The sequence below is a fragment of the Salmo trutta genome, chromosome 36 (assembly GCF_901001165.1).
Source record: "Salmo trutta chromosome 36, fSalTru1.1, whole genome shotgun sequence".
NCBI lineage: Eukaryota > Metazoa > Chordata > Actinopteri > Salmoniformes > Salmonidae > Salmo > Salmo trutta.
In genome coordinates this window covers 32,572,191-32,638,030 of record NC_042992.1, presented here as the reverse complement: position 1 = coordinate 32,638,030, position 65,840 = coordinate 32,572,191, and the positions used below count along the sequence as shown (strand labels likewise).

The 65,840-nt window shown below is 44.4% G+C and overlaps 2 protein-coding genes across 5 annotated transcripts in view; both read right to left on the bottom strand.

Moving 5' to 3' along the window:
• Positions 1–5,278: 5,278 nt before the first annotated feature.
• LOC115175909 (retinoic acid receptor RXR-beta-A) lies at positions 5,279–36,749 on the bottom strand. 4 transcript variants are annotated; one of them, XM_029735541.1, is made up of 13 exons: positions 36,655–36,749; positions 35,996–36,142; positions 27,591–27,820; positions 19,164–19,311; positions 18,207–18,386; positions 17,648–17,671; positions 14,643–14,803; positions 14,249–14,378; positions 9,926–10,058; positions 8,224–8,265; positions 7,519–7,610; positions 7,281–7,386; positions 5,279–7,181 (listed from the first exon to the last, which is right to left on the bottom strand). In XM_029735541.1, exons 2-13 carry the CDS (start codon positions 36,009–36,011, stop codon positions 7,034–7,036), a joined length of 1,410 nt encoding a protein of 469 aa, XP_029591401.1. In that variant the 5' UTR covers positions 36,012–36,142; positions 36,655–36,749; the 3' UTR covers positions 5,279–7,033. The 4 variants fall into 4 exon arrangements, with proteins under 4 accessions (XP_029591401.1, XP_029591403.1, XP_029591402.1 ...); XM_029735543.1 differs by lacking the exon at positions 8,224–8,265; XM_029735542.1 differs by lacking the exon at positions 17,648–17,671.
• A 25,144-nt stretch (positions 36,750–61,893) lies between these two features.
• Positions 61,894–65,840, bottom strand: part of LOC115175908 (chitin synthase chs-2) — a 16,698-nt gene continuing 12,751 nt past the window's right edge. Inside the window, exons 14-19 of the mRNA XM_029735539.1 lie at positions 65,470–65,507; positions 65,078–65,142; positions 64,792–64,902; positions 63,124–63,338; positions 62,865–62,946; positions 61,894–62,712 (exon numbers count right to left, since the gene is read on the bottom strand). Of these exons, the coding sequence (XP_029591399.1) occupies positions 62,602–62,712; positions 62,865–62,946; positions 63,124–63,338; positions 64,792–64,902; positions 65,078–65,142; positions 65,470–65,507 (622 nt within the window). The 3' untranslated portion in view covers positions 61,894–62,601. The remainder of the gene's footprint in view (positions 62,713–62,864; positions 62,947–63,123; positions 63,339–64,791; positions 64,903–65,077; positions 65,143–65,469; positions 65,508–65,840) is intronic.

Below are 65,840 nucleotides of genomic sequence, written 5' to 3'. Positions count from 1 at the left end.
TCGGCGCTCCCTCTGCTGGGTTCATCACTAAACTACAGCGCCACTGGTCACTCGAGGCCCGGGGGTCCTGCTGGACTGAGGACCATACCATCCGATTTATTGGGATGGGGGACTACAAAGGTCAATCGGGACATTACATTTATTGGACAACAAGTTGTTTTATGTATGAAGGTTGGGGAAAATGCTTACACTGATGTATATCAACTCAGAAGATCAGAATGTATAATTTATCTAAATACAAAAATGTGGTCCAATAGTACATGGTTGTCAAGCTTCCAACAAGTCAAATGTTCCACATTGTTCTTTGAATGTTTCTTTTGAAACATGCACTGAAAAGCATGGAGAAAGACTAAATCCACCAAGACAGGAATGGTACAGTATTAAAACCTTTACTTGGAAATGATACAACAAACAGAAACAGATTCCGAATGACAATTTCTTGTTGTTGCTTTCCTTCCCCAAAACACACAAAATAGTCTATAATTTGCACATGTATGCTGTAGTCAGAGATAAAAACTAGACAAAGAATTAACATGAGAAAAAGGAAACCCACGTGATTAAGTTTTTGCATTTGTTTAATACTCCTGAATACAGAAAGATGAACAGCGCGGTCATGGGAAAGAGTCAAACACAGACAAAGAAGCAGTGTATTGTGGTGGGAGTCAATGACAGGACATCTCTAGATCTAATGAAAAAGAAAACAGCTTTTCTTGATCAACAAATCATTATCTGATCAAGTCAAATTGTCCCACCCTATGCCCCACCCTAAGCACTTCTCCAACTTTGAAAGCATTCTTTCAACTGGAGAGCACGACCTCCCTCCTATAAAGAGTGGCGTCTACCATGTTGAGTTGGCCCTCCCCTCAAGTTCATTCCATGTAATGGGACACTATCCAGAGGCGTGATTTCAGCGCGCACCTTTGGAGTCCATGCATTGGCTCCACTTTTTTTCTCAGCCGAAGCCAAGGTTTGCTGCAGTGTCCCAACGCATATTTTTCGACGTAAACACTCCTGTTTGCGCTGGACACGGAAGATCGAACCGTGATCCAAATAGCCAAATGATCTGTGCACGTTCCTAGCTTGTAACTCTGCCCTCTTGGCAATCAAAGCAAGATCGACCCTTAAAAAAAAGCACCAATGTACAGCATTAGCACCATAGGGGCCACTGGCCCTCCCCCCTTGCTGTGACACCCTTCTCATAAGGGGCCTTTAGTGACAAAGCAGACCCTTCAGCATGGCACAGCATCAACGCTGGCCTTCGAACCTGTTTGGCAGTGTTGCATCATCACATGGGTGGCGCAAACCAGCCAACCGCATGGGGTGTTTAGATCATTGCAGAGGTCCTTTGCTCCAGGGTGCCTATGTAAATAAGTATTGCGCCCCGCTACATACCAATAAATGACAGCTTCAAAGGCCCAGTTTTAATAAAGAAGCGTTTAAAAAAAAAATTCAAGCAAGTGATTTCAAAAGTAAGTTGGAGATACTGAACGTAATCAAAGGTCCAGGCGTCTGCCTTGAGTGCACGCGGTCACGAAGGACACGCGTCTTTGGGCCGCACGCCGGCGGTCTGTCTCCAAGAGCGACATCCGCCGCCGCACTGCCATCAAGTAATACCAAATGGCCATTGCACTCCGTTGGCAAGGGAAGAGGAAGGGCCGGGCAACGTGTATGCCAATTTACACCCCTTCGCTTGCGCCTTGCTATTCTGTGCATCTCGTTTTTTGTTGTTGAAAACCTCTCTCCATGCTGCAGCAGACCCGAGTTTGCTGGTATAACCAGAGCAAGGCTTCATTGTACGCAGTCAACATCGTGACATATCAACATAGCGACATATCAACACAGTGACATAACAAAATACCTTTTTAAAAAAAATTATAATTACTTGGACCACCTTCTGATAAACTGTCTGCCTGAACAACTTCAAAATGCTTAGCTTATAAAACCTGTATAATTTGCATAGAGCTGTTATACGTATACTGTACTGTACTAAATAATCTCTGCTCATAGGAAAACTGCATTTTATAGGATAAGACACATTTTATAGGATAGCAAGGGATTCACTTTAAATGCACTGTTTTAACACTAGAAGAGGCAAGTGAGCCATTTTGACTTAATAGGAATTTTAAATTGAAATATCTCAGCCATTTTTAAAGTCTGTCCTTGACTTTTCCTAAATAAGTCTGTTTAACACACGTATTTTATCATTTCGATATCACAAACAATGTGTGTTATAAGCTGTTTTAAGAGGACGTGTCTTTTTTAGAGTGCAAAAAAGGGACTTTTTCAAATCCTCCTACAGAGTCACATGCAGGTAAGATGTTTTGATTTCGATATAGTATCCAGAATTAGCTCCATTTCAAAACATCCCTTTTCCCAATAATATCCACTGTTCCACACTTGAACATTGGTCGACAGACAGCCTGCAGTAACATAAACAAATGAAAATTCTATTTTGTTCTTTGAAATTAGAATTGTTTCGTATTCTAATGTTACCCAAGACATCCATAAACACAACCAAAATATTATTTATCCGATAGCGTATATGAAATGTACTTGCTAGACTTAGAATGTTGGAGTCAAAATGACTCGTTTGGTCCCTCGAGGCCAGGATTTTCTAGTGTTAAAGAAATGGGAGATGCAAGGCGTTCACATTCAACCGAGGAAGCTCCAAAAAAAACATGAGGGAATTGCAGAAAGGGCTGTTGCCAGCATCGTGAAGGTGTGACAAGATCATGGTCCACACTGGGGATGCACACTTAAGATAGTCTACCCTGAGGTTCCACTCTGAAACCGTGGTGCGACAACAAGCAACCACACCTCTTCTCTGTACATCCACAATCTGGACACCGAGGAACAGAGCATTTTCACATGTATAGACATACATAAACCAACAGGTATGTAAATAGTCTACAGTGCTCCTATTGCCTGTTCACAGGCTTGGAGTAGGACACACAAGTATAATCCTCCATATCCATATATTACATGGGGGAGGTGTTCCTCTCGCCAGAAAGGCCTGACTGCAAGTAAATCTAGGGGATCGACTGAAAAGAGTACAGCTGAGTGGGAATCCGATTTTAAGTAGACCTCGGTTTCAAGACGGAAAAAGGTGGAGGGTGTGTGTGCGTGTACTTGCACACTCTTAGCCTTGTGTTTGTGTGTGTACTGTGTCTGCGTTGGTGTAAACCAGGGGAGGCTGGTGGGAGGTGCTATAGGAGGACAGGCTCATTGCAATGGCTGGAATGGAATTCATGGAATGGTACCAAATATGCTTGACTCCATTCCATTGATTCCGTTCCAGCCATTACAATGAGCCCATCCTCCTATAGCTCCTCCCACCAGCCTCCTCTGGTGTAAACAAGCATGTCTATAATTGTAAGACCATATGAGTCGTGTAGCACCTAGTTTAGGACAGCTGAACTACTGTCCAGTAAGAAGATACAGCAACCTCTATTCATCATAATTTCTGAATGGTAAATAATACCAATTTCTAAATATACTCCAGAAATCACCCGTCTAAATCTTTTTATGGCCACAATATGGAAAGGGATACAGTGCCTTACAAAAGTATTCATCCCCCTTGGCGTTTTTCCTATTTTGTTGCATTACAACCAGTAATTTAAATGGATTTTATTTGGATTTCATGTAATGGACATACACAAAATAGTCCAAATTGGTGAAGTGAAATGAAAAAAAATACTTATTTCAAAAAATTCAAAACGGAAAAGTGGTGGGTGCATATGTATTCACCCCCTTTGCTATGAAGTCCCTAAATAAGATCTGGTGCAACCAATTACTTTCAGAAGTCACATAATTAGTTAAATAAAGTCCATCTGTGTGCAATCTAAGTGTCACATGATCTGTCACATGATCTCAATATATATAGACACCTGTTCTGAAAGGCCCCAGAGTCTGCAACACCACTAAGCAAGGGGCACCACTAAGCAAGGGGCACCACCAAGCAAGCGGTACTATGAAGACCAAGGAGCTCTCCAAACAGGTCAGGGACAACGTTGTGGAGAAGTACAGATCAGGTTTGGGTTATAAAAAAATATCTGAAACTTTGAACATTCCACTGAGCACCATTAAATCCATTATAAAAAAATTGAAAGAATATGGCACCACAACAAACCTGCCAAGAGAGGGCCTCCCACCAAAACCCACGGTCCAGGCAAGGAGGGCATTAACCAGAGGCAACAAAGAGACCAAAGACAACCCTGAAGGAGCTGCAAAGCTCCACAGCGGATATTGGAGTATATGTCCATAGGACCACTTTAAGCCATACACTCCACAGAGCTGGGCTTTACGGAAGAGTGACCAGAAAAAAGCCATGACTTAAAGAAAAAAATAAGCAAACACGTTTGGTGTTCGCCAAAAGGCAGGTGGGAAACTCCTCAAACATATGGAAGAAGGTTCTCTGGTCAGATGAGACTAAAATTGAGCTTTTTGGCCATCAAGGAAAACGCTACGTCAGGCGCAAACCAAACACCTCTCATCACCCCGAGAACACCATCCCCACAGTGACGCATGGTGGTGGCAGCATCATGCTGTGGGGATGTTTTTCATCGGCAGGGACTGGGAAACTGGTCAGAATTGAAGGAATGATGGATGGCGCTAAATACAGGGAAATTCTTGAGGGAAACCTGTCTCAGTCTTTCAGAGATTTGAGACTGGGATAGAGGTTCACCTTTCAGCAGGGCAATGACCCTAAGCATACTGCTAAAGCAACACTTGAGTGGTTTAAGGGGAAACATTTAAATGTCTTGGGATGGCCTAGTCAAAGCCCAGACCTCAGTCCAATTGAGAATCTGTGGTATGACTTAAAGATTGCGGTACACCATCGGAACCCATCCAACTTGAAGGAGCTGGAGCAGTTTTGCCTTGAAGAATGGGCAAAAATCCCAGGGGCTAGATGTGCCAAGCTTAGAGACATACCCCAAGAGACTTGCAGCTGTAATTGCTGCAAAAGGTGGCTTTACAAAGTATTGACTTTGGGGGGGGGTGAATAGTTATGCACGCTCAAGCTTTCTGTATTTTTGTCTTATTTCTTGTTTGTTTCACTAGAAAAAATATTTTGCATCTTCAAAGTGGTAGGCATGTTGTGTAAATCAAATGATGCAAACCCCCCCAAAATCTATTTTAATTCCAGGTTGTAAGGCAGCAAAATAGGAAAAATTCCAAGGGGGGTGAATACTTTTGCAAGCCACTGTATATGGTCTCATTATTTATGCATCCACCGATATTGCTTACGTTGTGTGTAATGATGCTCTTTTTATTTTTCTGTTCATAGTTTGTATCTTATGTGTTGACATCCATTTCTGTTATGGGGAGCTGAATCAGCCCCGGTGCATAGCTTTGTGTAAGCAGACCACACATTACATCCGCTGAAGCCTGCCAATCAGCTCCACGCTAAACAGGAAGTATCGTCTGAGGCTGGTCAGCCTAAGGGGGCGGGGTCTATCGCCCTGCCCGTGACACTGCCGACAGTGACCCGAAATAATAGCATCACGACTACTAGTACGACTACTAGTACGACTACTAGTACGACTACTAGTACGACTACTAGTACAACTACTAGCAACCTACTAGTCAGTGACAATTAGGTGGGTTTTTCAAGCTTAAAATCCAGTATATTGGTAAAACCCTTAAAGTTTTTTTACAGTACAAGTTGAATGTGTAAAATAGCTGTTCATACTGTAGCTCGTGCTATCGGTGCATACTTTTTGTTGTGTGTGGGTATTAATATGCTCGCTAACGCCTGTGTCTTCCCTACTGTATGCATAGATTGGGATTACCCAATCGTACTCTAGTGAAGGAGTAGATGTGTCATGTTATTTACAGATTGTAAAAAGTTAACGGAAAGAGGCTGCAAGCACTGAATGAAACAAGCGGAGGATTCAGAAGGGGGGTTTGTAGGGGTATTGTAGGCCGATAGAACAAGACATCCAACGATATCCTGGCTTTTTTTAGAACGGACGGCCATTTCACAGAACAAAGCACCCAATTAACATATTGGTTCTTAAGAAGACATATGATGAAAGATGGGGAGAGGTTCGTTCGATGACGTGTGTGTTGTGGTCGCCCCCAGTTTCTTAAAGATGGGCAGAAGGGTTTCTGCTAAATGTTTACTTACACAGTAACGTTTCACAGAGTGCAAAAATGACCATTAGCAAGGATAGGGTATGACACAAAAGAAAGATCTACAACAGCACCAATGAACGCAGTGCTCTTGAACAAGGTTGCACTTTCTGTGCCCAATGGCCCTTGTTTGGACTTGAAGACCAAACGCCACAATGAAACAAAAGAAAACATCCTATAAGTCACTTTCTTTCTTTGAAAGCCTGGTGTGAGCTTTAAGAAGGGCCAATCAAAGTGCCCCCTCCTTGGATTTCAATGCCTTAAAAAAGGTCTCATTATATGAGTACAGTACTTCAAAACAAATTCAGCGCATTTCAGCGTGAATAAAGCATAGTATTCAAATCACATTCGGATTGGTGAACTGAGAGGGGCGCGTCTGCCTCCGTTGGTTGTGTCCCGACCAATAGAAGCTGGAAAAGTTGGGAGACTTGATTGAAATATTACGCACCTGATTATGGCAGGTTTGGGGTAAACCCAAGAGTAAAACCAAAGACAGAGTAAGCCACTCGTCATATCTATGCGCACAGCAATGTATCTGAATAACCTACGAACCCCACAAGAAGCTGAGAGGTCTACCGGATATCGCAGAAGCATTTACACTCAAAGCTGAAGGCTACAAACTGAAGGCTAACTCATGATAAAACTTGTATATGTGGTTAAAAATGAGATATATCCATGTGTCTTAACCCCTACTGTGAAAAGGTATGTGTTTCTGGAAGTGTTTGTTTTTGACAGCATATGGTCTTTTGGAGCTGTATCAGCTTGGGGGGATGTAATGAGGGAAGAAGGGGTGGTGGGGTTTGTGTGGGCGGGACGTCAAAACCAGCAGACATGGTGAAGTCCCAGAACCAGGGTGCCAGAACTAGAACCCCTGATGGACCAGAGCAGAACCTGGTTCCTAGGTCAGCTGGTGGGGCGCCTCCAGCATCTCCATGAGGAACGTGTCGATAGGGGTGTCGCCAATCAGCTTGAAGAAGAACAGGTGCTCCAGGCACTTCAGGCCAATGGAGCGTAGAGCTGGCAGCCGGAGGAGGAGCTTAGCGAACCTGGGGCGACGGGGGAGAACGAGTGAGGTCAATCATGGCGGTGACGTGGGAGTATTGTGTGGATAAGTGCTATAGTATGTCTGTGTGTTTCTCTTGTACCTGCCCTGCTGGTCGGGGTATCTCTGTTTGCAATAGGACTCCAGCGATGCGTACACCTTCTCCCTCAGCAATTCCACTTCACTGGAGCTGGAAAGGCCCTTGGCATCTGAACGCAGGAACAAACACCGGCATTATAGCACTGAGATGAATTAACGTGCGACTCTTCCTGACATCATGCTATATTTGGGATGAAATGGCTTATCTTGTCTCAAATCATTATTTGAGAGGATATCATTACCTGGGTTGAAGAGGATGATGGCTCGGAGGCAGCCGAGCTCGGTCTTGTCCATCTGCATGTCTCTCATCTTACTGACCAGCTCAGTGAGAACTCTACAACCGGGGTCGAGGAGAAGGAGGTGTGACAGAGGGACGAGAGAACGGGAGGAGATGGGTTAGCATCTTCTCTAGGGTTCACCACAGTTCCACTCAACGATGCAGCAGTTAAATAGAGAAATTAACAAGGGCAGGGGGGGGCTGGGATCCAAGTCTAACATCCTCTTTACACTTTGTATTTACACTTTACACACAATCTACACATAACCTTATAAATGACAGAAATTGCAACAAAGCAATAGCCCAAACCACCACATATTTATAGACTACGGCACATCGCAATAATGTTGGGTAATGTAATAATTCAATGAGGACAGAAAGAACACAAAGGGAGGAAAGTAAGCAGCCTGTGTTTTGTCGACACTGCGCCAGCGACCAGTCGAGCCTAAGGTCCGACAGAAAAGAGGAGAAACAGAACACAACACTCACTGAAACACGTGCAGACAAGATACACACGACCCGCTTTTATAACTGGGCATATTACAGCACTTTCTTTGCCAGATTCGTTCATTCTCAACAACTGGGCCAAGATTTTTTTTTGGGGGGGGGTGGCGTTATTTGTTTTGTTTGTTGTTGATAGGGGAAGGTGGGTGTGTAGTGATGTCATTACCTGTCAAATATGGCCCCAACCTCTGCATTGTGCGCACTCTCCCTGTGTATGCAATTACAATGTGTTATTACAATGTTATTACACAGTTACATTGTTATTACATTGTCCCTCCTGCTTTGGTTTGGGCCCAGAGGAACAGGTAAGTTAGACTCTGCAGTGCATTTTGGTGCCCAGTTCCACTTCTGGGAGTAACAGGCTACAGGCTCTTGTTGATGGAGACTTGTCCTGATGAAAAGGTTTTTAGATAGCACTAAAACTACAGGAAGTAAAGCACCAAAACTACAGGAAGTAAAGCTTGAGGAATGACAAAAATACAAAGATATGACAATGTAACACAGCAACAAATAAATCTGAGACACGATCTAGAGGAGAAAACGTTCATTTTGGGTCAGATTTAAACAAAGTAAATAGTTCTATGCGGTATTACCCAAGACCTCTGCTTAACTGAATTACTGTAGTGTTTTAGGCATACTTCATTGTACCCTCGATAATTATCATATACAACTTCCTGGGTAAGTACGCATCATTTAAAAAATTCTAAATGTAACTGGTTTATCCAAATCAGCACAAAAAGGGTTGTGTGTATTATGCATGAGCCAATGACAGTGGAGCAGGAGAATAGGAAAATAGAGGAGCGTGATAAATAGGCATCAAAGGAACAATGCAGTAATATGATCAGGGCAGTTTAATCATGTTCATTCAACCCATTTGGCATAAATCATAAAAGAATGCAAAGAAAATAATATTGTATGAATCAAACAAAAAAAAGAGAAGCGAGGATAAAAACATGAGAATTGAGAAATGTCAAAAAAAAAATAAAAAAAAACATTCACTGGACCACAAGGATGTCTAGATTGCGATGAATCTGAAACAAAAGCCTGCAACCGGTTAATCCAAGATATGCTTAAATTCCTGTGGGAATTGGGAGTCTTGCAGCTTATGAACTATTCATAAAAATGTAGTTACTGTGTAATAAACAATGAATTCACACCATGTGATGTGGCGACCCTACTGAGATGGGGTGGGCACGCCTGTTCTTTGAGAGCTGCGATGAGCGCAGGATTTTACTCAAGACAGGTGCCATGCTACTGAATAAAATACTGACATCTGCCAATGTAAAACAGAATAGATGAATGTGTGGCTGTGATTGGGGTGGGGTGGAGGGGGTTATCCTAGTGAAATCAAGGGCGACGTCTACATGAAGCATTAGTCGCCAGCGTCCTGGCACGCTGTGTCATTCCAGAGGCAGACTAAGCCGTAAAGGCTCAGCCAGTCAGAGCCAGACACGCAGCCAGCAGAACCCTGGGAAAAAAAGTGCAAAGTTCTCCATTCTCCCTTCAGTCAGGAAAATGATTCAGCTCATTTCAACAAATCATCTGGACTCCAAAGAGAAACGGACATTTAATGAACAGTAAACTGCAACAGTCATAATTGGCCACCATTTCAATGCTTCAACGGATGACTATGACAGAAAGTGTATATATGACGGCGTGTCTGATCAAATAAAACAAACGGCCATTACAAAAACACTAGACATTTATTGTTTAAACCAATGAAGAACGCTTTAATCATTCAGAGGCACTTTTTTTTCAATCTTTCTCCCTGAAGTTTATGACCTTCTCTTTGAAAATTAACATGCAAAAGGTCGCGTCTATGTGCTTCACCGAGGTCCAACGCACGTGTGTGTGTGTGTGCCTGTTACCTGTCGAAGATGGCTCCCACGCCAGCGCTGTGGGCGCTGTTCCTGTGCACATGCAGGCCGGTGGCCAGTAGGATGCCATCTTTCACGCTGATGGAGCGGTGAGAGAAGGAGGCAATCAGCAGCTCGTTCCAACCTGGAGAGAAGAGACAGACCGGGTTATCCATGTATATGTATTTATTAAGGATCCCCATAAGCTGCTGCCTTGGCAGCAGCTACTCTTCCTGGGGTCCAGCAACATCATACCAAATATACAAGTAGATTTACCAAATATACACGGGCAATAGCCCAAAAGAAATAGCCTCTGTCCGTGTATCAGGCTTAACTGGCTCTATCTTAACAGACACAGGTAGAGGGCAAGACTGTGCAGCCTCTCCTGGAGAAACCACATGGAATCTGTCTAACAGGAGGTCAAACAGGTAGGCCTACATTATATACGAACTTGGCCCCCAGGACCATATAATTACCCAACTGGCAATTACAACAAATCAACTGATTCTACAATGTAGAAGGACATTTTTCACATCAATTGTTACATTTGTCTTAATCAGATTTAATAATAATAATAATTTCAAACCCACGCATACATGGAACAATCATTTTCTCTTATTCAACTCCAAAGTGTTCTATGAGCACTGAGGCGCGCCCGCTCCAATTACGCACAACAGAAATGACAGAAATACAGGACACAGACACACAGAACTCTGACATAAACCGGAAAATATGAACAAAGGAAACCATATATTTAATTAAACAAACAGAACTTCTACCTCATGAGTCTTGCGAACGTTCATGCGCACTATAAAGTGCACTGCCTACTCAGAGCAGGGTAAGAAATGGTTGGCTAAATGAAAATGTGTTGTAGGCCTATAAAACATGAAACGGAAATGTCTACGTGTTGCAATAAACGGTACGGGATGGAATGATGAAACGCTATTAATGACTTTACTATTAAATGGAATATACAGTGCCTTCGAAAAGTATTCAGACTTTTTCCACATTTTGAAACGTTACAACCTTATTCTAAAATGGATTAAATAAAAAATAAAAACTCAGCAATCTACACACAATACCCCATAATGACAAAGCGAAAACAGGTTTTTATAAAAATAAAAAAAATACCTGATTTACATAAGTATTCAGACCCTTTGCTATGAGACTCGAAATTGAGCTCATGTGCATCCTGTTTCCATTTATCATCCTTCAGATGTTTCTTCAACTTGACTGGAGTCCACCTGTGGTAAATTCAATTGATTGGACATGATTTGGAAAGGCACACACCTGTCTATATAAGGTCCCACAGTTGACAGTGCATGTCAGAGCAAAAACCAAGGGATGAGGTCAAAATAATTTTCCGTAGAACTCCGAGACAGGATAGTGTTGGGTCACAGATCTGGGGAAGGGTACCAAAAAATGGCTACTGCATTGAAGGTCCCCAAATACACAGCGGCCTCGATCATTCTTAAATGGAAGAAGTTTGGAACCACCAAGACTCTTCCTAGAACTGGCAGCCCGGCCAAACTGAGCAATCGGGAAGCATGGTGGTGACAGCATCATGCTGTGTGGAGGTTTTTCAGCGGCAGGGACTGGGAGACTAGTCAGGATTGAGGGAAAGATGAACGGAGTAAAGTACAGAGAGATCCTTGATGAAAACCTGCTCCAGAGCGCTCAGGACCTCAGACTGGGCACGAAGGTTCACCTGCCAACAGGACAACGACCCTAAGCACACAGCCAAGACAATGCAGGAGTGGCTTCGGGACAAGTCTCTGAATGTCCTTGAGTGCCCCAGCCAGAGCAGGACTTGAACCCGATCGAACATCTTTGGAGAGACCTGAAAATAACTGAACAGCAACGCTTCCCATCCAACCTTACAGAGCTTAAGAGGATCTGCAGAGAAGAATTGGAGAAACTCCCCAAATACAGGTGTGCCAAGCTTGTAGCATCTTACCCAAGAAGACTTCAGGCTGTAATCGCTGCCAAAGGTCCTTCAACAAAGTACTGAGTAAAGGCTTTGAATACTCATGTAAATGTAATATTTCAGTTTTTTTATTTTAATTTTAGCAAAAAAATATATATATGTTTTCTCTTTGACATTATGGGGTATTGTGTGTAAATTGATGAGGGCCATTTAAAAAAAGGCCGTAATGTAACAAAATGTGTTAAAAGTCCAGGGGTCTGAATTCTTTCCGAAGGCACTGTACATTTACCACATAGGGCCTATGCATTTAAAAGTGTGAAAGCAACAGGAAACATTTCAACAAGAGAAAAGGCACTCTATGCAAGTGAAGAGTCTTCGCCACAGTAATAATTCATTTTAACATCAAATTCCAAATGCACGCTTCACAAGTAAATGATCAATTTAAAGCAATTGCTAGGCCCACATACTAAAAGACCAATAGGCCTATTGTCACATCCTGACCAGTAAAAGGGGTTATTTGTCATTGTAGTTTGGTCAGGGCGTGGCAGGGGGTGTTTGTTTTGTGTGTTTCGGTGTTTTTGGGTCTAGGTTCTATGTTCTCTATTTCTATGTTTATATCTAGTTTTCTATTTCTATGTTGGGTTTTTGGGAATTACCTCCAATTAGAGGCAGCGGATTGTCGTTGTCTCTAATTGGAGGCCATATTTAGTTGTGTTTGTTTCACTTGTGCTTTGTGGGTGGTTATTTTCTGTATAGCCTGTGTGCCTTATGGAACTGTTTCGGCGTTTTGTTTATTTTGTTTAAGTGTTATCTTTAAATAAATTGAAGAAGATGAGCACTATACCCGCTGTGCCTTGGTCCAATCCTTACGACGCCCATGACACCTATGCCAGTAATTGTTGCCCCATTGCTGGAGAGCTTGCAAAGTAAACAGTTAATGTTATTGATGGAAAAACATTTTTGAAGTTGCATATTTATTTATTATAGAGCTCCCTATAATTTGACGTTTGCGCTGCACCGATCCTATAGCTGTACAGCAAATCAGCAATCTGCTCGCCAGCTCATCCGACCTGTGTTGATTGACAGTATGCTGGTGTAATCAGAGTGCAGAGTTTGCGTTTCACTAAACAATCTGTTGCAACTTACATGTTTTTTTTACAAGGGCGATGCAGCGACTACTGTCTCTGGCTGCGTGAGTAATCCACGGAGACTCTGTGCCACAAAATGAGTGACAAAACATTACAAAACCTGGCCAGATAATATCAAGTCATCAGTCAAAGTTGAGTCCCGAGTCTTGAGGCTCCAAGTCAAGTCTCAAGTTATTTTATTTTCTATCAAGTTGAGTCTCAAGTCATCAAATCAGACTCGAGTCCAAGTCATGTGACTTCAGAGTCCACAACTCTGAGGACCTGCCTTGTTTATAGTGTTGTTAAGAAGGCAGAGCAGCGCTTTATCATGGACAGACTTCTCCCCATCTTAGCTACTGTTGTATCAACATGTTTTGACCATGAATTTACAATCCAGGGTTATTCCAAGCAGTTTAGTCACCTCAACTTGCTCAATTTCCACATTATTAATTACAAGATTTATTTGATTGGTTTAGTGAATGATTTGTCCCAAATACAACGCTTTTAGTTTTTGAAATATTTAGGACTGACTTATTTCTTGCCACCCATTCTGAAACTGACTGCAGCTCTTTGTTAAGTGTTGAAGTAATTTCCCTCACTGTAGTAGCTGACGTGTAAAGTGTTGAGTCATCCGCATACATAGACACTAACCTTACTCAAGGCTAGTAAGGGGCCTAGACAGCTGCCATGGGGAATTCCTGATTCTGCCTGGATTATGTTGGAGAATCTTCCATTAAAGAGCACCCTCTGTTCTGTTAGACAGGTAACTCTTTATCCACAATATAGCAGGGGGTATAAAGCCATAACACATACGTTTATCCAGCAGCAGACTATGATCAATAATGTCAAAAGCGGCACTGAAGTCTAACAAAATAGCTCCCACAACTTTTTCAGCATCAATTTCTCTCAGCCAATCATCAGTCATGTGTGTAAGTGCCGTGCATGTGCCGTCCTTCCCTATAAGTGTGCTGAAAGTCTGTTGTCAATTTGTTTACTGTAAAATAGCATTGTATCTGGTCAAAATGTGAGGCTACTGTATTATAAAAGATAGTCCACGAGGAGAGAGACAGGGTTATCAGCCTATCCATGTAGGGCTGTGTACGGCTGTGATTTAATGAGGTCAAAGCTGCGCAGGGGCGTGCTCATTAGGGTGCATGAACTAAACGTTTTAAATGGAAAACAAACATTTATTGGATATGTCCAGGTATTCCTCCCTGCTTCAGTTTGCTTTCTTCCATTTGGTGTCAATGAACATGAAAGGCGAAGGCTTTTTGAACGTACCGGCGCGTAGCAGGATGACCTGATCGTCCAGGGCCAGCTCAGAGAAGTGGGGGACCCTCTTGGCCCACTCCACCAGGGTAAACAGCTGCTTGTCTGCAGCCTGGCAAATGTTGGTGACCGGGTCATTGGGCTGGAGAGAGAAACAGAGGGAGAGAGACTGGCTTCAACATAGGGTACAAAATAGAGACTAGAGGCCTTTGGATCACATTTTTTTTAAAGTGGGTCTGTGGTCTCAGAATCTACTGTATCACAACAAATTGTTGGTGTAGTCGCACAATCCCATGTCTAGAAATAATAATAGACAGTGTGAGGAACGAAGTAAGAGAAATTGGTATGTGTGCATCGCAGGGCCAGATGCTGGGTCACACACAGAAACACACACACACATATTTACCGAGCTGCCCTCGGAGCTCCCGTCGGCATGCACCTCTGTCTTCTGCTCTATGGCCATCTCGGCCTCCAGGATCTTTTCCACGGGCATCTCCTCGTTGACGGCGCTGGTCGACTCCGCCTCACTCTCCCGCTCCTTGTTCCTCTGGCGCTCTTCCTGCACGGCTACAGGGGCACAGGAAGGGCCGAGGGAAGGAGAGGGGAAAGGAGGGGAAGAGAGTTGGGGGAGCGAGAAGGAGAGGCACAGGAGGGGAGGGAGGGTGAGAGGGGAAAGAAAGGGAGGGAGTAGGACGGATGGTGAAAAGAGAAAGAAAGGGCAGGAAAAGGCAGTGAAGGAGAGAGGGGGAGAGAGCAAACGGGAAGCAAAGTGAAGAAAAAAGAGAAAAGTGAGATAAGGGAGGTGAAATAAAAAAGGGAGGAGAAATAGGGAAAAAATAAAGAGACCAAGAAAAAAGTAGAGAAAGAGAGGATTGTAAGCAAAGCAGAGAGTGAAGAATAACAGGTAGTGAAAAAGAGAGAGCGAGATACACAGATATGTACATTTCCCGGTTAGTTCAAACAACAATGCTTTCTTTACCTTTCACCCCAGGGGTCTCAAACTCAAGGCCTGGGGGCCACATCAGGCTCACAAGCTGCTTTCTTGTGGCCCCAAGACTGATATCTGATTCCCATCAGCCCTCAAGAGGATTTTCCTATTACAATCAACCCACAATAAGGTTTCTTCCTATGGCACATTACAGGTTCTATATCCTTGGAGTCACCCCAGACCACATAAACTGGCACAACAATACCAATCATCGGTGCACCACTATCAGAGAATGCAGGGAAATATGTTAATCAGACCCTGACACGACAGTAATACATGATTGCAATACGATTATCCACAATGTCAGTGATACTGACAACACTAACACTTCTGCCCCACTAGAAGCGTCGCGCTGCGTTGCCATTAGCGTTGTGTCAATGTGATGTTTTTCCTGCTACAAGCACATCGTTGCTAGTGGTTGTACTAAATTATCGTGTAATTACACAAGTTGCTTTTGTTTAACTTGGGAACCTGGCCGGTCAATGTAGCTAGCTAGCTAAACTCCACAAAAAAAGAAATCACTGTCTACTGCGTTTATTTTCAGCAAACTTAACATGTGTAAATATTTGTATGAACATAACAAGATTCAACAACTGAAACATAAACTGAACAAGTTCCACAGACATGTGACTAACAGAAATAGAATAATGTGTCCCTGAACAAAGGGGGGGGGGGGTCAAAATCAACAGTAACAGTCAGTATCTGGTGTGGCCACCAGCTATATTAAGCATTGCAGTGCATCTCATCCTCATGAACTGCACCAGATTTGCCAGTTCTAGCTGTGAGATGTCACCCCACTCTTCCACCAAGGCACCTGCAAGTACTTGGGCATTTCTGGGGAGAATGGCCCTAGCCCTCACCCTCCGATCCAACAGGTCCCAGACGTGCTCAATGGGATCGAGATCCGGGCTCTTCGCTGGCCATGGCAGAACACTGACATTCCTGTCTTGCAGGAAATCACGCACAGAACGAGCAGTATGGCTGGTGGCATTGTCATGCTGGAGGGTCATGTCAGGATGAGCCTGCAGGAAGGGTACCACATGAGGGAGGAGGATGTCTTCCCTGTAACGCACAGCGTTGAGATTGCCTGCTCAACAAGCTCAGTCCGATGATGCTGTGACACACCGCCCCAGACCATGACGGACCCTCCACCTCCAAATCAATTCCGCTCCAGAGTCCAGGCCTCTGTGTAACTCTCATTCCTTCAACGATAAACGCAAATCCCACCATCACCCCTGGTGAGACAAAACCGCGACTCGTCAGTGAAGAGCACTTTTTGCCAGTCCTGTCTGGACCAGCGATGGTGGGTTTGTGCCCATAGGCAACGTTGTTGCCGGTGATGTCTGGTGAGGACCTGCCTTACAACAGGCCTACAAGCCCTCAGTCCAGCCTCTCTCAGCCTATTGCGGACAGTCTGAGCACTGATGGAGGGATTGTGCGTTCCTGATGTAACTCGGGCAGTTGTTGTTGCCATCCTGTACCTGTCCCGCAGGTGTGATGTTTGGATGTACCGATCCTGTGCAGGTGTTGTTACACGTGGTCTGCCACTGCCAGGACGATCAGCTGTCCGTCCTGTCTCCCTGTAGCACTGTCTTAGGCTTCTCACAGTACGGATATTGCAATTTATTGCCCTGGCCACATCTGCAGTCCTCATGCCTCCTTGCAGCTTGCCTAAGGCACGTTCACACAGATGAGCAGGGACCCTGGGCATCTTACTTTTGGTGTTTAGAGTCAGTAGAAAGGCGTCTTTAGTGTCCTAAGTTTTCATAACTGTGACCTTAATTGCCTACCGTCTGTAAGCTGTGAGTGTCTTAACGACCGTTCCACAGGTTTATGGTTCATTGAACAAGCATGGGAAAGTGTTTAAACCCTTTACAATGAAGATCTGTGAAGTTATTTGCATTTTTACGAATTATCTTTGAAAGACAGGGTGCTGAAAAAGGGATGTTTCTTTTTTTGCTGAGTTTATTAGCTTCTTGATTTCATAAATCTTTGTACAATTACCAGTGGTGTATAGTCGAGGCCATATGCAACCAAAATCAACTTTATTTCTCATTATTCCAAATCACAAGATAGAATGAAAGAGCGCGTCACGTATTGAACCTCTGCGATTCTTGAGCTTGGACGCTGACATTGGATGTGATGCAACGTGAGTGCAACACGGGCAGTGAAGCAGCTTTCATTCATTTAAAAGGAACCATTTCCTCAACGGCTGACGGCAATGCCGGACGCCCGATGGCTATAGTGTAGCAGGGCCGTAAGACTTACTTTGCGTCTGATAATTGGAGTTTCAGACCCCTGTTTCATACCAATACATTCTGCAATGTACCTCACACAGAAATGGGCAATCACAACAAAACAACATAAAATATTGTTTCTCACACACTCCCCCATCACTCCTTCACTCCCTCTTTTCTCCTTACATCTCTGTCGTTCATCTTGGACCACTACAGAAGAAGGGAGAGGGAGAGAGAAAATGAGAGGAAACAAGAGGGGAGAGAGGGGGACAGGGGTTAGTGTTTACAAGGCTCTCCATCCCCCTCTCTCCACCTCCTTTTCTCGTTCTTTCCATCCCCTTTGAGTACAATCAATACTCTCCCCTTAGAAATGTATATTACAATATTCTAATAAAATCTTAATGGCTCTTAGACATCTTTATTCTACATAAATAATTTCAGTGGATTTAAAACAGATATTTGAAACAGTTTCATAGCAAGTAGGCTATACAATCTTTTTGTCAACAATGTCAACGTTATTTCAGCAAGACGGTTGGTGAGTAGAGGTTTTTCGGTTAGGGTACACCTGACCACACACAAGGTGTCCCATCAATCTTCGTTCTACTTTCTTACTGTAGCAAGTCAGACCCAGATCCTAGCTCTCCCTCCATGTCAAGACTTCACCCTTCTTGGTGATAGTGTTGCCCTTTAATAAGATATATTGAATGCGAGTTGAGGCCAGCAGACTGCTAGGCTCCCCCCTTACCTTCCCTCTTCATGCCACAGGCCAGGCACTTCTGGTAGCGACAGTACTGGCAGCGGTTGCGCTGGCGCTTGTCCACCAGGCAGTCCTTGTTGTCCCGGCAGGTGTAGCTCAGGTCCTTGCGCACCGTGCGCTTGAAGAAACCCTTGCAGCCCTCGCAGCTGTACACTCCGTAGTGCTTACCTATAGAGAGAGAGAGAAACAAAGAGGAAGAGAGAAAGACAAGAGAGAGGAATGTAAAAAAGACAAGACAGAAAGAGAGGGAAGAGGGGGGATAGAAAAAGGAGGGAAGGTAATTTCAGTAACAAACCACTTTCAATAATTCAGGTGCAATGCCTGCAGCACATAGTTCTTCAGGTGTGATGGTAATGAAAGTACATGAAGTGTTTCAGACCGTTTTAGTAGAAACTGAGCTCGTAAATAAACTGAGTAAATGCTTCGCACGGACAAGAGAGAGATGAAAAACTATTCCCTGCTGGGTTTTTTATTTTATGCAGCTTTTAAAAAATGTTCTATGAAGAGGAAAGGAGTAGTTCACCCCAAAATCAAGGGTTATCTGATGTTTCCATACCTCAAGTGGTATAAGTCCATGTAGCCAATGCCATCTGTTGTGTAGATCCCACTATGCACAGCAGAAATCTGTGGGTGTCAATCCCAAATTCATGGGAAAAGAAAATCGACACCACCTAACTAACTTTCATTCAACGCCTGTCACATTTTGGGCAGAACAATCCTTTAATAAACAAAGCATATCGCACAACAAGTGCATCTCTCTCTGACACAAACCCTCAAACCCAAATCAAAATCCCACCCCAGCCTGTCCTAAAGATCGAAGAGTAAATCGTTCAACTTGTCTTCTCACAGGCTGGGTGGGATTTCTGCCATATTGCTTACACCATTCAATTTCTCTCTGATCTCCACCACAAGTGCATAGGGTCTAGGGGCCGATTTGGGACTCACCGGAGGAGCGGTCGCCGCAGATGGCACACAGGCGCTTCTGGGAAAGCATGGGGCCCCCTGGGCTGTGGCCCCCCAGCCCGAACGGAGGCTTCACGTCGTCCGAGCTGCTGACCGCGTGCAGTCCCGACATGGACACTGTGGAGTTGATCTGGAGGCCGAGAGAAAGGGGGGAGGATAGGGGCAGGAGTGAGAGGGGAACTACTGAATTGAAGGGGGTGGGAGGAAAAGTCACTTATGTGTGAGGTACTGACAGCACATCAGTCATTAGTTCGATTACTTGGAGCCATCGATGCAGAGTTGTCATAAAAAACTATTTACCTTCATGCATTTAACAATGACATACATACTGCCAGTTCTCTCTTTGAGTGGGCTGATTGATCATTATTAAAGCAACATTCAATTTCCCGTTCGCACACCCAGGCATCATCGGCTGAGACAGGAGCATCTGGGCCTCGCCTCCCTCGCCCACAATGCAGTAGAGATTACAGAGCACTTCTCACCAACACCAGCTTAAGCAGGTTAAGTCTCAGGGCATCCTCAGAGCCTGATTAAATCATGAGGACGTTTGAGTAGAATCAGAGGGAAAAAGTGAAATGGGGGGAGGAGAATGACAGCGAAAGAGCCAGGGAGGGAGAGGAGGAAAAATAACACTGAGAAGGACCATCTGACATGAGAGAAGATAGTGAAAAGAAGAGGTCGGGGTGGGTGTCTCACTTCTATACTCCTGGTATACATATTGATCTATGAAGTAGAAAGAAAGGGATAAAGTAAAGGCAGGGGAGGAAAGAAAGAGAAAGAGAGGCACTCGGGGATGGACAGTATGGGTATTTGTTTGGATATTCACTACAGTGCTGCCCTTGTGAGCCCCTTGGACAAATAATATTGGACCTAGATGGAAAGAAAAAAAATGGCAATGTTCACAGATGCACATACATCCAAAGTAGATTTAAAAACTGTACTTTGTGCATGTGAATTTATGCTTTTTATGTATATCTTTCATTGAAAGATTGCAGAATATGTCCTCTATTTTCTAGACATACACAGGAGGACAGGGAGAGTTTGACCTTTTGATGTGTGATTTTGAGGGCAACCAATGATTCATCCACTGGCACCCTTCATCTAAAATGTCAGAAATGAATCATTACTGAAATCATTTAATATTTTTTGGGGTTTTAAAAGTCAGAACACGTTCAAAGTGTACGAACGAGAGACAAATAGCCTACTTCTATCTAACAATTAAGAGCAGGGCAACATGTTCAAAAAGTACCCAGATAATGCTGTTTCATGGTTGATTTTGCAGACAAACTGAATTGTATTGATATTGATATTACATTTTTGCATCTGAGCTCCTAGTGTGCGGCTCTCCTTTATTTTCAAGTTTTCTACTCCGCTAGCCAGCACCTCGCCTAAATAGGTGTGTGTTTCTTTTTCTTCTAGAAAAACTGAATTGTTACATGGACTTTTAAAAATTACAATATCTATACTGAACAAAAATATAAAACGCAACATGTAAAGTGTTGGTCACATGTTTCATGAGCTGAAATAAAAGATTACAGAAATTCTCCATACGCACAAAAAACGTATTTCTCTAACATGTTGCGCACAAATTTGTTTACATCCCTGTTTGTGAGCATTTCCCCTTTGCCAAGATAATCCATCAACCTGACAGGTGTGGAAAATCAAGAAGCTGATTAAACAGCATGATCATTACACAGGTGCACCTTGTGCTGGGGACAATAAAATGCTCACCTTCTATTTTGCCCTGTTTATCAAAAGCATTGGAAAAACTTGTCAATAATCAACTGACTGTCTTTCTTGATGTCTATAGTATTCTCTCTGGTATGCAATCTGGTTTCTGCTCAGGTTATGGATGTGTCACCATTGCCCTTGGTTCTAAGCAATGTTGTGCTGCTATTTTTATTGACTCGGCCAAAGCTTTTGATACGGTTGAGCATTCCATTCCTGTGGGCTGGCTAAGGAGTATTGGTGTCTCTGAGGGGTCTTTGGCCTGGTTTGCAAACTACCTCTCTCAAAGAGTGCAGTGTATAAAGTCAGAACATCTGCTGTCTCAGCCACTGCCTGTCACCAAGAGTGTACCCCAAGGCTCCATCCTAGGCCCCACGCTCTTCTCATTTTACATCAACAACATAGCTCTGGCAGTAGGAAGCTTTCTCATCCATTTATATGCAGATGATACAGTCTTATACTCAGCTGGCCCCTCCCTGGATTTTGTGTTAAACGCTCTACAACAAAGCTATCTTAGTGTCCAACAAGCTTTCTTTGCCCCTAACCTTGTTCTGAACACCTCCAAAACAAAGGTCATGTGGTTTGGAAAGAAGAATGCCCCTCTTTCCACAGGTGTGACCTCTGAAGGTTTAGAGCTAGTCACCTCATACAAGTACTTGCGAGTATGGCTAGACGGTACACTGTCCTTCTCTCAGCACATAACAAAGCTGCAGGCTAAGGTTAAATCTAGACTTGGTTTCCTCTATAGTAATCGCTCCTCTTTTACCCCAGCTGCCAAACTAACCCTGATTCAGATGACCATCATACCCATGCTAGATTACGGAGACATAATTTTTAGATTGTCAGGAAAGGGTGCTCTCGAGAGGCAAAATGGTCTTTACCATTTGGCCATCAGATTTGCCACCAATACTCCTTATAGGACACATCACTGCACTCTATACTCCTCTGTAAACTGGTAATCTCTATATACCCTTTGCAAGACACACTGGTTAATGCTTATTTGTAAAACCCTCTTAGGCCTCACTCCCCCCTATCTGAGATGCCTACTGCAGCCCTCATCCTCCACATACAACACCTGTTCTGCCAGTCACATTCTGTTAAAGGTCCCCAAAGCACACACATCCCTGGGTCGCTCCTCTTTTCCGTTTGCTGCAGTTAGTGACTGGAACGAGCTGCAACAAACACTCAAACTGGACAGTTTTATCTCCATCTCTTCATTCAAAGACTCAATCGTGGACACTCTTACTGACAGTTGTGGCTGCTTCGAGTGATGTATGGTTCAAATCAAATTGAAAACCTTACAGTGAAATGCTTACTTACAAGCCCTTAACCAACAATGCAGTTTAAAAAATATGAATGAGAATAACCAATAAAAATAACAAGTCTTGGACTTACCCTAGGATAGGGGGCGCCACAGCGCATTTTGAAAAAAAATCGTACCCATTTTAAACGGCCTACTAATCAAACTCAGAAGCTAGGATATGCATATAATTAATATCTGTGGATAGAAAACACCCTAAAGTTTCTAAAACTGTTTGAATGGTGTCTGTGAGTATAACAGAACTCATATGGCAGTCAAAACCCCGAGACCGATTGAAACAGGAAGTGGAATTCTGAATTGTGGACTCAACTTCACATCTTTGCCTATTAATCACACCGTGAGCTATGGTTCATTGAGCACTTTCTATTGCTTCCACTAGATGTCCCCAGTCTTTACAAAGTGGTTTGAGCCTTCTACTGTCGAAACTGAATGAATGAGACGCTGTGGAAATTGGTCACAGGGGGAGGGCCATCACCATTATGATGCCGGCGGCCCTGTCTACCCCCTCCTTTCGAAACGTTTTGAAACACAATACAATCGTCCCCCTCGAATCTTATTGGCTCTCTTGTTGAAACAGGCCCTGAAGATTTATGTTATACAACGTTTGACATGTTTGAACGAACCTAAATGGGGGAAAAATTTTATTTTTCGAAACGGCTGTCCCGCGCCCGACGGAGCATTTGGATACAGCCTTCAGACGCGCTAACAACAGCAAGCTAATGAAACATAAAGGATGGTCTTTTTCGACCGAAAATACATTTGTTGTGGACCTGGGATTCCAGGAAATGCTTTCTGATGAAGACAACTAAAGGTAAGGGATTATTGACAATAGTATACAAGATTAGATGTGATATGCGATTGTTCCAAGATGGCGCCGAGCTGGATTTACTAGCTAATTTTCTGAGTATCGCATCCCCTTTTTATCGCAAAGTGTGATTACCCAGTAAAGTTATTTTTAAATCTGGTATGACAGTTGCTTTCAAGATATATTCATCTATAAATCTTAGACTGACAATATTACATTTTAAAAATGTTTTCGAATAGTAATTGAGTAAATTGTAGCACTGTTTCCCGGGATGCATTTGAGGGAAAATAGTTAGTCAACGTCAGGCGCCGATGTACAATGCTGTTTTTATATATAAATATGAACTTTATTGAACAAAAGAATGCATGCATTGTGTAACATGATGTCCTAGGTGTGTCATCTGATGAAGTTTGTAAAAGGTTAGTGCTGCGTTTAGCTGTTTTTTGGTTATTTGTGATGCATGTGGTTGGTCGGAAAATGGCTATGTTGCTACTTTTACCATGTACTCCTCTAACATAATCTAATGTTTTGCTTTTCCTGTAAAACCTTTTTGAAATCGGACGACGTGGGTCGATTCAGGAGAGGTGTATCTATAAAACGATATGAGACAGTCCTATATTTGAAAAAATATATATATTAAATTTCGTTATGCTAATGTCGATAGGAGTTTTTCGCTGGATGTTGATCCCGCTTGCGGGACGAGACCGTCAAGAGGTTAAAGAGCAGCAATAAAATAACAATAGGGAGACTATATACAGGGGGTACCAGTACAGTCAATGTGCGGGGGCACCAGTTAGTCGAGGTAATTAAGGTAATATGTACATGTAGGTAGAGTTATTAAAGTGACTATGCATAGATAATAACAGAGAGTAGCAGCGGCATAAAAGAGGGTGGGGGGGCAATGCAAATAGTCTGGGTAGCCATTTGATTAGATGTTCAGGAGTCTTATGGCTTGGAGGTAGAAGCTGTTTAGAAGCCTAGACTTGGCGCTCTGGTACTGCTTGCCGTGCGGTAGCAGAGAAAACAGTCTATGACTAGGGTGGCTGGAGTCTTACAATTTTTAGGGTCTTCCTCTGACACCGCCTGGTAGAGGTCCTGGATGGCAGGAAGCTTGGCCACAGTGATGTACTGGGCTCTACGCACTACCCTCTGTAGTGCCATATGGTCGGAGGCTGAGCAGTTGCCATACCAAGCAGTAACGCAACCAGTCAGGATGCTCTCGATGGTACAGCTGTAGAATCTTTTGAGGATCTGAGGACCTATGCCAAATCTTTTCAGTCTCCTGAGGGGGAATAGGTTTTGTCGTGCCCTCTTCACGACTGTCTTGGTGTGCTTGGACCATGTTAGTTTGTTGGTGATGTGTACACCAAGAAGCTTGAAGCTCTCAACCTGCTCCACTACAGCCCCGTCGATGAGAATGGGGGCATGCTCGGTTCTCCTTTTCCTGTAGTCCACAATCATCTTCTTTGTCTTGATCACGTTGAGGGAGAGGTTGTTGTCCTGGCACCACACGGCCAGGTCTCTGACCTCCTCCCAATTGGCTGTCTCGTTGTTGTCGGTGATCAGGCCTACCACTGTTGTGTCATCGGCAAACTTAATGATGGTGTTGGAGTTGTGCCTGGCCATGTAGTTATGAGTGAACAGGGAGTACAGGAAGGGACTGAGCAAGCACCCCTGAGGGGCCCCTGTGTTGAGGATCAGCGTGGCAGATGTGTGGTTACCTACCCTTACCGCCTGTGGGGCGGCCCGTGAGGAAATCCAGCATCCAGTTGCAGAGGGAGGTGTTTAGTCCCAGGGTCCTTAGCTTATTGATGAGCTTTGAGGGCACAATGGTGTTGAATGCTGAGCTGTGGCTCAGTTGGTAGAGCATGGTGTGTGCAACGGCAGGGTTGTGGGTTCGATTCCCACGGGGGGCCAGTACAAAAAATGCATGAAATGTATGTATTCACTACTGTAAGTCGCTCTGGATAAGAGTGTCTGCTAAATGACGTAAATGTCTGTAGTCAATGAATAGCATTCTCACATAGGTGTTTCTTTTGTCCAGGTGTGAAAGGGCAGTGTGGAGTGCAATAGAGATTGCATCATCTGTGGAGCTGTTAGGACGGTATGCAAATTGGAGTGGGTCTAGGGTTTATGGGATAATGGTGTTGATGTGAGCCATGACCAGCCTTTCAAAGCACTTCATGGCTACAGACGTGAGTGCTACGGGTCGGTCGTCATTTAGGCAGGTTACCTTAGTGTTCTTGGGCACAGGGACTATGGTGGTCTGCTTAAAACATGTTGGTATTACAGACTCGGACAGGGAGAGGTTGAAAATGTCAGTGAAGACACTTGCCAGTTGGTCAGCGCATGCTTGCATTACATGTCCTGGTTATCCGTCTGGCTCTGCGGCCTTGTGAATGTTGACCTGTTTAAAGATCTTACACACATCGGCTGCGGAGAGCACGATCACACAGTCGCCCGGAACAGCTCTCATGCATGTTTCAGTGTTATTTGCCTCGAAGCTAGCATAGAGGTAGTTTAGCTCGTCTGGTAGGCTAGTGTCACTGGGCAGCTCTCGGCTGTACTTCTCCTCATAGTCTGTAATGGTTTGCAAGCCCTGCCACATCCGATGAGTGTCGGAGCCAGTGTAGTACGATTCAATCTTAGTCCTGTATTGACACTTTGCCTGTTTGATGGTACGTCGGAGGGCATAATGGGATTTCTTGTCAGCTTCCGGGTTAGAGTCCCGCTCCTTGAAAGTGGCAGCTCTAGCCTTTAGCTTAGTGCGGATGTTGCCTATAATCCATGGCTTCTGGTTGGGGTATGTACGTACGTACAGTCACTGTAGTGGGGACGTCATCGATGCACTTATTGATGAAGCCAATGACTGATGTGGTGTACTCCTCAATGCCATCATTTGACCACTTTTTTATTGACCGAGTCACTGGTGCTTCCTGCTTTAATTTTTGCTTGTTAGCATGAAACAAGAGGATAGAATTATGGTCAGATTTGCCAAATGGAGGGCGAGGGAGAGCTTTGTATGTGTCTCTGTGTGTGGAGTAACATGCTGATAGAAATTTGCATTAAAGTCCCTGGCCACTAGGAGCGCTGCCTCTCTATGAGCGTTTTACTGTCAAATTGTTGTCTCTACCTTCTTGCCCTTTGTGCTGTTGTCTGTGCCCAATAATGTTTGTACCGTGTTTTGTGCTGCTACCATGCTGTGTTGTCATGTGTTGCTGCCATGCTGTTGTTGTCTTAGGTCTCTCTTTATGTACTGTTGTGGTGTCTCTCTTGTCGTGATGTGTGTTTTGTCCTATGTTTGTATTTTATTTTTAATCCCAGCCCACCTCATGTTTCAGCATGATAATGCACGGCCCTATGTCGCAAGGATCTGTACACAATTCCTGGAAGCGGAAAAAGTCCCAGTTTTTCCATGGCCTGCATACTCACCAGACCCATTGAGCATGTTTGGGAAGCTTTGGATCGACATGTACGACAGCTTGTTCCAGTTCCCACCAATATCCTGCAACTTCGCAACAGCCATTGAAGGAGTGGGACAACATTCCACAGGCCACAAACAGCCTGATCAAATCTATGCGAAGGTCAAATCTATGTCACGCTGCATGACTCAAATGGTGGTCACACCAGATACTGACTGGTTTTCTGATATACGCCCTTACCTTTTTTAAAGGTATCTGTGACCAACAGACGCATATCTGTATTCCCAGTCATGTGAAATCCATAGATTAGGGCCTAATTAATTTATTTCAATGGACTGATTGAAATTGTTGCATGTTGCGTTTATATTTTTGTTCAGTGTAGATATGTATTGTTTCAAGTTAGCCTTTGGTAGTTCTCCGCAATTTCACTTGACCTACAGTGCTGGGAATTGCCAGGGACCTCACGATATTATCACGACGCTAAGCTGTCGATACGATATGTATTGCGATTCTCACGATTCTATACGTATTTAAATTAGATACTTTGATTTTATTGCGATTCAATGTTCCAAACATATTGCTCAGCATATTTCTGCTGCAGAGGGACAAGACAGAGCCATGATAATACGATTTGTGATCAGTCATGGAAATAAAAGTGCTGAAAACAAAAATATGGAATACTGGAGTTTTGGTGCAGGTATAGCCAACTAGTGCACAAATAATATAGCGATATTGCCAAAACGATACAATATATCATCACAAATAATATCCCGATATGTAACTGTATCGATTTTTCCCCCATCACCATTGACCTACAACATAAATCACAGTATATAGCAAATTTTGGGGGCCATAAAATAGCAGCCAAGGTTAATTTACCATAAAAGTGCTCTCAACAAGTGATATTCTTCTCAACCAATGACCAAAGAGGCTGATGATGCTGGCAGAGACGCACATGTTGACTGCAGCCTATCAAGTCTCACAGGCCACTAGTGGAAAGCAGCATTTACTGACCCATAACGCTAACTTCCCGTCTCTGAATGGCCCTGAGAGGTGATGGATGAAAGATAAGGCAGAGGGAGAGGAGTGGTAGAATAGAAGTGCTAGCTACCTGTCTGAAACTCAGGGCTCACCTGGGGGCTGCTAATGGGGCCGTAGCCCACCGAGGGTGTCCCGGGCAAACATGGCGACCCCAAAGAGGAGCTGATGACAGAGAAGGGCGAGCCCATGCTGCTGATGGGGCTGTTGACGGCCAAGGTGAAGGGCGGCAGAGACGTCATGGCGGCAGCTGTGGGGGTCAGGGGGGGTGAGCGCTGGCCCGAGGGAGGGGAGGACACAGAGGAGCTGTCTGGGCTGCGGGAATCTGGTGAAAATGACAGGGATTACATGGCAGAGAGTGATGATACCCTACATACAACTCAAGTTTAAGAAAATATAATTATTGATAGTTTCCCTAGCTACAATGAAGTTAGTTGCCATACCCTAGCTCAACACCAACAATTTAAAATAAGCCACCAAAATACTTCCAATCCCGATTAAAAGGCATATACAGTGTAGCGCAGTGGTCTCCAACTGGTAGATCTTCAATGCATTCCTAGTGGATCACCAAACATTTCTGTAGAAAAGCCCAAAATAAAGGCTTGCGCTCCCTTCCTCTGCTGAGACTAATGCCGTTTTCCATACAACTGGCAACTCGGAAATCTCAAACTTCCGTGCGTTCAAGACAACTGGGAACTCAGGAAAAAAGTTCCCAGTCGAGTTCCCAGTTGTCTTGAAGGCACCATGACCATCAGATGCAGGTACCATCAGTCCAATAAAATAAAAAAGCTAATTATTTGCGAATTGTTTCAATTCATGCTCAGCTGTGGCTCACAAGTGCTACACCAACTGATCTATTTTGTTATCAAAGCTCGAGTTTTGAAATATAATACAGTCTGAGAAGAACAATATTGGCAGGCCAGGCATATAGTCAATATGCTGTGATAATATATTAGGCCAGGCATATAGTCAATATGCTGTGATAATATATTAGGCCAGGCATATAGTCAATATGCTGTGATAATGTATTAGGCCAGGCATATAGTCAATATGCAGTGATAATGTATTAGGGCAGGCAAATAGTCAATATGCTGTGATAATGTATTAGGCCAGGCATATAGTCAATATGCAGTGATAATGTATTAGGGCAGGCATATAGTCAATATGCAGTGATAATGTATTAGGCCGACTGCACAAACCTCATTCTAACAGAACTGTTTTTATTAGGTTAATGTTACATTTTTCAAGAAATAAATCTGAGCGATAGATCTCGGCTTGCTTTTTCTTTTTGGTACTTTTACCCCCTTTTCTCCCCAATTTCGTGATATCCAATATCCAGTCTTGTCCCATCGCTGCAACTCCCGAACGGACTCCGGAGAGGCGAAGGTCGAAAGCCATGCGTCCTCCGAAACACGACCCCGCCAAGCCGCACTGCTTCTTGACACATGCTTGCTTAACTCAGAAGCCAGCTGCACCAATGCGTCTCCTCCGTACAGCTGGCAACCGAAATCAGCGTGCATGTGCCCGGCCGCCACAAGGAGTTGCTAGAGCGAGATGGGACAAGGACATCCCAGCCGGCCAAACCCTCCCCTAACCCGGACGACGCTGGGCCAATTGTGCACCGCCTCATAGGTCTCCCGGTCGGCTGCGACACAGCCCGGGATCAAACACGGATCTGTAGTGACACTTCTAGCACTGCAGTGCCTTAGACCGCTGCGCCACCCAGGAGGCCCACGGCTTGCTTTTTGACTGACTGGTTGGCTGGCTTCAGGACCATACAGACGGCTCAGAGCATGGCAGGAAGGCTGTTTGCCCAGCTGGCTGGTGGATTGCTCAGAGCATGGCAGGAAGGCTGTTTGCCCGGCTGGCTGGTGGATTGCTCAGCGCATGGCAGGAAGGCTGTTTGCCCGGCTGGCTGGCTTTAGGACAGCGCATAGATGCAGCTCTGCATTGAACAGTGCAACTTCTCTCAAAACAGTGCAGAGGTGAAGATGGCAGTAGATGGCTAGTTAACTGCTCTTTGACTTGACATGAAACTAAACTAGAGTTTTTTAACCCGGTGCTGAGCTACTGCGTAGCAGCTAATTGCTATATGACGTGTGTTGTAGAATGTTAAGTTCCCTATCGACTAAGGTGAATGAAGTTACAGCAGCCAATGTGATAATGGCTGGAGTCAATTTATTATCATATTTTTTTGACATTTTGAGTTTTTACAGTGTAGAAATACAATAAATGAGCTTCAACTTTATAATAACCCCCCTCCAACCCCTCCCATGTCACTTTGCCATATCCTAGGTTAAGCAGAAATTAAGCTAGGCCTTATATATCTCTGGGAATAATTATGTATAAGCAATAATTAATAACAACAACCACGTTTCCATCCAACCATTTAATGTGGATGAATTAGCTAACATGAAAAAAGTAATGACCGGGCTGATGGAAACAGGAAATGCTGGTACAAATTTAAAATGCTGACAAATTTTTTCATTTAACATGGTGGGATCTTTTTGTGTGCAAATATAATGTGCAAATATTGATATCATAACCATCATATCGAAGTCATGCCGTGTGGTCTTCCCACTACGACTCGGGAAAGCATGCAGTTTATTAGGCTACAGATGAAGTACATTCACAAGGTGGTGAATGTGTAAGGTGATGATGAGCTTGATGCTCCTTTTGAATAAATATCGAGGGTCTTATTCTGATGACATGATGATCGATGCTTGGCTGCCGTTTGATATATACAAATAATGTCGCTCTTATCCATAATAATCTCATAATGTAGGTAGCCTACCCGTACTGTATCTGGGAGCTGTTGGCTAGAGCGCATGTACCAAGACCAGAGTGGGCACATTTGCTATATAAGGGTTTTCGTGACAAAACCATCAGTTGAAAATGCGATCGAAACAAATTTAACTTGTCTTTTTTTACTTGTACATGGGAATTTGACGGTAAAAGTTATTTTCATGTGCACTACGTCATCATGCACAGGCTTTTAGCCACAAAAACTAAGTTTAATGGAAACGTCTCTGGTGGGTAAAATGCACATATTGTTTTATGCAGATTTTTGAATATTTGCATGAAAATCTGTCACAAATTGGATGGAAGCCTAGCTGGGTAATAATAATTACATTTGTAAAGCGCATTTCCGACGCTCATTGCACATACAGTGCCTTCAACAAGTATACACACCCCTTGACATTTTCCACAATGTTGTGTTACAAAGTGGGATAAACATTTATTTAATTGTCATTTTTTGTCAACGATCTACACAAAATACTCTGTAATGTCAAAGTTGAAGAAAAAGTAACTTTTGTTTTTTATCAATGGAAAATAAAACAAATATATCTTGATATATCTCGATTAGATAAGTATTCAACCCCGAGTCAATACATGATAGAATAACCATTGGCAGCTATTACAGCTGTGAGTCTTTCTAAATCGAAGATCTTTGCACAGCTGGATTGTACAATATTTAAAAAAATATTCAAGCTCTGTCAAGTCGGTTGTTGATCATTGATAGACTGCCATTTAAGTCTTGCCATAGATTTCCAAGCAGATTTAAGTCAAAACTGTAACTAGGCCACTCAAGAACAGTCAAGTTGTCTTGGTAAGTAACTCCAGTCTATATTAGGCCTTGTGTTTTAGGTAATTGTTCTGCTGAAAAGTTACATAAGATTGTTTAAATCAATTCAAACTTTGTCACATGCTCCGAATACAACAGGTAGACCTTACAGTGAAATGCTTTCTTACAAGCCCTTAACCAACAATGCTTTAAGAAGTTAAGAAAAAAAGTGAACTAAAAAATAGATAAGTAAGAAATAGAAAATAAAAGTAACAAATAATTAAACAGCAGCAGTAAAATAACAATAGCGAGGCTATATACAAGGGGTACCGGTACAGAGTCAATGTGTGGGGGCACCGGTTATTCGAGGTAATACGTACATATAGGTAGAGTTAAAGTGACTATGCATAGATAATAAACCGAGAGTAGCAGCAGCTAAAAGAGGGGTCTGGGTAGCCCTTTGATTAGCTGTTCAGGAGTCTTATGGCTTGGGGGTAGAAGCTGTTAAGAAGCCTTTTGGACCAAGACTTGACACTCCGGTACCACTTGCCGTGCAGTAGCAGAGAGAACAGGCCATGACTAGGGTATCTCCAAGTTTCTGGTGGAATACAGACTGAACCAGGTTTTCCTGTAGGATTTTGCTTGTGCTTAGCTCTATTCCGTTTCTTTTTACCCTAAAAAAACTCTCTAGTCCTTGCCGGTGACAAGAATACCCATAAAATGATGCAGCTACTACCATGCTTGAAAATATGAAGAGTGGTACTCGGTGATGTGTTTGATTTGCCCGTACATAACGTTCTGTCCTGAATACAACTTTTTTTTGCAGTATTACTTTAGTGCCTTATTGCAAAAATGATGCATGTTTTGGATTATTTTTTATTCTGTACAGGCTTCCTTTTCACTGTTATTTCTGTTAGTATTGTGGAATAACTACAATGTTGTTGATCCATCCTCAGTTTTCTCCAACCACAGCCATTAAACTCTGGTTTAAAAATCACCATTGGCCTCATGGCAAAATCCCTGAGCATTTTTTCCTTCTTTGGCAACTAGAATTAGGAAGGGCGCCTGTATCTTTGTAGTGACACACTGTCCAAAGTGTAATTAATAAATGCTTGAAGGGATATTCAATGTCTGCTTCTATTTTTTTTACCCACCTACCAATAGGTGCCCTTCTTTGGAAACCATTGGAAAACTTCCCTGGTCTTTGTAGTTGAATCGGTGTTTGAAATTCACTGCTCGACTGAGGGTCCTTACAGATAATTGTATGTGTGGGGTACAGCAATGGGGCAGTCATTTAAAAATCAGGTTAAACACTATTATTGTACACAGATTGAGTCTATGCAACTTATTAAGCACATTTCTACTCCTGAACTAATTTAGGTTTGCCATAATAAAAGGGTTGAATACTTGACTCAAGACATTTCAGCTTTTCATTTTTTATTAATTTGTAAACATTTCGAAAAACAAAATTCCACTGTGACATAGGGTATTATGTGTAGATCAGTGACAAAACCTAAATGTAATACATTTTAAATTCAGGCTGTAACACATAATGTGGAAAAAGTCAAGGGGAGGTGGGGTAGTTTTTGAAGGCACTGTTAGAAAACAAAATTCAGCAACAATACAGTAAAATGTACAGAAAAAAATCACAATACATCAAACCACTGCCTACTAATACAAAACACAAGAGATTAAGCAATTCATTTTTTATTTAACCTTTATTTAACGAGGCAAGTCAGTTAAGAATACATTCTTATTTACAATGACGGCCTACACCATCATAAAACATAAAAAGCTAGCTTGAATAGGTAGGTCTTTAGTTGTGTTTTAAAAAAGGAAATTGAAGCTGCCTTCTTGACATGTGTCGGTCACCCATAATGCACAGGCTTGTAGCTGGTGTGACCAGTAGTTTGATTAATCAGGCTGTATTTAAACAATTAATTGGTATATACAGCCTGAAACTAATGACTGTAAAATCGTGTAAACGTTCCAAACGAGCCAGAATGTTGAATAAAATTACATTTGAACTTAATCTACCAGTTGTCTGTGGTGTTGGTCCTTCAGATGGTCAAAATACGAGACAAAATATCTACAGGAAAGTATTGTTTATTGTTAAGAGCGCCGGTACTGAAGTTTCTATTATCACCTGGCACATGCAAAACCATGTAAATACCTGATGACTTTAGTTAGTATGCATGCATGGCGTGCACACATTTGCTCATGACCGAAGGCATTTGCACAAGATGGAAGTACATGCACGCAAAGCCTGCATACTTACTGAAGTCAAGTTTTATTAGTCGTATGTATGGGATACACATGGTATACACAGTCCAATTAAACGCTTACTTGCAGGTTCCTTCTCGACAATGCAACAATAAGAAATAATAAAATATAAGAATACAAAGTAAAAGGCTCAGTAGAATAGTTAATACAGGAAGGCACAATTTATAGTCCAATATTTCAACGTGTTTAGGGGAAGGGAGGATTGGGGGCAAGTGTTTAAATTGTGCAGTATTTAGTAATCATAATAAGAGTCTGGTAGCAGCAGTTGTGATACAGTGGGGCAAAAAAGTATTTAGTCAGCCACCAATTGTGCAAGTTCTCCCACTTAAAAAGATGAGAGAGGCCAGTAATTTTCATCATAGGTACACTTCAACTTTGACAGACAAAATGAGAAAGAAAAATACAGAAAATCATATTTTACAATTTTTTATAAATTTATTTGAAAATTATGGTGGAAAATAAGTATTTGGTCAATAACAAAAGTTTCTCAATACTTTGTTATATACCCTTTGTTGGCAATGACACAGGTCAAACGTTTTCTGTCACAAGGTTTTCACACACTGTTGCTGGTATTCCTCCATGCAGATCTCCTCTAGAGCAGTGATGTTTTGGGGCTGTCGCTGGGCAACACGGACTTTCAACTCCCTCAAAAGATTTTCTATGGGATTGAGATCTGGAGACTGGCTAGGCCACTCCAGGACCTTGAAATGCTTCTTACGAAGCCACTCCTTCGTTGCCCGGGCGGTGTGTTTGGGATCATTGTCATGCTGAAAGACCCAGCCACGTTTCATCTTCAATGCCCTTGCTGATGGAAGAAGGTTTTCACTCAAAATCTCACGATACATGGCCCCATTCATTCTTTCCTTTACACGGATCAGTCGTCCTGGTCCCTTTGCAGAAAAACAGCCCCAAAGCATGATGTTTCCACCCCCATGCTTCACAGTAGGTATGGTGTTCTTTGGATGCAACTCAGCATTCTTTGTCCTCCAAACACGACGAGTTTAGTTTTTACCAAAAAGTTATATTTTGGTTTCATCTGACCATATGACATTCTCCCAATCCTCTTCTGGATCATCCAAATGCTCTCTAGCAAACTTCAGACGGGCCTGGACATGTACTGGCTTAAGCAGGGGGACACGTCTGGCACTGCAGGATTTGAGTCCCTGGCGGCGTAGTGTGTTACCGATGGTAGGCTTTGTTACTTTGGTCCCAGCTCTCTGCAGGTCATTCACTAGGTCCCACTGTGTGGTTCTGGGATTTTTGCTCACCGTTCTTGTGATCATTTTGACCCCACGGGGTGAGATCTTGCGTGGAGCCCCAGATCGAGGGAGATTATCAGTGGTCTTGTATGTCTTCCATTTCCTAATAATTGCTCCCACAGTTGATTTCTTCAAATCAAGCTGCTTACCTATTACAGATTCAGTCTTCCCAGCCTGGTGCAGGTCTACAATTTTGTTTCTGATGTCCTTTGACAGCTCTTTGGTCTTGGCCATAGTGGAGTTTGGAGTGTGACTGTTTGAGGTTGTGGACAGGTGTCTTTTATACTGATAACAAGTTCAAACAGGTGCCATTAATACAGGTAACGAGTGAAGGACAGAGGAGCCTCTTAAAGAAGAAGTTACAGGTCTGTGAGAGCCAGAAATCTTGCTTGTTTGTAGGTGACTAAATACTTATTTTCCACCATCATTTGCAAATAAATTCATAAAAAAATCCTACAATGTGATTTTCAGGAATTTTTTTCTCATTTTGTCTGTCATAGTTGACGTGTACCTTTGATGAAAATTACAGGCCTCTCATCTTTTTAAGTGGGAGAACTTGCACAATTGGTGGCTGACTAAATACTTTTTTGCCCCACTGTATATGAGTGGATATCTGTGTGTGAGTGTGGAGAGTCAGTGCAGGTGGTCCATCCTGTTCAGCAGTCTCATGGCTTGTAGAAAGAAACTGTCTCGGAGCCTGTTGATATCAGACATACTCCAATACTGTCTGCTTGACGGTAGGGGAGTGAACACCTCGGGGCTGTGGTCCTTGATGCTGATGGCTTTCCTCAGGCACCGTTTTGAGTAGAAGTCCTGGATGGGTGGGAGCACGGTCCCAATGATGTACTTGTGTCAGCAGGTTTTTACATGGTTTTGCGCATGTGCCAGGTGATAGACATTTCTAATTCAGTACCGGCACTCTAAACAGTTGGGTAAACAATACTTTCCTATTAAATTTCGATCATCTGAAGGACTTACACCACAGACAACCGGTAGAGTAAGGTCAAATATACTTTTATTCAACATTCTGGCTTGAAAGGAACATTTACACAATTTAGCGGTCGTTATTGTCAAGCAGTATTCACCAATAATTGCGTATTAGATGCTAAATAAATCAGACAATTGGGGCGATATGGGTTTTTTGTGTAGTTTGTGAGCGCATCCTGGTAACTATAGCTAACTAAACTATTCAGTAAGGTAGCTTAGTAACTTGTTATGCCTTGAGCCAATGTTTTATTTATTTAACCTTTAACTAGGCAAGTAAAATATTGTTAGTAAGCATCGTTAATGCACTAGCTAACTAGTATAGTTAACCACTGGAACATAAAGACAAAGTGTAAACGTGGCTTGACTGCTAGCGAACTTCATTCGAAAACACCGATGGCCTTCTTACCTCTGCTGTCGCCCATGACTGCCTCCTTGGTGGAAAAGACGCGCTGTGACACCGATAGACGTGCTTCAATCACGCTGCTACCCAACTCAAGACCGCGGACTGAGTGAGGCCCGGGCCAGAGTCGTTTTTGGGGGACCAAAAACAGGGCTGAAAAAAATCCAAAACAAAATAATGAAATAACAGCCGCAAATGTCTACATTTGGCATCAGACCCGTGCGTTTGACAGCCAAGTCTTTCCTAACATGAGCCATGAGGACCCATTTTCATTAGTGTATGTGTGCATTTTGGCCAAGATGCATATCGTTTGCTGGCTAACTAGCCTAGCCCGACTGGGTAACAAAACAAGCTAATAACAAACCACTTAGCTAGCTAACGTTAGCCATCTACAATTACTATCTAACTAGATTGCTACAAACGCTGAGTCGACAAAATATTGGCCTGTAGACAGTGCAGGCTTAAAAGAATTAGCGTTTTGTATCATTGGTACAGCTAGCTAGCGTAGTGCAACAACCAACCAGAGAGAACTCGAAAGTGATAACGTTAGTTGGTCAGTTTGGAAAAATGCATATTAGCTATTCATTTCACCAACAGTAAGATATAACGTTAATGCTAAAACAAACTATGCTATGCATCAACAATAATTATAGCCAGCTACTAACGTTCTTGATCGTGCAGTTTCTTCGCATGAATATATATGGTGGTAGGTCAGGCAGGCCACGAGTTCTTCCTCTCTCCCCACTTTCCCTCGTCGTCAGTCCTCCCTTCCCCTGCCCTGCTGCCTGTGGTTGACTGAGTAACGTTAGCTACTGTACCAAAGACAGTACAGTTTGAAGAGGTTTTATAGTAAAAAAAAAAGACTATAAATCTGAACGTCTGTAATGAGCATTATGATGCATTTACATGACACTTTAATAACATGCAGCCAGGTTACCCATTAACATTACATGGGGAATATTAACACTGGGGCCCCTCAAGGGTGTGTACTTAGTCCCCTCCTGTATTCCCTGTTCACCCACGACTGCGTGGCCAAACATGACTCCAACACCATCATTAAGTTTGCTGACGACACAACTGTTCACCGACAACGATGAGACGGCATATAGGGAGGAGGTCAGAGAACTGGCAGTGCGGTGCCAAGACAACAACCTCTCCCTCAATGTGAGCAAGACAAAGGAGCTGATTGTGGACTACAGGAAAAGGCGGTCCGATTAGGCCCCCATTAACATCGATGGGGCTGTAGTGGAGCGGGTCGAGAGTTTCAAGTTCCTTGGTGTCCACATCACCAACAAACTATCATGGTCCAAACATACCAAGACAGTCGTGAAGAGAGCACGACAAAACCGTTTCCTCCTCAGGAGACTGAAAATATTTGGCATGGGTCCCCAGATCTTCAAAAGGTTCTGCAGCTGCACCATCGAGAGCATCCTGGCCGGTTGCATCACCGCCTGGTATGGCAACTGCTAGGCATCTGACCGTAAGGTGCTACAGAGGGTAGTGCGAACGGCCCAGTACATCACTAGGGCCAAGCTTCCTGCCATCCAGGACCTATATAATAGGCGGTGTCAGAGGAAAACCCATAAAATTGTCAGAGACTCCAGTCACCCAAGTCATAAACTGTTTTGTCTGCTACCGCACGGCAAGTCTAGGACCAAAAGTCTCCTCAACAGCTTCTACCCCCAAGCCATTGGACTGCTGAACAATTCATAAAAATCGCCACCGGACAATTTATTGACCCACCACCCCTCCCCTCTTGTGCACTGCAGCTACTCGCTGTTTGTTTGTTACCTATGCATAGACTCGGTACCGGTTCCCCGTATATAGCCTCGTTATTCTTATTGTGTTACTTTTTGTTATTACTTTTTATTTTAGCCTACTTGGTAAATATTTTCCTTTTCTTGAACTGCACTGTTGGTTAAGGGCTTGTAAGTAAGTATTTCACGGTAAAGTCTACACTTGTTGTATTCGGCGCATGTGGCAAATAAAGTTTGAATTGATTTAAACAATGGTATGTAACTGAATGTCTAGAATTAGAACAATATTCAAAATTCTAAAAGTTGGCCAAACTCTAAATATATACTAAATATATACTGCTTCTCCAATACAGTGGCTGGTTGTTTAGCAACAAAACTGACACAGACGCGGTGGCTTAGATTGTTGACAGCATATTTCATCTCCAATGTTTATTGAAAACATAAATAAATGAACAATGAGCACTCGTCTCTCAAATACATTGTTACAATTCTAACCATATTAGCATAGACTTGACATCAGTCAACACCTCAAAACAAGACATGGTATTGCAGCGACCTTTCACAGACAGCTGTGTGTTATGAGTTATGCTGTTCATTTGTTGTGTTGTACTTTTATTTTTTTTAGGGGGTGGATCAGCTTTAGTATTGCGGATAGATTGTCGCTTCAATCAATGTAATTGTCTGCATCATTTCCAATCCCCCATGTATTTTTTTGGGGCGTAAATATATAGATTTATAAACAATAACACTTAGGCTTCTACTTCCAGCTTATACATACTATATACATTTTACAGACACAATCTATTTTACAATAGTTATATTTTGTTTCTTTTTAGTCCTGGCCTTCCTCTATTTCTGATGTCCATCCAGTTTGATTTCTATTTACCATATATTTGTGTTGTACTTGTAGTATGATCTAAAATAAGGAGCGGTGACAACGAGGTTCTAGCTCCAGCCTGTATATTAACCTAACCCTCGCGTGTCATACATAGGTACGGATACCCCCAAGGGACATCCTACTACATCTTCCCCTCTCCCATGAACAACAACTCAACATGCATAACCACTGAAGCATAACTGAAATGCAATTTGGAAACCAGTATTATTCTTTAACATGCTACTTCACATCCTGAAACAGTATGAAAGCATTAATTCACACAGTATGAACATTAACTTAGGTACAGTCTCTTTTTGCTGGGTATGGTCCCCCACAGTATGTTTTCTCTTCACGTAACATAGTCTTTCAGCCACTCTGGTGGCTTCACATCCCTTTTTGGGCGCGCTTGTGGCTCTGTGAGCATTCTCTCTCCTTCACCCTCTTTTTGTGCATTTTCTGTGGCCTCCGTCTGTTTGGCTGGTAGAACTGGAAGAGCTCTGAGGTGTGTTTTGTTCCTTCGTACCTCTTCTGAGCCTGTGTCCACCACATAGGAGCATGGGGCATCCGCTTTCCTCAGCACTATTGCTGGTGTCTGAGTTTGTAATCTACACACGTTGACCTTCGGTCAGCTCTGGCCTCTCCTTAGCACGGTGTCTCCGATTAAAGTCTCCAGTTTGCGTTTGTTTCAGCCGTTTGTCCCTCTCAGCGATGGCCTTCCTGTTAGGCCATCGGGGATTAAGCTGAGCCGGCGAGACAGGCAATGGGGAACGCAGCCTCCTGCCCATCAGGAGCTCGGCAGGCGATGGCCCATGATGCAGTGGTGTAACTCTGTATGCTATCAGAGCCCTGTATGGATCCTTGTTCTTTTTCAGCAGTCCCTTGACTGTTTTCACAGCTCTCTCTGGCTCACCATTACTCTGTGCATGGTAGGGGCTACTGGTTACATGTGTGAAGCCATATTCTGCGGCAAAAGCAGAAAAGGAGCTTGCAGAGAACTGGGGAGCGTTATCTGTAACCAGGACCTCAGCGACCCCTTGCCTGGAAAAAAATCGACTTTAATCCATTGATAACACCAGCTGATGTGGTTATGGGTGTCTTTGCTATTTCTCTGTCTAGCATTTCTGGTTGTAGAGTCTCTGGGATAACTATCCGTTGTCCTTTCATGAGAAGGTCTCCATTACAGTGGAAGTCACTTTGGTGCACCCAATAGGGCTTCAGCAGCTGAGGCAGTTCCTCCTGCCTGGGCCATCCCCTTTTGCACTGCTGCACTATCTGTCGGCAGATGTGGTCTCGTTGTTGCTCTTCTGCAATCTGCTGCGGTTTGGTCTGAGATGCAGGTAGGTTGTCTCTTACTGCATTAATGGACACCTGTACCTCACCCTCTAGACATTGCTCCTCCTCTGATAATGGATGTTTAATTGGGGCCCTGGAGAGTGCATCTGCTGTGATCAGTGCCTTCCCTGGCACATACACCATCTTGTAGGTGAACCTCAGTAATCTGAGGCGGAAGCGCAGAACTCTGGGAGGCAAGTCGTCCAGTGCTTTTGTCCCTAACAGAGCCAACAGTGGTTTGTGGTCAGTCTCTGTTGTAAACTGCAGGCCAATAAGGTATTGGCTGAGCCTTTCACATGCCCATGTGATAGCCAACGCCTCCTTCTCCACTTCAGCATACCTTTGCTCTGTGTCGGATAAGCTTCGGGAGATGTATGCTATTGGACGCCACTCCATGTTGTCCTGCATCTGTGTGAGGACCGCCCCTAGCCCAAAGGATGATGCATCTGCTGATACTTTTGTCTTAGCGTGGGGACGGTACAGCACTCTCTGTGAGGCCAGGTCTCCTTTGATTTTGTCAAACGCTACCTGTTGCATGTGACCCCATGACCAGTCATTCTCTTTGGCTAGTAAGTCTCTCAGAGGTTTGGTTGTATCTGAGAACTGTGGGAGGAACTTACCCACATATGTGGCCATGCCTAAGAAGGTCCAGACTTCAGCCACATTCTGGGGTCTGGGCATATCTGTGATGGCACTGATCTTCTCCGGGTCCGGCTCTATTCCAGCTGCACTGATTTTGTGTCCCAAGAACAAGACCTCTGACTGTGCAACAGTGCATTTTTCATTGAATGTCAGGCCAGTCTCCTGGAGTCGGGTCAGAACTGCTGTGAGCCTTACATCATGTTCTGTTCTGTCCCTTTCGCACACGAGCACATCGTCCGCGTGGACTATGACGCCACTCAGCCACTCCAACAGCTGGGACATGCGTCTTTGGAAATGCTCCGGACCGGAAGCAATTCCAAATGGCAAAACATTAAAACAGTAACGGCCAAACAGTGTTATAAACGTTGTGAGCGCCCTACTCTCTGATGACAGCGGTATCTGCCAGAAACCTGAGCGGGCATCCAGCTTTGTGAAGACTTGTGAGCCATCCAACTGAGCCAGTGACTGCTCCACTGATGGTAAGATGTGTCTCTCTCTGCAGAGTGCCTCATTCAAGTTAGTCATGTCCACACAGATCCTTATGTCCCCATTGGCTTTTGGGACCACTACCATCCCTGCACACCAGTCTGGGACTCTCTATTTTAGACACTGCCCCAATTTCTTCCATCCTCCCCAACTCTTCCTTTACTCTGGCCAATAAAGGGATAGGCACACGGTGGGGGGTGGTAAGAGCATAGGGGACAGCATCCTCTTTCAGGCGGATTTTGTAGTCCCCTTCTATCCTTCCTAGACCAGAAAACACTTTTGGGAATTTCTTTTTGAAAACCTCACCTGGGTCCTCCAGTTCGCTCACTCTCTCAATGAGTTGCAATGCTTCAATTGCTGGCAGCCCCAGCAACGGTTTGGCTAGAGAGTCAATGACGAAGACAGGCTGGATGGCACTTTTGTCTTTACTCTCCAGTTTAATCATCAACTCCCTACCACTGGTAAAATCTTATTACTGGGCCCGTAGTTTTTTGTTTGTAGAGAGCAAAGGGCCATCTCTACTATAGCTATACAGCCTAGTTGGGATAGCTGTCACTGCTGCCCCAGTGTCTAGTTTAAATGACACAACCTCCCCATTGAGTTTAATGTCTGAATGCCAGCCAGCCTTGTTTTCCTTTACTTCTCCCAGAAAGATGCTGTCCTGCTGTACCTCCTCTGAGACCTCATGCATTTGCTTTAATCGACAGACAGCTGAAAAGTGTCCTCTCCTGTGACATTTCCTGCATTCCGCATCCTTTGCTGGGCAATCTTTCCATCTGTGGAAAGGGGATTTCCCACATTTGCGACAAACACTTAAACTAGCTACTGGTGCTGTCTGTGATTGTTTTCTCCACGTCTGTTTCTGTTCTGTGTTCCCCTCCGGTTTTTTTTAGCTCGGTACGAAAATGCATTTATTTCCTCACTTTCTTCGCTCTGCAAGGAGCTGCTGTCGTGCAGTATCTTCTGCTGTCTTTTTACTGTCTCACTCTGCCTAACCTGGTTTACAGCTTTGGACAAGGTAAGCTGGGAATCCAACTGTAACTTTTCAGAAAGTGATATTTCTTATTCCCACTACAATCCGATCTCGGATCAGCTCTTCCCTGAGCGCGCCAAACTGACAATGTTCTGCTAGTTTGTGAACAGCTATGATAAAACTGTCGGTGGTTTCCCCCTGCTCCTGTTTGCGCATATTAAACCTAGCTCTCTCAAATATGTGTCTCCCTACAAAATGCATTTCTAAACAGTCTTTAACAGCACTGTAGTTAAGTTTCTCTTCCTCAGTCAACGTTGAAGCATTAATATATCCTCGGCTTCATCACCCATAGAGTAGATCAGTGTATTAACTCATCTTTCACGTTTAAGCCTGATGCTACCCTGTACCTTTCAAAGCGCCTGATCCATTTCGGCCAGTTTTGAATGTCCATACAAACAAAATTCTCCGGGGGACTAATGCGAAATCCGTCAGCCCTAGCCACTGGCCTGTCCGTGTTTGCGCCAGAGCCCGTTGAACTTGGAGTCGCAAACCCTGAAATCCCGCCAGCTTCTTCCTCTTGCAACATGTTGCTTAGCAGTAACTTAGTCCTTGCTCGTTAGCTAGCAAAATAATGATATGCGCTGTTTTATCTCCAACACTGTGTCCTCCCTGCTTTGAAACAGCCTGAACGTATGATTTACTTGGAACGTCCTTCACGTTTATGTGAATTTTAAAACCAATTCTGACACCATGTAGTATGATCTAAAATAAGGACACGCGACAACGAGGTTCTAGCTCCAGCCTGTGTATTAACCTAACCCTCGCATGTCATACATAGGTACGGATACTCCCAAGGGACATCCTACTACAGTACTTATCAGTACCCAGTGTTCGCGGGGTCCGACATGCCAGTCAACCTACTACCTGCCAACCACGGGAATGCTTGGAATGTTCCGGTGCCGGGCATCCTTGTGGTTGGTGGAGCGGCGGGGGGTTTGGAAGGTGGTTGGAGCATCGCAAGTTTAAGTTATGATTATATATATATTTTTTATGTAACCTTGTAGCTAGGCAAGTCAGTTAAGAACAAATTCGTATTTACAATGACGGCCAAACCCGGACGACGCAGGGCCGGATGTGATACAGCCTCGACCATGCTTAGCCATTGTTCTCGCTCTTTACGTCTGGTCTTAACAAGAGATGGGTCACTGTTGTTTGATACTGTTTCCCTTGGTTTATTTGGCGTGGGCTACGGCCAATCAGTAGCCTGTGTTGAGTTTGGTTAATAAACCGGGAATTCGTAAACGCAATATTCTGTCTGGACATTTGCTAATTTATGATCATCTAGCCAGGTCATTACAGTATCAACACCAAACTAGATGGTAACTTTACAAGTAAAGTTGTGGGGCTTGTTTTAACTCTTTAAATCATTTTTGTGATAATGGAATAAGTTAAAAGTTTTACTATACTATTTAAAGCAAAGCAGTTACATACACTGAGTGTACAAAACATTAGGAACTGCTCTTTCCATGACAGACTGACCAGGTGAAAGCTATGATCCCTTATTGATGTCACCTGCTAAATCCACTTCAATCAGAGAGGAAGGGAAGGAGACAGGTTAAAGAAGGGTTTTTAAGCCTTGAGACAATTGAAACATGGATTGTGTATGTGTGCCATTCAGAGTGTGAATGGGCAAGACGGAAGATTTAAGTTTTAAGACTTTGAATGGGGTATGCCAGTTTGAGCGCGTCAACCTTATTACTTTGGATTGTGGGGCAGTTGGATCACAAAAATGTCTAAACTACGGTTGTTGTGTGTGAAAGCTGACACGAGACAAAATGATCTTCTGTCAGAAGATGGGAATAAAAGGCAGGATCATGAGGACAACAATCTCAGGAAAACAAAGCAACTCTGAATCAATGTTTTTAAAAAAATAGATGCGCGATTTACTTTTGTAAAACATTTATGTAAATGAAGGTTGATTTTTAGTTGTATGATGTCATGATTATAGTGTTTTAGGTTATTATTTGGGGAGAGAAATATGATGGTGCATCTAGTGATAACATCTCTTTTAAAAGTATTTTTGTGTTAAGTTGAACTATGCAGAATAGGTTTGTATGTAGACTTACAGCTAGCTAGCAGTAGGTCTATCTAATTAATAAACTCTTTAGGCTAACAGTGATTACTGAAAAGTACATTTCATGAAGAAAATGTGGTGCGCTTGCTAGCTTGTTTTTAAAAAAATGTGATTTGGTGACTGGTTATAGTTGAAAAAGTAGGTAGATGGGATAGCCTGAACATGTGAAAGTTGGTTTGGTGTCTCTAGTTTGAACGGTTAAAGAGTTAAAATTATTGTTGGTGGGTATTATGTGCACATTTATGCAAATGTCAGTCGTTATAATTTATAGTGCAGACCAGAGCTATTTCGAACCAGTGCTAGCTAGCTGCACCCTCGACCAGAGCTAATGTGGCAGGTTCTTTGGGCCTGTCATGGGATTTGATAAACTGTTAGTGTCCGTTGCTATATCAATGGTGTGATCTAATGATTCGAATTTGAGATCATTACAGCCTTAACAACATGCTTTTCGTTATTGCTACGCAAACAAGACCGAGGTAAAGACAGTTTCAAGTTGGATATTCGACGGATATTCGCGCTTTCAAACCACTTGAGCCACAGACTCCAAATAAGTGTCATTATGTTAGAAAAATTGCGTACATCGCACAGGTCTTATTTTCACTATTTGGACATTAAGTCGCTTTCCAAAGCTAATAAACATGTGGAAATGTGAGCAGCATTTTGTATTCCTAGTTGAATTCGTTTTTTTTACATTTGAATTTCAATAGCTCATTGGTCATGTGACCTACTTGACTCAAACAAGGTCCAGAATGTCCACAGACTACCCTTCTATATTGCACTCCCTTTGGTTTGTCCATTTTCATCTCACAAGATTTTACATGAATTTTTCTAAATTTAGAATTTCAATAGCCCCTTGGTCATGTGACCTACTGACCTCAAACAAGGTTCAGAATGTCCACTGACTATACCTTCATATCTCACACTCTGTTTTTCTACTTTCATATCATGCAATTAGACTTAAATCTGTAAGCTTTTCAGGCCTTCATTTCACATGGGTGTTAAAAATGTTTTGAAGTTAAATGTTCCAGCCTCACTATCTTTCACATGGACACTGAAAAGATTCGCAAATGGCTGTATGTGGTGTGGATCAAGGACAGGAGAGGTGTTTCGAACAGAGGTGCTTAAAGGTAGGCCTCGTGAAAAACAATGTTTCATATGCTCTTTTTAATCACTGTAATAGGCAGTGATTTGTTAGTCAGAGTGAGCTTGATAAGGTGAAAGAATCCTTTTCATAGCATGACTTTCATATACTGTACATTAAGACAAATCCTTCTATGTTGAGTATTAGAACGCAGTTTCCATAACCTGATAATGACTTGATATTTGACTGCATTCACAACAAGCCACCTGCAGACAACTTACAAAATGCAATAGTGCATTTGAGGGTTGGTCTTTCTGATGAAAATAATTATTTGATGCATGGCCTACTATTTCTAACTGGAAAAACACATTCCTACGTCTTTGTGAGTAAAATCCTTTTTCCAAAATGTATTTAGGTACATTTTTGTGAAGAGGTATGAGGGTTGTGAAAAGGGTAATTTAATAGTAAAATCCTTTAAGGGATCAATACATTTCTATATTGCTTCCCCAGTATCTGCATGAACCATCCGGCCAAGTGTTTTTGGTTGACCCTGCTGGACAGAAAGAGAAGAAGGAATCGGAACACTGCATTCAAATTCAGGTCTTAGTTATTCCATTGTACTGGATCTAATACATATTATCATTTTACATACATTCATAAGTGTAATCATTTTTTATGACATACTGTGAAAAACTCTGTCACTTTCAGACATGCGCAGAGCAGACTGAAAGGGGAAGGGTAGCTCTTGACTTGACCACTGGGGTTATCTGTAAAGAGAGAGTAATCCAAAAGGCACAGACACAGCCCTTGACTTTCAATTGACACCGTTGACCTGTATGTATTCTCTCCTGATTGGCTCTGTGGTGCACAGTCTGGCAGTCTGACTAAAGTGCCAGAGGTATGAGGAGAGACATCCTCCTTTATATTTATGGGAACAAATATTTCCTAACACTTTGGATCCTATTCTTGGACAGTTAAAAGACACAATGCATCAACGCAAAAACAAAAAAATATAATAATTACTGTCCATGAGTAACCTCAACCTTGTGGGTGTTTGGGCCAATAAAGTGCCAACTCAATTCTACCAGTGACGAGTCTCTCATGCCCCTATGAACGGGGACACAGGGCAATAGTTTTCAATCTAAACCAGCCCTTTTTTACTGTAGTACACTAACCCCTAATTGGGGCTCTTTTCTTGACACATAGTAGCAGTTTACCAGATAAGAAGTCAAGAAGATCAAAAAGTAGATTGTTGTAAGGGTGTATTACATCCTGTGCTGGCCACATTGTCATATCCATTCTGGATTCTGAGTGGTAAAATCATAGCTGAAAAATGCCTATGTATGTGTATACATTTTCCGCCAAGACAGAACTGCCAAAGGGGGTGGAGTTGCAATCTACTGCAGAGTTCTGTCATGCTATCCAGGTCTGTGCCCAAACAGTTCAAGCTTCTACTTTTAAAAATCCACCTTTCCAGAAATAAGTCTCTCACTGTTGCTGCTTGTTACAGACCCCCCTCAGCCCCCAGCTGCACCCTGGACACCATATGTGAATTAATTGCTCCCCATTTATCTTCAGAGTTTGTACTGTGAGGTGACCTAAACTGGGATATGCTTAACACCCCGGCCATCCTACAATGTAAGCTAGATGCCCTCAATCTCACCCAAATTATCATGGAACCTACCAGGTACAACCCCAAATCCGTAAACTCGGGCACCCTCATAGATCTCATCCTGATCAACCTGTCCTCTAAATACACCTCTGCTGTCTTCAACCAGGATTTCAGCGATCACTGCCTCATTGCCTGCGTCCGTAATGGGTCCGCGGTCAAATGACCACCCCTCATCACAGTCAAACGCTCCCTAAAACACTTCAGCGAGTAGGCCTTTCTAATCGATCTGGCCCGGGTATCCTGGAAAGATATTGACCTCATTCCGTCATTAGAGGATGCCTGGTTATTCTTTAAAAGTGCTTTCCTCACCATCTTAAATAAGCATGCCTCATTAAAAAATGTAGAACCAGGAACAGATATAGCTCTTGGTTCACTCCAGACCTGACTACCCTTGACCAGCACAAAAACATCCTGTGGTGTACTGCATTCGTATCGAATAGCCCCCGCGATATGCAACTTTTCACGGAAGTTAGGAACTTATCGGCAGACTCAACAGTCTTGGTTTCTCAAATGACTACCTCGCCTGGTTCACCAACTACTTCTCAGATAGAGTTCAGTGTGTCAAATCGGAAGGCCTGTTGTTCGGACCTCTGGCAGTCTCTATGGGGGTGCCACAGGGTTCAATTCTCGGGTCAACTCTTTTCTCTGTATACATCAATGATGTCGCCCTTGCGGCTGGTGATTCTCTGATCCACTTCTACGCAGATGACACCATTCTGTGTACTTCTTGCCCTTCTTTGGACACTGTTAACTAATCATACAACTTTCCTTCCGTGGCCTCCAACTGCTCTTAAATGCAAATAAAACTAAATGCATGCTCTTCAACCGATCGCTGCCTGCACCTCCCCGCCCGCCTAGCATCACTACTTTGTATGATTCCTTCTTAGAATATGTGGACAACTACAAATACCTAGGTGTCTGGCTAGACTGTAAACTCTCCTTCCAAACTCATATTAAGCATCTCCAATCCAAAATGTAATCTACAATTGGCTTCCTATTTCGCAAAAAAGCATCCTTCACTCATGCTGCCAAACATACCCTCCTAAAACTGACTATTCTACCGAACCTTGACTTCGGCGATGTCATTTACCTTTTGGTCCTAGACTTGGAGCTCTGGTACTGCTTGCCATGTGGTAGCAGAAAAAACAGTCTATGACTTGGGTGACTGGAGTCTCTGACAATTTTATGGGCTTTCCTCTGACACCACCTATTATATAGGTCCTGGATGGCAGGAAGCTTGGCCCTAGTGATGTACTGGGCCGTTCGCACTACCCTCTGTAGTGCCTTGCGGTCAGATGCCAAGCAGTTGCCATACTAGGCGTTGATGCGACTGGTCAGGGTGCTCTCGATGGTGCAGCTGTAGAACCTTTTGAGAATTTGGGGACCCATGCCAAATATTTTCTCTCCTGAGGAGGAAATGGTTTTGTCGTGCCCTCTACACGACTGTCTTGGTATGTTTGGACCATGATATTTAGTTGGTTATGTGGACACCAAAAAACTTGAAACTCTCGACCTGCTCCACTACAGCCCTGTCGATGATAATGGGGGCCTGTTCGCACCGCCTTTTCCTGTAGTCCACGATCAGCTCCTTTGTCTTGCTCACATTGAGGGAGAGGTTGTTGTCCTGGCACCACACTGCCAGTTCTCTGACCTCCTCCCTATAGGCCGTCTCATCGTTGTCTGTGATCAGGCCTACCACTGTTGTGTCGTCAGCAAACTTAATGATGGTGTTGGAGTCGTGTTTGGCCACTCAGTCGTGGGTGAACAGGGTATACAGGAGGGGACTAAGTACACACCCCTGAGGGACTCCAGTGTTAAGGATCAGCGTGGCAGACGTGTTGTTGCTTACACTTACAACCTGGGGGCGGCCCATCATGAAGTCCAGGATCCAGTTGCAGAGGGAGGTGTTTAGTCCCAGAGTCCTTAGCTTAGTGATGAGCTTCGTGGGCACTATGGTGTTGAACGCTGAGCTGTAGTCGATGAACAGCATTCTCACATAGGTGTTCCTTTTGTCCAGGAGAGATAGGGCGGTATGGAGTGTGATTGAGATTGCATCATCTGTGGATCTGTTGGGGCGGTATGCAAATTGGAGTGGGTCTAGGGTGTCTGGGAGGATGCTGTTGATGTGAGCCATGACCAGCCTTTCAAAGCACTTCATGGCTACCGACCTGAGTGCCACAGAGCAGTAATCATTTTGGCAGGTTACCTTCGCTTCCTTGGGCACAGGGAGTATGGTGGTCTGCTTGAAACATGTAGGTATTACAGACTCTGTCAAGGAGAGGTTGAAAATGTCAGTGAAGACACTTAACAGTTCGTCCGCGCATGCTTTGAGTACACGTCCTGGTAATCCGTCTGGCCCAGCGGCTTTGTGAATGTTGACCTGTTTAAAGGTTTTGTTCACATCGGCTACCGAGAGCATTATCACACAGTCATCCAGAACAGCTGGTGCTCTCATGCATGCTTCATTGTTGCTTGCCTCGAAGCGAGCATAAAAGGCATTTAGCTCATCTGGTAGGCTTGCGTCACTGGGCAGCTCGCGTCTGGGTTTCCCCTTTGTAGTCCGTAATAGTTTTCAAGCCCTGCCACATCCAACGAGCGTCAGAGCCGGTGTAGTAGGATTCAATCTTAATCCTGTATTGACACTTTGCCTGTTTGACGGTCCGTCTGAGGGCATAGCGGGATTTCTTATAAGCGTCTGGATTAGTCTCCCGTTCCTTGAAAGCGGCAACTTTCACCTTCACCTTGCATTTATCATAATTGTGCTTTACCATAGTAGAATGTATAATGCAGTTTAAAACCATGGTATTTCCGTGATCCACATCTATACCAGGGTATAAATAAGGCCATACCATGGCATTATTTAGGTGAATGGCAGCACCATCATACTTCTGAGCTAAAACCATGGTACATTTCCATGATTCAGACTATATCATGGTATAAGTGAAAGTACGATAGTAGTACCATGGTACATTTTTGTAAGGCACAGCCCCCAGCCAGGCAGTGTTGCAGCACAAGGCAGAAATACTTTACACAGTTTACAATGTGCGTTCGGTTCAGGTCAGGGAGATACAACCATATTCTCTAGAATATCATAGTAGGTAGCCATAGTCTACAGACAATGTAAATACCACAGCAACTCCCGGCACACAAAACCTCAGCTCCCGGCCGGTGGGCACGCAGACAGGCTGGGAGAGAGTAAAATGTGCCTTCTAATAGGCCTATTTGCCCAACATTGGAATGATATTTCAATATTATACATTTCCATAACCTAAATAATTACATATACAATGCCTAGCCAACCATATCATTGTTTGAAACCTGGACATTTTACATAGCCTATCTTACCTTGGGCTCCCGAGTGTCTTCAGCGGTCTATGGCACTGTATCTCAGTGCTAGAGGCGTCAATACAGACCCTGGTTCGATTCCAGGATGTATCAAAACTGACCTTGATTGGGAGTCCCATGGGGCATCGCACAATTGGCCCAGCATCGTCTGGGTTAGGGTTTGGAATGGCAGATGTGCAGAAGATGAATGTGCAAGTAGAGATACTGGGGTGCAAAGGAGCAAGATAAATAAATAAATAAATACAGTATGGGGATGAGGTAGATAGATGGGCTGTTTACAGATGGGCTATGTACAGGTGCAGTGATCTGTGAGCTGCTCTGACTGCTGGTGCTTAAAGCTAGTGAGGGAGATATGAGTCTCCAGCTTCAGTGATTTTTGCAGTTCGTTCCAGTCATTGGCAGCAGAGAACTGGAAGGAAAGGCGACCAAAGGAGGAATTGGCTTTGGGGGTGACCAGTGAGATATACCTGCTGGAGCGCATGTTACGAGTGGGTGCTGCTATGGTGACCAGTGAGCTAAGGGGGGGCTTTACCTAGCAGAGACTTGTAGATAACCTTTAGCCAGTGGGTTTGGCGACGAGTATGAAGCGAGGGCCAACTAACGAGAGCGTACAGGTCGCAGTGGTGGGTAGTGTATGGTGCTTTGGTGACAAAACGGATGGCACTGTGATAGACTGCATCCAATATGTTGAGTAGAGTGTTGGAGGCTATTTTATAGATGACATCGCCGAAGTCGAGGATCGGTAGGACGGTCAGTTTTACGAGGGTATGTTTGGCAGCATGAGTGAAGGATGCTTTGTTGCAATGTAGGAAGCTGATTCTAGATTTAATTTTGGATTGGAGATGCTTGATGTGAGTCTGGAAGGAGAGTTTACAGTCTAACCAGACAGCAAGGTATTTGTAGTTGTCCACGTATTCTAAGTCAGAGCCGTCCAGAGTAGTGATGCTGGACGGGCGGGCATGCATTTAGTTTTACTTGCACTTAAGAGCAGTTGGAGGCCACGGAAGGAGAGTTGTATGGCATTGAAGCTCGTCTGGAGGTTAGTTAACACAGTGTCCAAAGAGGGGCCAGAAGTATACAGAATGGTATCGTCTGCGTAGAGGTGGATCAGAGAATCACCAGCAGCAAGAGCAACATCATTGATGTTTCAGAGAAGAGAGTCGGCCTGAGAATTGAACCCTGTGGCACCCCCATTGAGATGGCCAGAGGTCCGGACAACAGGCCCTCCGATTTGACACACTGAACTCAATCAGAGAAGTAGTTGGTAAACCAGGCGAGGCAATCATTTGAGAAACCAAGGCTGTCGAGTCTGCCAATAAGAATGTGGTGATTGACAGAGTCGAAGGCCTTGGCCAGGTTGATGAATACGGCTGCACAGTAATGTCTCTTATCGATGGCGGTTATGATGTCGTTTAGGACCTTGAGCGTGGCTGAGGTGCACCCATGACCAGCTCTGAAACCAGATTGCATAGCGGAGAAGGTACGGTGGGATTCAAAATGGTCGGTAATATGTTTGTTTCGAAGACCTTAGAAAGACAGGGTAGGATAGATATAGGTCTGTAGCAGTTTGGGTCTAGAGTGTCACCCCCTTTGAAGACGGGGATGACCGCGGCAGCTTTCCAATCTTTTGGAATGTCAGACGATATGAAAGAGAGGTTGAACAGGCTAATAATAGGGGTTGCAAAAATTTCAGCAGATAATTTTAGAAAGAGAGGGTCCAGATTGTCTAGCCCAGCTGATTTGTAGGGGTCCAGATTTTGCAGCTCTTTCAGAACATCAGCTATCTGGATTTGGGTGAAGGAGAAATGGTGTGGGCTTTGGTGGGTTGCTGTGGAGGGTGCCGGGCAGTTGACCGGGGTAGGGGTAGCCAGGTGGGAAGCATGGCCAGCCGTAGAGAAATGCTTATTGAAATTCTCAATTATAGTGGAATTATCGGCGGTAACAGTGTTTCCTAGCCTCAGAGCAGTGGGCAGCTGGGAGGAGGGGCTCTTATTCTCCATGGACTTTACAGTGTCCCAGGACTTTGAGTTTGTACTACAGGATGCAAATTTCGGTTTGAAAAAGCTAGCCTTAGCTTTCCTAACTGCCTGTGTATATTTGTTCCTAACTTCCCTGAAAAGTTGCATATCACGGGGGCTATTCGATGCTAATGCAGAACACCACAGGATGTTTTTGTGCTGGTCAAGGGCAGACCGGTCTGGAGTGAACCAAGGACTATATATATTCCTAGATCTACATTTTTTGAATGGGGCATTCTTATTTAAGATGGTGAGGAAGGCACTTTTAAAGAATAACCAGGCATCCTCTACTGACGGGATGAGGTCAATGTCATTCCAGGATACCCCGGCCAGGTCGATTAGAAAGGCCTGCTCGCAGAAGTGTTTTAGGGAATGTTTGACAGTGATGAGGGGTGGTCGTTTGGTCGCAGACCCATTACGGATGCAGGGAATGAGGCAGTGATCGTTGAGATCTTGATTGAAAACAGCAGAGGTGTATTTGGAGGGCGAGTTAGTTAGGATGATATCTATCAGGGTGCCCGTGTTCACGGATTTGGGGTTGTTCCTGGTAGGTTCATTGATAATTTGTGTGAGATTGAGGGCATCAAACTTAGATTGTAGGATGGCCGGGGTGTTAAGCATGTCCCAGTTTAGGTCACCTAGTAGCACAAGCTCAGAAGATAGATGGGGGGCAATCAATTCACATATGGTGTCGAGGGCACAGCTGGGGGCAGAGGGTGGTCTATAGCAAGCGGCAACAGTGAGAGACTTGTTTCTGGAAAGGCGACTTTTTAGAGGTAGAAGCTCGAATTGTTTGGGTACAGACCTGGATAGTAAGAAGGAACTCTGCAGGCTATCTTTGCAGATTGCAACACCGCCCCCTTTGGCAGTTTTATCTTGGCGGAAAATGTTATAGTTAGGGATGGAGATTTCAGGGTTTTTGGTGGTTTTCCTAAGCCAGGATTCAGACACAGCTGTAACATTCAGGTTGGCAGAGTGTGCTAAAACAGTGAGTTAAACAAACTTAGGGAGTAGGCTTCTAATGTTAACATGCATGAAGCCAAGGCTTTTACGGTTACAGAAGTCAACAAATGAGAGCACCTGGGGAGTGGGAGTGGAGCTAGGCACTGCAGGACCTGGATTAACCTCTACATCACCAGAGGAACAGAGGAGAAGTAGGATAAGGGTACTGCTAAAGGCTATACGAACTGGCCGTCTAGCACGTTCGGAACAGAGAGTAAAAGGAGCAGGTTTCTGGGAACGATAGCATAGATTCAAGGCATAGTGTACAGACAAAGGTAAGGTAGGATGTGAGTACATTGGAGGTAAACCTAGGCATTGAGTAATGATGAGAGAGATATAGTCTCTAGAGACGTTTAAACCAGGTGATGTCATCGCATATGTAGGAGGTGGAACAACATGGTTGGTTAAGGCATATTGAGCAGGGCTAGAGGCTCTACAGTGAAATAAGACAGTAATCACTAACCAGGACAGTAATGGACGATTCATATTGATATTAGAGAGAGAGGCATGCGTAGCCAAGTGAACATATGGGTCCAGTGAGTGGTTGGGCTGGCTGGGGACACGGTGATTCAGACAGTTAGCAGGCCGGTGCTAACAAGCTAGCAGTTAGTAGGCCGGAGCTAACAAGCTAGCAGTTAGAATACCGGGGCTCGCAAGCTAGCAGTTAGCAGACCGGGTTAGCAAGCAAGCAATCAAGCAAGCAAGCAGTTAGCAGACCGGGTTAGCAAGCAAGCTAGCAGTTAGCAGACCGGGGCAAGCAAGCTAGCAGTTAGCAGACCGGGGCTAGCAAGTTAGCATAAGAGCCTTTGGGGGATGTCGCGATGGTGGTAAGTCTGTTTTTGCCTCTTCGTGAGGTGATGTCGATAGACCAGTCGTGGATTAGTAGGGTTCCAAGTAGCTCTAGGTAGCTAGCACGCCGCGGTTAGCAGAATGGGCCTTCAGCGGACGTCGCGCCTGAGGGGCCTATTGGAATCCTCGGCCAGAATATGTCGGTATTAGGGGGCAGTAGAAGGGGTCTGGATATTGTAGCCCAGGAGTGGGCTTTGGTGGTAGCCCAGGAGCCCTAGCCGGGCTAGCTTCAGGCTAATTGGTGCTTGCTCCGGGATGGAAACGCTAGCCAGGAGTAGTCACCCGGGATTGCGGTTAGCTAGTTGCGAAGATCCAGATGAAAATGTTCAGAGTTTGCGGTAGGAATCCGGGGATTTGGAGAGAAAAACAAATAGGTCCGTTATGCTCTGGTTTGAGTCACGTTGTACGAACTGGCGAGAGCTTTCCATGCTAAAGGTTAGCTGATGACCGCTAGCAGTGGTTTGCTGACTGATAGCTGGTAGGTAGTTAGCTGGCTAGCTTCAGTTGAGGGATTCCAGATCCGAAGTAAATAGAAATACTTTAGAAAAAAAACTACATCCATGCCACATTGGGTGAGGCGGGTTGCAGGAGAGTATTTAGAAATTGAGGTTTAGGAAAATATTTTTAAAAGATATGCGAAGAAAAAGATTTAAAAAGATATATAGAAGGGACACAACAAGACAGAGACGTCTGACTGCTACGCCATCTTGGATTTTTTAGGGAGCGGGGTCTAAAATATTAATAATTTGTTCTTATCTGACTTGCCTAGTTAAATAAAGGTTCAGTAAAAAATAAAATAATAATGAATCGTGTATAGCCAAAATATGACCATAGAAATGTATATCCATCTCTGTCACATTATAAAACCGCTCGCATCAGGTGCACGTTTGAGAATGGTGTTCTCACGTAATAGCATTTTGGAATGTTCACGCATATGGCCGAGACGAGTGAACACAGTGTCGAGCTAGGAATGGGAATTATTCATAGTTTATCAAGCTAAATGTTGTGATTTGTTTCATCAGCCTCATCTTTGTGTTTAAACATTTTAGTATGGAACCACTGTTTCATGCATTTGACATTTTTCTGGCCCATTTTCCCGCAACTGTCCCAAAGTCTGTTTTGAAGCGTCCCAGACATATTTTTGAACATCCCCGGGACGATAAAAAATTTGAGCCCTGGTTGTATGTGATCCAGAATCTGATTCCACCAACATGCACAAGATGAAGGTAAAATGGCCAAAATACACACACCTACAGTATGTAATATTGTAACGACCCGGTATTGTGTTCTGTGTTCGTGGGTGTGGGTGTGTTATGGTTCTCATGGCTACTAGCAGGGGTTGAATGTGTCAGGACAGAGGGAAAGGGTGGGGGGTATGATGGGTAATCCCGCGGGATTTGGAAATGCATAAATAGGGATTACTGTCTCATCTCTCTCTCTCTTTCTGTTCGGGCCTTGATCTGTTCTTATGGGGGTGACCCTTAACCCGACATGGTGTAATTGTGTACGTTCGGTATTTAGCGGCGTGGGCTGTGGCCACAACAATAGCCCAGTTTGGAATAAACCTGTGTTCTAACCTGCACACCTGGAGTCCGTCTCTTTTCCTTTTATGACCCAGCCGGGTCATTACATTGGTGTCAGAAGTGCTTTCGAACTACGGGATCGAGACTAGGCGAGTTAGCTGTTCAGTATAGGCCGGGTTGGCTTTAGCGTAACTCGCATCTACGGTCATGATGCTTGGGGCGAGGCAAAAAATTAAGGAAGAGTCGGACAAAGTGTCCGTTGTGGGCTCGGGGGTACCCGGTCGGGAGGGTCGGGCGGCGACAGCCGTAGATGAGCTGGAGAGCCACATGGCGGGAGTTAAATTGTCAGTCAGCAAGATGGCAGAACTGGCGGGTTTTCCTTCACTCCGCTCGAGAGCAGACGTCGCGGCGACGGGGATATCGACGTCACCGGGTGCGGAAATGGCGGGGCCTGCGTATGTAAACAGAGATGGCGGCGGCCTATTGCCATTAGCCACGGTAGCGGCTAAACTCCCAAAGTTCAATGGACAAGGTAAATGGGAAGTTTTTTTCACTCAATTCGAGTTGTTGGCTGCAGCCGGGAGGTGGTCTGACGAGACGAAAGCGTTACAGCTTGCCCTGAGCCTGGCAGAGGAGGCGTCGGAATGCCTGTTAACGCTAGCCCCGGACGAGACGGGCGACTACGGTGCGCTAGTGGAGGCATTGGGGGGCCGTTTCGGCAGCGACGCGCAGCCCAACATGCTGCGGATTGAACTGAGTAACAAAAAGAGACTTCAGGGGGAATCATTAAAGGCGTTGGCAAGTGGTATTCTGAGCCTGACCAGGAGGGCTTATGCAACTATGCCGATTGGGGTGCAAGACGAGCTGGCACGGGACAGTTTTATTAGAGCGCTCTCTTCCACCGAACTGGGTAAGCATGTTCAGATGGCGGACCCACCATCTCTGCGGGCTGCAGTGGAGATAGCCAGGAAGAGGGAGCTGATCTGGGGTGAGGGAGTGAGAGTGGAAGTCGCCAGTCAACCAGAGGTGAGAGCAGCGGTGGCTGGGGTGCCAGGGGTCACGAAACCAGAGTGGGCCGACGAGTTGTGCGGGCTAGTCAAGACTGCTTCGCTTGTCATGGAGAGGGGCTCCAGGCAGCGTCGCAGTGTCAGCTCAACTCCTATTGTATGCTGGGGTTGTGGCCAGCCTGGCCACATTCAGCGGGAGTGTGGCAGATTACCCCGTCACCAGGGAAACGACGGCGGGTTCTCGCGCAGGGGGCAGCACGGACCCACCCCCCCGCCCCCAAATACACTGTAAGCAAAAGAGGTACCCAGCAGTGCAGACAAGAGGGTGGGGACCTGCTCCCCCAGGGTGTAGCTGCCGCCGTGTTTCCTAGTCCGGTAGTTGTGGTGGGACGTACCACCGTTAGGGACTTCTGTAATGTCATCGCCAAGGTGGAGGGGGTGGAATGTTTGGCCCTGGTCGACACGGGTTCTACAGTAACCCTGGTGAGACCAGACATACTACCTGTTGGGGTGCGGGTGGAGCCGACCCTTGTCCAGCTACGGACTGTCACGGGGGAGCTAGCCCCCATGTTAGGGAAGTGTCAGCTATCTGTGACTGTGGGGGGGAGAACTGTGGGGTGTCCGGCATGGGTAGCAGCGGTGCAGGATCCCTGTATACTGGGAATGGACTTTTTGAAAAACTGTGGGGCTCAGTTGGACTTAGCGTCGGGCACTTTGAGGCTGTCGGGGGGGCCCACAGTGGGAATGTCGACTTCGGGAGGGCCAGCAGGGGGCAGGGCTGTCCCTTCGTCTTCCTCCAAGCTTGCAGAAACTCCACCGGTCATCCCGGCTGCTCCCTTGGTCGTTGTGCCATTCCAGCAGCTGTCTCCGGTGGCGACGGCCTTCACCCCCATCATGGTGCAAGCACAGGCAGCTCAGTAGCCCAAAACACACTGGCTCCTTCACCCCATCAGCCCGACGGGGGGAAGGAGGACGCTATAGACGCCGTTGAGGCTGTGTGGCTGAAGAACTGTCAGGGTCTGGATGAGGGACAACAGAGACAGTTAAAGCAGCTGCTGTTGGACTTTAAAGATAGCTTCGCTTGGGGGGAAGATGAGGTAGGACAAACGCACCTAGTTCAGCACGAAATAGACACTGGGGACGCCCGACCCATTAAAATTTGGCCCCGTCGTATTCCCCTTGCCAGGAGGGAAGCAGCAGACACAGCTATTGTTGACATGTTGCGGGCTGATTTCATTGAGCCATCAGATAGCCCATGGTCCGCGCCGGTCGTCATGGTGCCTAAGAAAGGGGGTAAACTTAGGTTTTGTGTTGACTACAGGGGCCTAAATTCTGTCACCACTAAAGACTCTTATCCCCTACTGAGGATTGATGAGTCGCTAGACCACGTGAGAGGGTCCTCGTGGTTCTCCTCCCTTGATCTGCGCAGTGGCTACTGGCAGGTGCCCCTCTCGCCAGGGGCACGTGAAAAAACGGCCTTCTCCACAGATAGGGGCCATTGGCAGTTCAAGGTGCTGTGCTTCGGGCTCTGTAATGCTCCTGCCACCTTTGAGAGGCTCATGGACAGAGTGCTGGCGGGGGTTCCGAGAGACGAGTGTGTTGTGTACCTAGACGACATATTGGTGCACGGCACATCGTTTGAGGGGGCACTGGGGGCAATTAGGCGAGTGTTGGAGAGGATCTCGGGGGCAGGGCTAAAATTACATCCGGGAAAGTGCCATTTCATGCAAAGGGAGGTGGCGTTCCTGGGGCATCAGCTGGGTGGTGAGGGCATCAGCACGATGCCAGACAAAGTAGAGGCTGTGAGGGGGTGGCCAGTCCCAGGGGGGAAAAAAGAGGTTAAGAGCTTCCTGGGGCTGGCATACTACTATCGTAGGTTTGTGAAGGGGTTTGCGGGGGTAGCGGCTCCTTTGAACCACCTTCTCAAGGAGGACACTGTTTTTCAGTGGACCGAAGAGCACCAGCGGGCGTTTGAGGCCCTCAAACGTTCCCTGATGGAGGCTCCTGTCCTGGCCTCACCAGACCCGAACCGTCCGTTCATCCTGGACACCGACGCAAGCAATGAGGGTTTGGGGGCTGTGCTGGCTCAGTGTGGTCCTGATGGGGAACACGTAGTAGCTTATTACAGCAGAACTTTTGATAAGGCTGAGAAACGCTACTGCGTGACAAGGAGAGAGCTTTTGGCTGTCGTGGCAGCAGTACGCCATTTCAAGTACTACCTGGGGGGCCTGCCGTTTGTGGTCCGGACGGATCACTCCGCCCTGCAGTGGCTTCTCTCCTTCAAGGAGCCAGAGGGTCAGATTGCCCGCTGGCTGGAGGAGCTGCAACCCTACGACTTCCAGGTGGAGCACAGAGCCGGCCTTCGCCACAGCAATGCAGACGCCTTGTCCCGCCGCCCGTGTGCTGAGGATGGCTGTGGGTACTGCGCCAAACGGATGGAGCGAGTGAGAGAACTGTGCAGGGAGGAGGGAGTCACCGCCACGGTGAGTCAGCTGAGGGTGACAGAGTGCCGGGAGCTTGAGGCTGTGGACGTTGGGGAGTGGAGGCGTCGCCAGGAGGAGGACGCAGAGCTGCGTCCTGTGCTGCGGTGGGTGGAAGAGAGAAGACGACCGCCATGGGGGGAAGTAGCCCCTCTATCACCAGTCACCAAGGGACTGTGGGCTAAATTCACAGTCCTTAGAGTGGCTGAGGGAGTGCTCCAGAGGGGGTGGAAAAAGCCAGCGACTGGAGAAATTACGTGGCAGGTAGTGGTGCCCAAAAGGCTGCAGGGGAGCGTGTTACAGCAGCTTCACGGGGGAGTTGGCGCAGGGCATTTTGGGGTCTCCAAAACGTTAAAGCGCGTGCGTAAAGGCTTCTATTGGGCCAGGCACAGGAGGGATGTTGAGGACTTTTGTAGGCAGTGCGACGAGTGTGCTGCTAAAAAAGGACCTCCAGGTCAGTCACACGCCCTCCTACAACAATTCCCAGTAGGGGAGCCCATGGAGAGACTGGGGGTAGACATAGTGGGGCCGTTTCCAACCACAGACAGCGGTAACAGGTGGATTCTAACCGCTATGGACTACTTCACCAAGTGGCCGGAGGCTTACGCTCTCCCAGACCAGGAGGCAGCGTCAGTAGCTGATGCGTTGGTGGGGGGAATAATCAGTCGGTTTGGGGTGCCACAGTCTATTCACAGCGACCAGGGGAGAAACTTCGAGTCACGGGTGTTCTCAGAGTCCCCCAGAGTGATGGGCTGGTGGAAAGATTTAACAGAACGTTAGCACAGCAGCTGGCCATCGTTACCTCAAAACACCAGAGAGATTGGGACACCCACTTACCGTTTATTCTTATGGCATGTAGGTCGGCTGTTCAAGAATCGACTGCGTGCTCCCCAGCGCTACTAATGTTAGGTCGTGAGTTGCGCACCCCAGCCGAACTGACGTTTGGTCACCCTCCTGATAATGACGACGGGGTTTTGCCTGGCCCGAACTATGTGTGTCGTCTGCAGAACCGGTTAGAAGCGGCTCACACCTTCGCAAGAGAGCAACTCGAGAACGCAGGGGTCCGCCAAAAGCGCCACTACGACTCGCGCGCTAGGGGGAGGCACTTTGGAGCGGGAGAATGTGTGTGGCTTCACAACCCCACGCGCAAGAAGGGGCGGTGCCCAAAGCTGGACAGTGCATGGGTGGGGCCGTGTCTGGTGATAGAGAGAGTGGGGGAGGTGACGTACCGGGTGGAGGTCCCCCCACGGAGCAGGAAGGTGGTGGTCCACCGGGACCGATTGGCACCCTACAGAGGGAGGAAAACGGTAGGAAATGGGAGTGAGGTCTCTGATGTGAGCCCACGGGAACAGTCTAACGAGGAGACTCTAGCGCAACCTGAGCCTGGGATGGGGGCTGCTTCTTCAGAGGGCGCTGGAAATGACATTGGGGCAGATGAGTGTTCTGGGGGTTCACCGGTGAGAGCCACGGGGAGGCCCAAGAGACTGATGCGACCTCCGGGTCGTTTTAAGGATTTTGTTGTGTAACCCTAGGGGCTAGGGTTTAGAAAGGGGGGGGCTATGTAACGACCCGGTATTGTGTTCTGTGTTCGTGGGTGTGTTATGGTTCTCATGGCTACTAGCAGGGGTTGAATGTGTCAGGACAGAGGGAAAGGGTGGGGGGTATGATGGGTAATCCCGCGGGATTTGGAAATGCATAAATAGGGATTACTGTCTCATCTCTCTCTCTCTTTCTGTTCGGGCCTTGATCTGTTCTTATGGGGGTGACCCTTAACCCGACATGGTGTAATTGTGTACGTTCGGTATTTAGCGGCGTGGGCTGTGGCCACAACAATAGCCCAGTTTAGGAATAAACCTGTGTTCTAACCTGCACACCTGGAGTCCGTCTCTTTTCCTTTTATGACCCAGCCGGGTCATTACAATATGTATATAGTTTCTTAGCTAAGTTAGCAAACAGTAAAATTATTTGATTTCCCCCCACTGTAACACTGTAGTATGTTAGCCAGCAGTATACAATATGGGTTTCAGTAGATAAACTAAAGTTAGCTAGGTGGCTTGCACGAAAAATAACTTACTTAGCTAGGCACCGTATTTGTCATCTGCCCTCTTGGTGCTGGCATCGGCTGAAGCTGAGCACCTAACGTTAGCTAAATCCAACTCTTTGTTTCGAACCCTCATCGCTATATTCCGGTTGAAACGTGGATGTCACCATATAGCTAATAGATGTTCCATCGTCTAATTTGTGTTGATGAGAGGAATCACTTGAAGCCATTGCGTCTGGTCAGTTCTTTCAGTTGTGCCCAAAGGATTGTTATTAGTGTCCACCTCCTTTTCAAAAAAGCCCGCCTTGGGGGACAGACGGGGGCCAGAGAACAAGGACCATCCCAAGTTGTAGTGTTTCAGGGACTGGAAAAAATGTCTGCTTGTATATTTAGCAATGAATCCAGTGATAGGAACTTCGTTGAAAGACGTCCAATGGCTTTATCGAACAAGGACAACCATATCAACACCCGTAAAAACGTATTGTCCGATCAGTTAACATAGAACCTTCACGAAATGCCACAAAGAAGGACTACATGTATTTTTACATTTCTAAATTCCCCTTTAAGCGACCCTCTTACTCCCCAGCATGCATCCGATTCTATTCGCCCTCATCACAGCTGTTATCTGTCTTCAATCAAAACTTTGATATGTTGAATCAGACGTACACAGAAACTATGAGAGAAATACAGTATGTATATAGTTTTATTACACATTGATTAGAATACAGATAGCAGAATGAAACAAAGCACAATTTGTTATCGGTGTAGAGGGCTTATAAATTGTAAATAAGAATTTGTTCTTAACTGACTTAGCCTAGTTAAAAAAAAATGTATTCGTTCTATTCAGTTACATAATAAATACATAGCAAACATAACTCCACTAAAAGTTCATTAAATATCTCCATAAATCAGTGCAATAAACAGATAAAGTTCTTCATTCAAAAGGAAAAAGTATAACTGCTAACCAAAATACTAATCAGAAGTGATTCACAACAAAGCATTTGATAAAAAAGGAAAGCAATATGATAACATTATATCACATTTCCCTGAGATTTAACTCACATTCAATTGTTATACTCCGTTATGCTATAATACATGTTGTTGACCGCTGCAATTGTTTTTAATGTTTTGTCCCTGTCTTTGCTCTTGTATTGTATGTTCACACTGCCCTCGCAAAAGAGGTTCATCAAAGGTCTTTTCCTGGTTAAACAAAGGTTAACTATATCAAATCAAATAAATACTCTCTATAATCTCTACTACTTGGAACATTCTCCCTCAATACTACTATATCTAACTGTGCAACATCTAACACAAAACTGCAGTGCCCCTATCTGACTCCTACTACTATTTTAGCTGCAACTGCTACCATTAAGAGACAGTCAGTAGTAAGACCTCACACTGGAGTTTCTTGGTTATGTTGCTCGATTGCTGCTGGATTCTCTATAGACAGAAATGTGTCAAAGTATTTGTCGTATTTGAGCTCTTTCTCCAGCATGTCAGGAATCTGTGAAGTTGGAGTCAGAAGGTACAGAAACACATCTTTAGTTATCCACCAACAGGAATGTCATTGATATGATATAAAATGAAAACAAAGTGTTGGTTCCTTTTGTGCCCTCGATGTTCCTCTTCATCGTCAACAAGATTATGTTAATTTACCTGCATGTCATCGTCTGGTTGTCTTCTCGCAGACTTGGACTCCGTGTTCACAAATGCCACAAAATGGATCAGAGTGTAAATTCTAAAGGAACAAAATAATAATAATGTAATAGCAATAAAATGGGGATGATTTCATGGGTTAATTTATCATAATATAAAGGCAAACTAAATTACTTTAAGAAAATAGTATTTTGAAAATGTGGTTTAGAATTTGGTGATCCTGCCTATAAATAAATACATAAATAATTGAAATAATCACCTGTGGTAGAACATGGCAAAGAATTGGATAAGCAGTAAGGATGCAAATCCCAAAAGGAACATCAGTCCTACTGGATCGATAAATAGATACTCCTTAGTCTGAGTCAGATTGAGATTGGATTTTGGGATTCTGATGGTGACTGAGGATCCAATGGCCTGAAGAGTGAATGTTGCCACCAGCCACATGGCATTGCAGATGAAAAAGCTAAAAGTCGCCTGTATGAAGAGGAGATGAGTTTCATTTAAAGGGATATGAACAAGACAGGCAAGCATGCACAAACAGTGGATTTCTCCGACTAGTGATAGTTTAGTGCTATTGAAACAATCTTTAATACCAGAGACAGACATAAAGTTCTACACCTTCTACTTGATGCTAATATCATGTACATTGAAATTAAAAGACAGCATACAGCCATAGCCATAGCCGCAGGGAAGTAGGAGTGTTGCAGCACCCCCTGATAAATTGAAATAATTTTGCTAAAATAAAAAAAATACATTTTCCAAAAATGTGACTCGTTTCAGGAAACAAGGCATATGTTGCGCATCATTACTTCACAGGAAGTCATGTTGCGCATCATTACTAAAATGTGTTTTGTGGCAGAAATGCCTTCTGGAATATGAACTGTAATGTGCCTTAATAACAAACTTTTATGCATTCTGTAAATACGAAGAAAGTTGTTAAATTACGAGCCTAGTTGGTTTAGCCACGGAAAAAGACAGGGAACCTTCCCGCTAGCCGTGATTGGCTGAGATAATGTATGGGCAGGACATGCCGAGAGATGAGTTCAGATTGGTCTGCCATGTAGCAGACCAATCCTCCCTGACCAAGGCCCTTTTCCAACAATTGCTCAGTTTCGCCAGGCAGCCAGCTCCAGGAAGAGTCTTGGTGGTTCCAAACTTCTTCCATTTAAGAAGAATGGAGGCCACTGTGTTCTTGGGGACCTTCAATGCTGCAGACATTTTTTTATACCCTTCCCCAGATCTGTGCCTCGTCACAATCCTGTCTCAGAGCTCTACGGACAATTCCTTCGACCTCATGGCTTAGTTTTTGATCTGACATGCACTGTCAACTGTGGGACCTTATATAGACAGATGTGTGTTTTTCCAAATCATGTCCAATCAATTGAATTTACCACAGGTGGACTCCAATCAAGTTGTAGAAAAATCTCAAGGATGATCAATGGAAACAGGATTCACCTGAGCTCAATTTCGAGTCTCATAGTAAAGGGTCTGAATACTTATTTAAATAAGGTATTTCCAAATTTTATTTGTAATACATTTTTATGTATATTGCTATTAATATTGTACAATCTGTGTGTCTCTTTATTGGCCTGGGCTATTGTTCAAGACCCAGGCCCAGTTTCCCAAAAGCATCTTGCTGTCAGTTTGTCACTGTCAGAGTAGCCACTCATTTCTGTCATTTGTGTGGTATTAAAAAAGATCATGCTAACATCTTATTTCATGTAAATGTTGAAATGCATTTATAATAGGCCCATTTCTTCCCAGACTTTGCAACAACAAAAAAGCCCATATGTGGAAATCCTAAAAACGTACCTTCTAAACTGTATGCCACAACACAATTGATTATAGATGCATGCAATGCTTTATCATAAAGGGGATTCCCCCCCAGCACCGCACACTCAAAATAGGAGTTATGCATACAGCATACCTTGTTTCTCAGTTCCTTTAGGTCATTTGTGATTTTCTTCTGTTTTTCTTTATCCTCAGCCAGAGGTTCCAAATAGAGCTTCTGGAGCTTTCTCCAAAAGTCCTCCTCTCCCTGAAGCACACCAAGAGACACTTATTAAATAGTCAAGTCAGACATCTACAGTGTATAGTGAAACATATGTGATTCTGGATATAGTGACATACCAACAACGTGAAGCGGTTAGACAACTTTAAATGTATCTTGTAACTTTTATGTCATTCATAATATTATGTTGGTAATAATATACCTTCCCAAGAAAATCTTCATTTAGAGGGAAATCATAGGACTTATTCTGCAGTTGTGTTACCCAGTCTGTAGATACAAAGAATCAAATAAAATATTAGTTATCACGTGCCAAATACAACCTTTCCCAACGATGCAGTTAAAAAAATGATGAAATAAAATGGTAACTTCCACAAGAGAAATAAAATACACTAAAACGGCGCTATATACAGGGAGTATCAGTACCAGTACAATGAAGAGGGGACATAGTTAGCACAGTGTGCAGAGTAACGGTTACTAGGTGAAGTCTAAATGTGCGTGTTATTTTCTCACATTTGTAAGATAATATCATAATGTCTTCATCTTAAAGTCACAAAGTGGAAAGATTGTAATAGATCTATTCAAAAATATACTCACTTTGTTCAGTAGACTGATGAGAACGGAATTCCACATTCCTAGATTGAAATAAATCAAACATTATTTGGTGTGCATTCCACACAACTTTCTCGATACACACATCAAAATAGGAGAAAATGAAAAATACTAATTAAGAGAAAGATTTAAACTAAGATGTTAGATAGAAATATATTGTATATGCAATGAAACACTCCTGAAACAGATCCTTGTGGAATACCACATATAGCCTTGGAGTATAAAGACTTATCATTGAGGTGCACAAATTGGTACCTGTCAAGTATTTCACTTAGAACGTAGTACAGTATATTGGAGATATGCTTTGAAAAAAAATACAGATCCAAATACTATGCTTAGCGTTTACACAGATCATA

Excerpts from the sequence above, each read along its gene's own strand:
- LOC115175909 (XM_029735541.1), bottom strand. Across the intron at positions 18,387-19,163 it reads CTGCGGCGACCGCTCCTCCG|GTAAGCACTACGGAGTGTAC; the intron begins GTGAGTCCCAAA and ends CTCTCTCTATAG. Across the intron at positions 17,672-18,206 it reads CTGTGGCATGAAGAGGGAAG|TGGTCCAAGATGAACGACAG; the intron begins GTAAGGGGGGAG and ends CTTCTTCTGTAG.